We start from the raw sequence: 72,089 nt of genomic DNA on the forward strand, positions 1-72,089 counted from the left end.
ACATGTGTACCAATGGTTAGGGGTATCTGGTTGCACCATCGGCTAGCCATGTACTCTGCTCCAGGTGAACTCACTAGGAGAGGGGTCCTAAGGGTTTGGGTTGGTAGTTTAAACTTATCCACAATCCCCTTGATATGTATGAATGCGATGCACCAGTATCGAAAAGAACAAGAGCGGTAAATGACTTAACCAAAAACTTACCTATTACCGCGTCCGGCTGCTCTTCAACCTCCTCCATGTTAACGTGGTTCACTTGTCCTTTGTTGAATGGATTAAGCTTCTTCCCAATGCTCCCATTTTTGTTTCCATTCCTTCCTTCAGGGCAATCATTGGCATAGTGCCCTGTCTTCCCGCACTTAAAGCAAGTAACTTGACTTAGGTCTCTTTTGGCGGGTGTGGCTGGGTTGGAGCGGTTCTGATTGTTGTTAGGTCCGTTTCCATTTCCATTCTTAGCACCATTGCAATTATGCAATCCTCCTCCAGTGTGGTTGTGACCTCCATGGTTACGAACAAGTCCTCCCGAGTTCGGGGTTAGGCGAGGTTTCTGCTGAGCTCCTGAGTTATACTTCCCTTGTCCGTACCTCCTCTTACGGCTCTCAATCTGTTGCTGCTTCCCTTCAATCATAAGAGCCTTATCTACCAACTCCTGGTAGTTGTTGAAGGTTGCTACCATCAACTGCATGCTCATCTCATCATTCAGCCCTTCCATAAACTTCTCTTGCTTTGCGGCATCTATGGCCACATCATCAGGGGCATAGCGAGATAACTTGCTAAACTCATCCACGTACTGAGCCACAATACGGTTCCCCTGGCGTAAGTTGCGGAACTCCCGCTTCTTCATCTGCATAGCTCCAGTTGAGACATGGGCTGTGTGGAAAGCTTGCTGAAACTGGTCCCAAGTGACATTGGCTACAGAAAAAGTGGCCGTGTAATTCTCCCACCATGAGGCTGCTGGTCCATCCAACTGGTGTGCGGCAAAACGCACCTTCTCAGCATCGGTCCATCCCGCAGTGGTTAACTCCCTTCCAATCTTGCGGAGCCAATCATCTGCAACTATAGGCTCGGTGCTGCTGGAAAACACCGGCGGTTATAGCCTTAGAAAGCAGGCTAGGTTGTCCACTGGTGGCGGGTTGTTGTTGTTGTTGTTGTTGTTGTTATTGCCCTGGTTCTGAACTAGCAATTGCATCAAAGTATTCTGCTGCTGGATCAACTGGGTGAGCTCCGGTGGGAAAACAAACCGGGTCACGTCTCGGAGGCATCTGATGGGTTTAGATGGAAGAGATCAAAATAGAAAAGGGGGTCTAATGAGAAGGCACTACCCATATGCACATGAGACAAACACAATCATTTCTCTCAATCAATCAAGCAAGGGCATACAAGCGGTCTAGAACTATCGCAAAAGTGTTCAACTACTACTAAATACATGGGGGAATACTACTAATATATGGTGGTCATCTAGAAATTTTGATCGGTGGAAGACTCCATGATGTCAGTTCCAGCTTCGTCTTCAAAGTCATCCTTACTAGGATCGGAATCAGTGTCGTCGATGATGATGTAGTTATCCGGGCAAGTGGAATCGTCGTCTTCTACTCCCGGTGCCGGTCCTCCCATGAATACTCTGATCTTCTTAACTAGGTCGTCATTCTTCTCTAGTAGTGTCTTGATTTCCTCCTCATATCCATCGCGTGTAAACTTGAGTTCTTCCTCCAACTCGATGATCCTAGTCTTCGCCTTCTTCAAGTCCATCATGTCTGCGCACATCTGGTTCTCCTGACGTCGAATGTGCTGGTTTAACTCCTGGATGTAAGCTGCAACGGATCTATCCTTCTTGGTGCTGATTACTTCCCATTACTCGTCTCGGAGCCCACATATTTGGTAGATAGTGTCCTTGAGTTCCCTGTTGTAGACTTCTCCAATGCGTCCCATGGTAATGTGAGCTGCCATACTCTTTCCTAAACTCCAGGTTGGTGCATCGAAGGAAAACTCTATGGGTTTAGTGACTGGCGTGAAGGTCCTTCCTGGAACTTGTACTTGAATCATCCAGCGCTCCTCCTCTGGTAAGGTGGCATTGTACGTCCCGGTGAAGCTTGGTATTCCAATGTTCAAGTACCTAGTGACTTCCTTCAGGTGGCATCCAAATGGTGTGTCTTCATCCGGTTGTGCAAACTTGTTCCTTGCATCCGCCATCCTAAAGAGTAGAAAATGGAGAGGAGTCAGAAATGAGAAGAGAAGTGTGACCTATGGTTTAGCTTAGTGGTCGTGTCCTACACTCAGCGTGTGCTCTGGTACCATCTTGTAGCGACCTGACCACAAACAGTCAAGTCTCTGTGTTTCAGTGTCATCCCTGGATCGGTAATGCTGACACACATAGTACTCGAAGGATTTATAACAGAGTAGCAATCACACACTTATTACATCGAATGTCTCAAAAGAGAACTTATTACAATAATATGGCTTAAGGCCATCTAATGCGATAAAAGCGGAAGGCTTGGAAGATAAAGTGAGTCCATCAACTCCAACGACATAGCTGAGTTGCACGGCAACGACCTAACGAACCTTACTCCTCATCTGAAAAGTCTACAACATAATACATTGCAGCCCGAGAACGGGTCAGCACATGGAATATGCTGGCAATGTAACACAGTAGAGCAAGAACAAAATAAAGCTATCACTACATGCATATTTGGCTAGTGGAAAGCTCTATGGTTAAAGTTTTTGCGAAAAGCCATTTTTTCCCTACAACAAAGGAATATATTTTAATTTAACTATCATGGTAGTTGAACAAATATTGAGAAGGTAACCCAAACTCAATCCCAATTAAAGTAATTAACAACCCAACAATATTTAATTAAGAGTGATGAGATACATGTGATAACTCAAGTACTAGATACTCAAGATTGTCCATAACCGGGGACATGGCTAATCATGATTAGTTTGTACACTCCATAGAGGTTTGCGCACTTTCCCCACAAGACTCGATCGCCTCCGTTGGAGTTCTCGCACTACATGGTGTTTGAGAAATGGATGTCCGAGACACAGTCTTTCAGAAACATTAACTCTCTACTCTGGGTAGACCATACCAAACCTACAAAATCCACTACCTGCTGATCTACCTCTTCAAGAGCTTCACGTAACTTACTCAACTATGCTAGAGCCCATAATAGCTTGTGGCTGCACACGGAAGTTTCTAGCATGAATCATCTCAGTTCCCTTTGAGCCTGGGTGGCGGTCCATAGGAAGATCACACGGGTACCCCGGGATTTCCAAAAAAACAGACAACACTGGGTTCCCCAGGTGCCTCAATCCACCCAGATGTTAATTTAAGTTGCCACCTTAAGTTGAACCATTGATTAATAACCTCACATCTGTCATGGATTTCACTCAGACCCGAACCACGTCTACGAGCATAGCATAGCAATATAAGCAATGCGTAGAAGTAACTCCCAAGGGTTTGATAGTAACAGGGCAATAGGTTCTACCTCAACAACTACTTCCCAACCCACAAGTTAATGACATCATAATCAATGCAATGTTTTAGGATTGGAACTAATGCATAAAAACTGGGTATGAAAATAGTATGGTCAATGTGTTACTTGCCTTGCTGACGATCCGCAAAACCTAGGGATTCGTAGTAGCACGCTTCGCACTACGGGTGTTCTATCGCAAACAAACAATAACATACATAAGCAACAACCAAAGATGCACAAGACAAACTCAAAAACGAGGGGTTGACCAGAAAGTTCAACTTAAGAACTCCGGTTTGCAAAAAGAATCAAATCAAACGGAGCAACGAAACTCAAACGGCGAAAGAAACAAGATCCATTTACTAATATGAACTAAGGTCAAATTTTACTGTACCAAAATCTTGTTCAAGTTGATTAAACAGAAAGAGGGTCTCGAGATGAAGATCTAGGCGCTTGAATCGCCTGATTACGACTAACGAGCGAAAAGATAAACAGAAACTAAGATCGGATCAGAAATCGTGATCGAAAATAATCACGGATAAAATCCGATAAAAGAAAACTGACGAACGGACGAACAGACGAACGTTCGTTAACTATAACTAACGGGCGAAAATCATTCGCTAAGACGAACGTACGGACGAACGTTCGCTAAAAAGAAAAACCGAAAAAAAACCGGCGAACCGAAAAAACGAATCTAGGGGTTTCTAAAAAAACCGAACGTTTTTTTTAAAACGGCGGTCTCGGATCCGGCGCGGTACCTCCGGCGAGGGGCTCCGGCGAGGTGGCGGGGCAACAGGGCGACGGCTCGCGGGCGGCGGCTAGCGGCGGCGGCGGCAAGCGGCGACGGTGCTCGGCTGCGGCGGCGGCGAGGCGCAGCAGGCGGCGGCGGCTCGAGGCGCGGGCGGCGGGGCTGCGGTGGTGGTGGTTTGGGGCGGCGGGGCGGCGTCTTATAAAGTGGGGGGGCTGCTTGGGGGAGGGGGCAAGGTAGCGGCGGCAGAGAGGAGTCCGGCTCGGACTCCAAGTCCGGGTCGGCGGCGGCGCGCGCGCGCGGGGTCGGTGGCGGCTGGGCCGGCGGCCTGGCTGGGTTCGGCCCAATCGGGCGCGGGAGTTTTTTTTAAATAATTTCGCCGACAGAAATAAAATCCTAAAAAATAAAATAAAAAATCTAAAAATGCCAAAACAAATTTTCACCGTCTAAATAAAATATTTAGAACGAGATGAACATTTTCTTGGCCCTAAAATGCAATTTTGAAAACGTGCAATTTTTTCTAATGCAAATAAAATCCAAATAAAATCAAATAAAACATTTAATAAATGATTTTAATATTTTTCCTCCAATATTTCAATTATTTTGGAGAAGTCATATTACCTCCTCTCATATCTTTTAATATGAAATATTTTTCGGAGAGAAAAATAATTAAAATCAAAATCCTCGTTTCATTATTTGATAAAAAAATCAAATATGAAAACCGGGAAATCCCCAACTCTCTCCGAGGGTCCTTGAGTTGCTTAGGATTTCGAGTATTACAGAGCGGAAATGCAATAAAATATGATATGCATGGATGACCTATGTATAACATACCAAATTGAAAATTTGGGATGTTACACGAACGCACGGCAGCTCCGAGTTCAGCACACGTTCAGCTCGATTACGTCCCTCGAACTCCGATCTAGCAGAGCTTCATGAGAGATTTTCGTCAGCACGACGGCGTGATGACGGTGATGATGATGCTACCGACGCAGGGCTTCGCCTAAGCACCACTACGATATGCTCGAGGTGGATTATGGTGAAGGGGGCACCGCACACGGCTGAGAGAGATCAACAGATCAACTTGTGTGTCCTAGGGTGCCTCCTTGCCCCCGTAGGGCGCGCCAGGAGGAGGAGTCCTCCTCCTAGTAGGAGTAGGACTCCCCTTTCCTACTCCTACTAGGAGGAGGAAAGGAAGGAGGAGAGGGAGAAGGAAGGAGAGGGAGGAAAAGGAGGAAAGGGGGGCCGCCCCCTAGTCCAATTTGGTTTGGGCTAGGGGGGCGCGCGCCCTGCCTCCTCTCTTCCACCACTTGGCCCATGAGGCCCATTACTTCTTCCTCGTATTCCCATAACTCCCCGGTACCCCAAAAAATACCCGAATCACTCGGAACCTTTCTTATGTCCGAATATAGTCGTCCAATATATCGATCTTTACGTCTCAACCATTTCGAGACTCCTCGTCATGTCCCCAATCTCATCCGGGACTCCGAACTACCTTTGGTACATCAAATCACATAAACTCATAATACCGATTATCACCAAACGTTAAGCGTGCGGACCCTACGGGTTAGAGAACTATGTAGACATGACCGAGACACGTCTCTGGTTAATGACTAATAGTGGAACCTGGATGCTCATATTGGCCGCCACATATTGTACGAAGATCTTTATCGGTCAAACCGCATAACAACATAGGTTGTTCCCTTTGTCATTGGTATGTTACTTGCTCGAAATTCGACCGTTGGTATCTCAATACCTAGTTCAATCTCGTTACTGGCAAGTCTCTTTACTCATTCCGTAATGCAACATCCCGCAACTAACTCATTAGTCACATTGCTTGCAAGGCTTATAGTGATGTGCATTACCGAGAGGGCCCAGAGATACCTCTCCAACAATCGGAGTGACAAATCCTATTCTTGATCTATGCCAACTCCACGAACACCATCCGAGACACCTGTAGAGCACCTTTATAATCACACAATTACATTATGATGTTTGGTAGCACACAAATTGTTCCTCCGGTGATCGGGAGTTGCATAATCTCATAGTCATAGGAACATGTATAAGTCATGAAAAAAGTGTAGGATCGAAAGTATGTCTAGAGGGGGGTGATTAGACTGCTTGACCAAATAAAATCTTAACCTTTTCCCAATTTTAGTTCTTGGCAGATTTTAGCTAATTTAGGACAAGTCAAGCAATCATCACATGATTCAAGCAAGCATGCAAAGAGTATATAGGCAGCGGAAAGTAAAGCATGCAACTTGCAAGAATGTAAAGGGAAGGGTTTGGAGAATTCAAACGCAATTGGAGACACGGATGTTTTTCCCGTGGTTCGGATAGGTGGTGCTATCCTACATCCACGTTGATGGAGACTTCAACCCACGAAGGGTAACGGTTGTGCGAGTCCACACAGGGCTCCACCCAAGGGTAACGGTTGCGCGAGTCCACACAGGGCTCCACCCACGAAGGGTCCACGAAGAAGCAACCACCCACAAAGGGTCCACGAAGAAGCAACATTGTCTATCCCACCAAGGCCATCGCCCACACAGGACTTGCCTCACTCGCGGTAGATCTTCACGAAGTAGGCGATCTCCTTGCCCTTACAAACTCCTTGGTTCAACTCCACAATCTTGTCGGAGGCTCCCAAGTGACACCTAGCCAATCTAGGAGACACCACTCTCCAAGAAGTAACAAATGGTGTGTAGGTAATGAACTCCTTGCTCTTGTGCTTCAAATGATAGTCCCCTCAACACTCAACTCTCTCTCATAGGATTTGGATTTGGTGGAAAGAAGATTTGAGTGGAAAGCAACTTGGGAAGGCTAGAGATCAAGATTCATATGGTAGGAATGGAATGTCTTGGTCTCAACACATGAGTAGGTGGTTCTCTCTCAGAACATATGAGTTGGAATGGTGTATGTGTTCTGATTGCTCTCTCCACGAATGAAGAGGAGGTGGAGGGGTATATATAGCCTCCACACAAAATCCAACCGTTACACAGTTTTCCAATCTCGGTGGGACCGAATAAATAAACTTGGTCGGACCGAAAATGTAAACCTAGTGACCGTTAGAGATTTTCGGTGGGACTGACATGCAACTCGGTAGGACCGATATGGTTAGGGTTTAGGCATAACGTAATCTCGGTGAGACCGATTACACAAACTCGGTGAGACCGAATTTGGTAATTAGCTAACCAGAGAGTTGGTCAGGCAAACTCGGTGGGACCGATTTGCTCTTTCGGTGAGACCGAGTGGAACTCGGTGAGACCAAAAAGATACAAAGGGGAAACACTAAGTTTACATTGCAATCTCGGTGGGACCGATTCGCTCTTTCGGTGAGACCGAAAAGTTACGAAAGGGAAACAGAGAGTTTGCAATCCCATCTCGGTGAGACCGAGATCCCTATCGGTAGAACCGAAATGCTAGGGTTTGGCAGTGGCAAATGACAAGTGAAACTCGGTGGCGCCGGATAGGAAGAATCGGTAGGACCGAGTTTGGCTTAGGGTTTAGGTCATATGTGGATATGGGAAAGTAGTTGAGGGTTTTTGGAGCATATCATTAAGCACATGAAGCAAGAGGCTCATTAAGCAACACCTCATCCCTCCTTGATAGTGTTGGCTTTTCCTATGGACTCAATGTGATCTTGGATCACTAAAATATAAAATGAAGAGTCTTGAGCTTTTGAGCTTGAGCCAATCCTTTGTCCTTAGCATTTTGAGGGTTCCACTTTCACATCCATGCCATGCCAATCATTGAGCTTTCCTGAAATAATCATCTTGGAATAGCATTAGCTCAATGAGCTATATGTTGTTATGAATTACCAAAACCACCTAGGGATAGTTGCACTTTCAATCTCCCCCTTTTTGGTAATTGATGACAACATATAGATCAAAGCTTCGACAAATGATAATAAGCATGAAATATATCGTCGCTTTGAGAAGTATATGATAAGTAAGAGCTCCCCCTAAATTTGTGCATATTTAAAATTTGCTTTGGACTGCAAATGCAGCAGGATTTAGAGTCATGGGTTACTCTTCCATGTCACATACATCTTGGTGGAGCGCTTAAAATGATAAGAATGAAATACATGCACTCATCACCAAGAATAGTGAATGATCACATAAGATAGATAAGATAATAGCATTCATCAAGCATTAAGTGTAGCTTATGATCAAACACATGATCATCAATGTCTCACAAGCATAGTATCTCAAGCACTCAAAAGCAAACAAGTTTGAAAAACCACCAAATAAAGCAAGAGAGAAAAGCAACACTCTCTCTCTCTCGAAGCCTATGATCTATACATCTTCTCCCCCTTTGGCAACAAGTTACCAAAAAGTTCCTAGAAAATGCATAGCACTAGATCGACGCTCAGGCTTGATCTTCTGGTGGTGGTGGAGTCTGGATCACTCCAAGGACGAAGGCTTCGGTAGATGCTGAAGTAGACGCTGGAGTTGGAGCTGAAGTAGATGCTGGAGCTGGTGGAACTGAGGCTGTGGCTGGTGCTGAGGTGGTGGCTCTTGTGTCAGCAACTAGCACGGCAGATGACCTCGGGCCTCATGGCACTCTGGCAAAGGCATGAGTGGTAGTCCTGCCTCTCCTCTCCTGCAAGTCCTCCTGGAGCTGCTCCACTGCAGACTGAACTTCCGTTACTTTGACATCCAAGTCATAGAACTTCTGTTCCATGATTCTCTCTAGGCTTGCCTGGTTTTGAGTTAGGGTGGCTAGTCCTTTCTCAATCCGCAGGGTGGATGCAATGAGGTAACCAAGCTGCTCTTGTTTGGTCTTCAAGAAGTACTCAGATGCCTCCTCTTGAGCTGGCATCTTGGCAGCTTTCTCCTTCCTTGCCTTCTCCTTCTTGGCAAATGCTTGGGCAGATGACGGTTCATTTTTAGTCATGACAACTTCATTGTCCTCAAAATCTGGACGGATAGGCAGGTGTTCCTTGTCCAATAAATATATGCCCGTGCCCATCTTGGAGTTGATGAGCTCCTGAATCTGAGGGGCATATCCGCAACTTCTCTTCTGATCTGCTGCAGTCCTTTTGATAGTTTCCACTATGAGGCTCATCACCTTGAACTTCTGAGGCACATCAAACACATGTAGCAAGTTGATAGCATGGCCTCTGATCATCTTGTGATCTCCAGACTTGGGCAGTAAGGTGTGCCTTAGTATCCAATTGATCGTAGGCAGACCTGACACAAGATAATGCACTGAGCCAAACTTGAAAGTATCAAGTGCTTCATTTGGGATCTCCTTGTACATATTGGACATTGAGTTGTGGTCCATCTTCTTCTTGGCATATATGTCCATGTCATCATCATGCTCCTCTGGGGCATTAATTAACTTTGCCCATTCCTCAACAGTGGATTGGTACCTCGTACCCTCAGACATCCATGTGATCCTCCCATCTGGATAAAAATGTGCTGTGGAGTAGAATTGCATGATCAGCTCCTCGTTCCACTTTGTGAGCTTCTGCCCAACAAAGTCAGCAACTCCACAAGCACTAAAGTTGTCAAATACTCCAGGGTAGTGCTCTTCGTTGTCCTTGATATATTGCCAATCAACCCATCACATATCACAAACAATGGGCTTCTTATCTAGCAGCACTGTCTCATAAAAATCCTGCATCTCCTTGGTGTGAAATCTGTAGTCCACGGCAGTCCTTCTCCTTGAAGCATACGGATCTGCTTCTCTCCACTTCCTCAGCCCTGAATCTCTCCTGAGCTTCATATCCTCAGCCACAGGATGAGCATCGTTGTGGTCTGGGATCTTGGGCTTTAGCTTTCTCAGGACATTCTCTTCCTCTTCTTCAGCAACAGTCTCAGGCACTGGGGCCTTGTTCTTCTCAGCTGCAGGAATGCTCCTTGTATTCCTCTTGGGTGCAGACTTGGGCTTGGAGGCAGCTTTGGGCTTAGATGCAGTAGCCCCTGATCTTATGGCATCACCCATCAGCTTGGGTGCCTTGGGTGCTGGTGCAGCTACCTCTTCTTCCTCTTCCTCTTCCATGATGGAAGCCTTTCCTAGTACTCTGGCTACGGTCTTCTTGACCCTTTCCTTTCTTTTCTTTCCCTCAGCAGTAATTGGCTCTTTGGGAGTGGGCTTCTCAGTTGAGGCTCTTGCCTTTAACATGGGCTGCCTGCCTGCTGGCCTTTTGATTTTCAGCCCTGGCTTTGTGCCTTGCGCTGGCTCAACTCTCTTGGAAGTGGCCTCTTCCTCTGCCACATAGTCCTCATCTTCGGAATCTGAAGTCCTCTTCTTCCTCTGTCTCGTGGCAGCCTTTGGCAAGTTGCTAGGGGTGCTCCTGCTGCCCTCATCTGAAGAACTTGAGGGACTAGTGCCCTCACTCATGTGCACCTGCTGCTCTGACATGTTTTGGCTATCACTTTGATCAGACATGTTGCAAACTGACTGCTGACCCTGTGAACGGATTATAGATGAGGTAGAAAAGATGAGCATCACAAAATGCAGATATTTTTGCAAAAGAATGATTCAAAAACTTAGTTTTAGTTTCCCACTGAAATCATCTCGGATCTACCGATTTTCAAACTCGGTGATACCGAAGCAGTTTTGGAACCTAAACTAGTGAACTCGGTAGGACCGAGTCACAGTTCGGTGGCACCGAGACTGCTAGGGTTTCACTGAGTTCCAAAATCGGTCACACCGATAAGTAATTCTCGGTCAGACCGAGTCTCACTTGTGCAATGGCATAAGCCAAATCGGTGGGACCGAGTTTTTCAACTCGGTGGGTCCGAGATGGTTTCGGCGGAGACCTAAACCTAGAATTTTCGAATCAAACCTAATCTATGAGCGTTTTGACTGGATAGGAGTGTTTCAATCGTGGCAAGAAACATGAAGATCACAATGTGCTAGGAATCAGATTGGAGAATAGCACAAAGATCAAGTCCATACCCTAGTTCGGCGGGGACTTGCTACGGCGGCAACGGCGGGGCAGAATTCCCGTTGACGGCAACGGAGACCAGCTACTGGAGGCGGCTGGCGGCGAGAAGACGATCCGGAGACCACGAAGGCAGAGCAGGCTATCGCGCGGGCGAAGGGGTTCGGAGAAATTTCCAAAAATTTGCCCGTGACTATATATAGCCCGACCCTGTCGGTGTGACCAAGTGGAACAACTCGGTGGCACCGAGATTCATAACTGCAAGCAGTTACTGAAACTCGGTGTGACCGAAAGGTTCAAATCAGTTGCACCGAGATCGAAAACCTAGATCAACTTAATGATCTCGGTAGGGCCGAGAGTGGAGTATCGGTCAGACCGAGAATCATAAAGAGGTTTTGGAAGTTTAAGTCTATGACGAATCGGGGACTCCGAGCGCTCCTCACACAGAGTGGTTCGAATTTGACTTGATCAAATTTTGTGATGCAGCATGAATAGAGTTTGAGACGAGAAAAGCATAGATAGCTAGAGGAGGTTCTTAGGCATTCTTGTCCATCCACTTGGCAAAAAGAAATAAAGCCGAACAATCAAAACAACAAGTGGATGTCCTCGAATGAGTAAAATATGCAACCAGCATGCTCACACAATAAGATGGCAAATGAAATATGTGACAAGGCATGCACAACCAATTCTAGCATCTATCAAGCAATTTGTGATGACTAGGTCATCTATATATGAGTATATTGACTTAGGAGTCAAGTGAGAACACTTGATCATAGGTCATACTCATTGTTTAAGCTCAAGTGGGGTTACCACTTTTACATAAAGCATTGTTTTGTTCACATCTTTAGAGTTGCTTTAGCTCAAGTCTTAGAGTAAAGCTCCCCCTAGATGTGATATCCCCCCTAAGAGGGATGAACTAACCTTGGGTTTTGTCGATGATGACTTCATGTAGATATTGAAGATGTGGATGCTCAATGTTGATGTAGATCTCTTGGAGCTATCCATTTGAGTGAATTGCACTTTCAATACCTACATGGGTTAGTCCCACAAGGAACAAACAAGGATATCCATAGACATAGAGTGATGCACACACAAGATGATGTCCATGAAAACTTTTAGGTTACCTTGTCCCTTGTCTTACCAACAAGAGGGTTTGTGACTCCTTGAACTAGTGCAAGATGTGGAAGTTGATTGCACTTGTTCTTGCCAAAATGATAAGAGTGAAGTATGTTGGCGGAGTCACCCTCGAGAACTCTCTAGTTCTTCTTCTTTTGGATCCACACCATCTTGATGGGAATCCTTGGAGTTGTAGTCGTACTTGATGAAGTGGAACTTGAAGTAGTCTTGGGAATCCACTTGACTAAGGTCTTTGGAGCTTCTTCAAATGCATCAATTTCCTCTTGAAGCTTGTCCTTGCCTTTTTGCTTGTAGTCTTGTGGTGGAAGATCATCTTGAGCTTGTGTCCCCTTGAAAGAAGTATCATACTTCTCTTGTTGAGGAATAAACTTTGTCTTGGGGTATTGATCTTCTTCCCACTCAACTCCATTGGCATTGAACTTTCGTTCAAAACCAACACCTTGATTCTTCCGGTGCATTCCTTGCTTGCGCACAATTTCCTCGAATTGCTTACTCCCGGCAAGGCTTTTGTACACTCCTTTCTCTATAATTCCCTTCAATAAACTATTTTCTTGCTCAAGTGTAACTTGGCTAAGAGAATCATTAGTGGAATCAAGAGAACTACTAGAAGCAACAATATTGGATTTAACATGATCATTGTTACTACTAGAGGAAGAATCTTTCTTGTTACTAGATTTGACTTGAGGCATGTAAGTGGATAAGAGTAAACACTTGGCAATGTAAGAAGAACTTTTCTTGCGGAGATCATCATTGATTGCTTTTAAGAACTCATGCTCTTGCTCAAGATTGAGCTTCTCAAAGCGTAATTTCTCATGAGCTCTTAAAAGTTCTCGATGATCTTCGAAGATGTTTTCATGAGCTAACTTAAGAGTGTTTAGTTCTTTAGTTAGAGCCTCAATCTTCTCCTTATCATTGTCATTCGTTTTATCTTGATTAGCATGTTTAATTGACGTTTCATCATAGTATTCATCACTAGAGTTGTCAACAAGCAAATCATCTCCTAACAAGTCATCTTCATCAGTATTGAAATCAACATACTCGGGGTGTGTTACCTTAGGACCTTTGGCCATGAAGCATCTTCCAATTCCTTCATTTGGTGAGTCAAATATGTTGTAGGAGTTGGTTGACACAAGTGCTAGACCGGCAACACCTTCATCTTGAGTATCTTCGGAGTCGGAGTGATAACTTCTCTCGGAGTGGCTGTCGGAGTCGGAGCCGGATACCCATTCACCAACATGAGCTTGATGTCTTCGTCTTGTGTAGCTTCTTGATGATTTTTCCTTCCATTCCGAATCCTTGCTTCTCCATGAGTATCTTCGTTCATAACGATCATCTCTACTCCTTCTCTCTCTTGGTGATGATTCTTTGCTTCTTCTTTTTGGAGAATCTTCTCTTCTCTTGTAGGGAGCTGTACACTCACTGGAGAAGTGTTCGGGTCTTCCATAGTTGTAGCAGTTTCGCTCTCGACTAGAAGATCTTTTGTCATTGTAGGACCTTGACTTGAAGCTTCTATCTTTGCTTCTACTCTTGTAGAACTTGTTGAAGTTCTTCACCATTAAGCTCAATTCTTCATTGAAGTCTTGTTTCTCACTCGACGATGTAGGGGCTTCACATGAGGCTTTATAGGCACCACTTGATTTGTTGTGAAGTTCCTCTTTATCCTTAAGTGACATCTCATGAGCAACAATTCTTCCAATCACCTCCGTTGGCTTGAGATCTTTGTAATTGGGCATCATTTGGATCAATGTGCACACGGTATCATATTTTCCATCCAAGGCTCTTAGAATCTTCTTGATGATGAATATATCGGTCATCTCTTCACTTCCTAAGCCGGCAATCTCATTTGTGATGAGAGCAAGCCTAGAGTACATTTCAGCGACACCTTCACCATCCTTCATCTTGAACTTGTCAAGTTGGCTTTGGAGCACATCCAACTTGGATTCCTTGACGGAGTCGGTACCTTCGTGCATATCAATCAAAGTGTCCCAAATTTCCTTTGCATTCTCAAGACGACTGATTTTGTTGAATTCTTCGGGGCACAATCCGTTGAAGAGAATATCACAAGCTTGAGCATTGTATTGCAACATCTTCAACTCATCCGCGGTAGCTTCACGGTTTGGTTCTCTCCCATCAAAGAAGTCACCTTGCAAACCAACACACACAATAGCTCAAACGGCGGGGTTATGTCCAAGAATATGCATTTTCATTTTATGCTTCCAACTAGCAAAATTAGTACCATCAAAGTAAGGACCTCTATGGTGATAATTTCCCTCGCTAGACGCCATACTCTCCTAGGTTGTGAAACCAAGGCTATGACCACCAAAAGCTATGGAGATCAAAGCAAATGGAGACCAAAGCTCTGATACCACTTGTAGGATCGAAAGTATGTCTAGAGGGGGGTGATTAGACTACTTGACCAAATAAAAACTTAACCTTTTCCCAATTTTAGTTCTTGGCAGATTTTAGCTAATTTAGGACAAGTCAAGCAATCATCACATGATTCAAGCAAGCATGCAAAGAGTATATAGGCAGCGGAAAGTAAAGCATGCAACTTGCAAGAATGTAAAGGGAAGGGTTTGGAGAATTCAAATGCAATTGGAGACACGGATGTTTTTCCCGTGGTTCGGATAGGTGGTGCTATCCTACATCCACGTTGATGGAGACTTCAACCCACGAAGGGTAACGGTTGCGCGAGTCCACACAGGGCTCCACCCAAGGGTAATGGTTGCGCGAGTCCACACAGGGCTCCACCCACGAAGGGTCCACGAAGAAGCAACCACCCACAAAGGGTCCACGAAGAAGCAACCTTGTCTATCCCACCATGGCCATCGCCCACACAGGACTTGCCTCACTAGCGGTAGATCTTCACGAAGTAGGCGATCTCCTTACCCTTACAAACTCCTTGGTTCAACTCCACAATCTTGTCGGAGGCTCCCAAGTGACACCTAGCCAATCTAGGAGACACCACTCTCCAAGAAGTAACAAATGGTGTGTAGGTAATAAACTCCTTGCTCTTGTGCTTCAAATGATAGTCCCCCCAACACTCAACTCTCTCTCATAGGATTTGGATTTGGTGGAAAGAAGATTTGAGTGGAAAGCAACTTGGGAAGGCTAGAGATCAAGATTCATATGGTAGGAATGGAATGTCTTGGTCTCAACACATGAGTAGGTGGTTCTCTCTCAGAACATATGAGTTGGAATGGTGTATGTGTTCTGATTGCTCTCTCCATGAATGAAGAGGAGGTGGAGGTGTATATATAGCCTCCACACAAAATCCAACCATTACACAGTTTTCCAATCTCGGTGGGACCGAATCAATAAACTCGGTCGGACCGAAAATGTAAACCTAGTGACCGTTAGAGATTTTCGGTGGGACTGACATGCAACTCGGTAGGACCGATATGGTTAGGGTTTAGGCATAACGTAATCTCGGTGAGACCGATTACACAAACTCGGTGAGACCGAATTTGGTAATTAGCTAACCAGAGAGTTGGTCAGGCAAACTCGGTGGGACCGATTTGCTCTTTCGGTGAGACCGAGTGGAACTCGGTGAGACCGAAAAGTTACAAAGGGGAAACACTGAGTTTACATTGCAATCTCGGTGGGACCGATTCGCTCTTTCAGTGAGACCGAAAAGTTACGAAAGGGAAACAGAGAGTTTGCAATCCCATCTCGGTGATACAGAGATCCCTATCGGTAGAACCGAAATGCTAGGGTTTGGCAGTGGCAAATGACAAGTGAAACTCGATGGCGCCGGATAGGAAGAATCGGTAGGACCGAGTTTGGCTTAGGGTTTAGGTCATATGTGGATATGGGAAAGTAGTTGAGGGTTTTTGGAGCATATCATTAAGCACATGAAGCAAGAGGCTCATTAAGCAACACCTCATCCCTCCTTGATAGTATTGGCTTTTCCTATGGACTCAATGTGATCTTGGATCACTAAAATATAAAATGAAGAGTCTTGAGCTTTTGAGCTTGAGCCAATCCTTTGTCCTTAGCATTTTGAGGGTTCCACTTTCACATCCATGCCATGTCAATCATTGAGCTTTCCTGAAATAATCATCTTGGAATAGCATTAGCTCAATGAGCTATATGTTGTTATGAATTACCAAAACCACCTAGGGATAGTTGCACTTTCAGAAAGCAATAACAGTAAACTAAAACGATCAAGTGCTCAGCTAATGGAATGGGTCAAGTCAATCACATCATTCTCTAATGATGTGATCCCGTTAATCAAATGACAACTCATGTCTATGGCTAGGAAACTTAACCATCTTTGATTCAACGAGCTAGTCAAGTAGAGGCATACTAGTGACACTCTGTTTGTCTATGTATTCACACATGTACTAAGTTTCCGGTTAATACAATTCTAGCATGAATAATAAACATTTATCATGATATAAGGAAATATATAATAACTTTATTATTGCCTCTAGGTCATATTTCCTTCAGTCTCCCACTTGCACTAGAGTCAATAATCTAGTTCACATCTTTATGTGATTAGTTCACATCTCCATGTGACTAATACCCAAAGGGTTTACTAGAGTCAATAATCTAGTTCACATCTCTATGTGATTAACACCCAAAGAGTGGTCATGTTTTGCTTGTGAGAGAAGTTTAGTCTATGGGTCTGCAACATTCAGATCCGTATGTATTTCGCAAATTTTTATGTCTACAATGCTCTGCACGGAGCTACTCTAACTAATTGCTCCCACTTTCAATATGTATCCAGATCGAGACTTAGAGTCATCTAGATCGATGTAAAAGGCTTGCATCGACGTAACTCTTTACGATGAACTCTTTTATCACCTCCATAACCGAGAAATATTTCCTTAGTCCTCTAAGGATAATTTTGACCGATTTCCAGTGATCTACTCCTAGATCACTATTGTACTCCCTTGCCAGAAAGATGCTAAGGTATACAATAGGACTGGTAAACAGCATAGCATAGTTTATAGAACCTATGACTGAGGCATAGGGAATGACTTTTCATTCTCTTTCTATTTTCTGCTGTGGTTGGGTTTTGAGTCTTCACTCAACTTCACACCTTGCAACACAGGCAAGAACTCCTTCTTTGACTGTTCCATTTTGAACTACTTCAAAATCTTGTCAAGGTATGTACTCATTGAAAAAACTTATTAAGCATCTTGATCTATCTCTATAGATCTTGATGCTCAATGTCTAAACAGCTTCATCGAGGTCTTTCTTTGAAAAACTCTTTTCAAACACTCCTTTATGCTTTCCAGAAAATTCTACATTATTTCCGATCAACAATATGTCATTCACATATACTTATCAGAAATGCAGTAGTGCTCCCACTCACTTTCTTGTAAATACAGGCTTCACCGCAAGTCTGTATAAAACCATATGCTTTGATCACTTTATCCAAGCATATATTCCAACTCCGAGATGCTTGCACCAGTCCATAGAAGGACCGCTGGAGCATGATCACTTTGTTAGCACCTTTAGGGTCGACAAAACCTTCTGGTTGCATCATATACAACTCTTCTTTTAAGAAACCCATTAAGGAATACAGTTTTGACATCCATTTGCCAGATTTCATAAAATGCGGCAACTGCTAACATGATTCGGACAGATTTTTAAGCATCGATACGAGTGAGAAAATCTCATCGTAGTCAACACCTTGAACTTGTCGAAAACATTTTGCGGCAATTCGAGCTTTGTAGATAATAACACTACTATCAGCGTTCGTCTTCCTCTTGAAGATTCATTTAATGACTCACTGATCATCGGGCAAGTCAATCAAAGTCCATACTTTGTTCTCATACATGGAACCCATCTCAGATTTCATGGCCTCAAGCCATTTCGCAGAATCTGGGCTCATCATCGCTTCCTCATAGTTCATAGGTCGTCATGGTCAAGTAACATGACATCCAGAACAGGATTACCGTACCACTCTGGTTGACCTACGAGGTTCGGTAGTAACTTGATCTGAAGTTTCATGATCATCATCATTAGCTTCCTCACTAATTGGTGTAGGATTCACATGAACAGATTTCTGTGATGAACTACTTTCCAATAAGGGAGCAGGTACAATTACCTCATCAAGTTCTACTTTCCTCCCACTCACTTGTTTCGAGAGAAACTCCTTCTCTAGAAAGGATCCATTCTTAGAAACGAATGTCTTGCCTTCGGATCTGTGATAGAAAGGGTACCCAACTGTCTCCTTTGGGTATCCTATGAAGACACATTTCTCAGATTTGGATTTGAGCTTATGAAGATGAAACTTTTTCACATAAGCATCGCAACCCCAAACTTTAAGAAACGACAACTTCGGTTTCTTGCCAAACCATAGTTCATATGGCGTCATCTCAACGGATTTAGATGGTGCCCTATTTAACGTGAATACAGTTGTCTCTAATGCATAACCCGAAAACGATAGTGGTAAATTGATAAGAGACATCATAGATTGCACCATATCTAATAAAGTACGGTTACGATGTTTGGACACACCATTACACTTGTGGTGTTCCAGGTGGCGTGAGTTGCGAAACTATTCCACATTGTTTCAAATGAAGAACAAACTCATAACTCAAATATTCTCCTCCACGATCAGATCGTAGAAACTTTATTTTCTTGTTACGATGATTTTCCACTTCATCTGAAATTATTTGAACTTTTCAAATGTTTCAGATTTATGTTTCATCAAGAAGATATACCCATATCTTACTCAAATCATCTATGAAGGTCAGAAAACAATGATACCTGCCGCGAGCGTCAACACTCAACGGACTGCATACATCAGTATGTATTATTTCCAACAAGTCTGTTGCTCGCTCCATTGTTCTGGAGAACAGAGTCTTAGTCATCTTGCCCACGAGGCATGGTGCGCAAGCATCAATTGATTCATAATAAAGTGATTCCAAAAGCCCATCAACATGGATTTTCTTCATGTGCTTTACACCAATATGACCTAAACGACAGTGCCACAAATAAGTTGCACTATCATTATTAACTTTGCATCTTTTAGCTTCAATATTATGAGTATGTGTATCACTACGATCGAGATTCAATAAACCATGCACCTTAGGTGTATGACCATTGAAGGTTTTATTCATGTAAATAGAACAACAATTATTCTCTGACTTTAAATGAATAACCGTATTGCAATAAACATGATCAAATCATATTCAAGCTTAGCGCAAACACCAAATAACATTTATTTAGGCTCAACACTAATCCCGAAAGTATAGGGAGTGTGCGATGATGATCATATCAATCTTGGAACCACTTCCAACACACATCGTCACTTCACCCTTAACTAGTCTCTGTTCATTCCGCAACTTCCGTTTCGAGATACTAATCACAACAACTGAACTAGTATCAAATACTGAGGGGTTTCTATAAACACTAGTAAAGTACACATCAATAACATGTATATCAAATATACCTTTGTTCACTTTGCCATCCTTCTTATCCGCCAAATACTTGGGGCAGTTCTGCTTCCAGTGACCAATCCCTTTGCAGTAGAAGCACTTAGTGTCAGGCTTAGGTCTAGACTTGGGCTTCTTCACTTGAGCAGCAACTTGCTTGCCATTCTTCTTGAAGTTCCCCTTATTCCCTTGGCCCTTTTCTTGAAACTAGTGATCTTGTCAACCATCAACACTTGATGCTTTTCTTGATTTCTACCTTCGTTGATTTCAGCATCACGAAGAGCTTGGGAATCATTTCCGTTATCCCTTGCATATTATAGTTCATCACGAAGTTCCAGTAACTTGGTGACTAGAGAACTCTGTCAATCACTATTTTATCTGGAAGATTAACTCCCACTTGATTCAAGTAATTGTAGTACTCAGACATTCTGAGCACGTGCTCACTAGCTGAGCTATTCTCCTCCATCTTGTAGGCAAAGTTCTTGTCAAAGGTCTTATACCTTTCGACACGGGCATGAGTATGAAATACCAATTTCAACTCTTAGAACATCTTATATGTTACGTGGCGTTCAAAACGTCTTTGAAGCCCCGATTCTAAGCCGTAAAGCATGGTGCACTAAACTATCAAGTAGTCATCATATCGAGCTTGACAAACGTTCATAACGTCTGCATCTGCTCCTGCAATCGGTCTGTCACCTAGCGGTACATCAAGGACATAATTCTTCTGTGAAGCAATGAGGATAATCCTCAGATCACGGATCCAATCCGCATCATTGCTACTAACATCTTTCAACTTAGTTTTTCTCTAGGAACATATAAAAATACAACATGGAAGCTATACGCGAGCAATTGATCTACAACATAGATATGCAAATACTATCAGGACTAAGTTCATGACAAATTTAAAGTTCAATTAATCATATTACTTAAGAACTCCCACTTAGATAGACATCCCTCTAGTCATCTAAATGATTATGTGATCCAAATCAACTAAACCATGTCCGATCATCACGTGAGATGGAGTAGTTTTCAATGGTGAACATCACTATGTTGATCATATCTACTATATGATTCACGCTCGACCTTTCGGTCTCTAGTGTTTTGAGGCCATGTCTGCATATGCTAGGCTCGTCAAGTTTAACCCGAGTATTCTGTGCGTGTAAAACTGTCTTACACCCGTTGTAGATGGACGTTGAGCTTATCACACCCGATCATCACGTGGTGTCTTGGCACGACGAACTTTGGCAACGGCGCATACTCAGGGAGAACACTTTTACCTTGAAATTTAGTGAGAGATCATCTTATAATGCTACCGTCAAACAAAGCAGAATAAGATGCATAAAGGATAAACATCACATGCAATCGAAATATGTGACATGATATGGCCATGATCATCTTGCGCCTTTGATCTCCATCTCCAAAGTACTGTCATGATCTCCATTGTTACCGGCATGACACCATGATGTTCATCATCTTGATCTTTTATCAATGTGTCGTCACATGGTCGTCTCACCAGCTATTGATTTTGCAACTATTGCTATCGCATAGCGATAAAGTAAAGCAATTACATGGCACTTGCATCTTATGCAATAAAGAGACAACCATAAGGCTTCTGTCAGTTGCCGATAACTTCAACAAAACATGATCATCTCATACAACAACTTATATCTCATCACGTCTTGACCATATCACATCACAACATGCCCTACAAAAACAAGTTAGATGCCCTCCACTTTATTGTTGCAAGTTTTACGTGGCTGCTACGGGCTGAGCAAGAACCGTTCTTACCTACGCATCAAAACCACAATGACAGTTTGTCAAGTTAGTGTTGTTTTAACCTTCACAAGGACCGGGCGTAGCCACACTCGGTTCAACTAAAGTTGGAGAAACTGACACCCGCCAGCCACCTGTGTGCAAAGCACGTCGGTAGAACCAGTCTCGCGTAAGCGTACGCGTAATGTCGGTCCGGGCCGCTTCATCCAACAATACCGCCGAACCAAAGTATGACATGCTGGTAAGCAGTATGACTTGTATCGCCCACAACTCACTTGTGTTCTACTCGTGCATATAACATCTACGCATAAACCTGGCTCGGATGCCACTGTTGGGCAACGTAGTAATTTTAAAAAAAATCCTACGCACACACAGGATCATGGTGTTGCATAGCAACGAGAGGGGAGAGTGTGTCCACGTACCCTCATAGACCGAAAGTGGAAGCAGAAGCACAACGCGGTTGATGTAGTCGTACGTCTTCACAATCCGACCGATCCAAGTGCCGAACGCACGGCACCTCCGAGTTCAGCACACGTTCAGCTCGATGACGTCCCACGAACTCTGATCCAGCAGAGCTTCATGGGAGAGTTTCGTCAGCACGACGGCGTGATGACGGTGATGATGATGCTACCGACGCAGAGCTTCGCCTAAGCACCGCTACGATATGATCGAGGTGGATTATGGTGGAGGGGGGCACCGCACACGGCTGGGGGAGATCAATAGATCAACTTGTGTGTCCTAGGGTGCCCCCTTGCCCCCGTATATAAAGGAGCAAGGGGGAAGGCCAGCCGCCCCCTGTAGGGCGCGCCAGGAGGAGGAGTCCTCCTCGTAGGAGTAGGACTCCCCTTTCCTACTCCTACTAGGAGGAGGAAAGGAAGGAGGAGAGGGAGAAGGAAAGAGAGGGAGTAAAAGGAGGAAAGGGGGCCGACCCCCTAGTCCAATTCGGTTTGGGCTAGGGGGGCCGCGTGCCCTGCCTCCTCTTGTGACGCCCCGAGACCGATGCGCCAGGTGTCTCCCAGTTATTCGCCGTCGTTGCCATGTCATTTGCTTGCGTGTGCATCATGTGCATTGCATCATCATGTTTTTGAAACTTGCATCCGTCCGGGTTCCCCCATTCCCTCCGCTGTCCGTTCTGAGTGCAGAGCGCCCGTGGCACCTCCGAAATATTATTTTATAAGTGGCCGGAAAAATGTTCTCGGAGTGGGTTGAAAGTTGGCATGCGGTGTTGTTATGTTGCCAGTAGGCCGCCTGCCAAGTTCCATCGCATTCGGAGTCCATTTGATGCCCCAACGGATAAATATAGCGGCAATAGTAGCCGGTCTATCGTCGGACGTTTTCGGTCTCCGGAGACGGTTGCCGGGTTGCTTTCCTCCTCTCTCTCTTCTCAGTCCAACCGCACACTTGACCTTGTCCGTCTAACCCTCTCTGCATAGTGCATCGACCCCCCTCGCGCGTCCGAAAGCTGTCCCGAACCCGACCCAGACTATCGTCACCGTTGGATCCAGATCATCTCCAAACATCTACAAAACGTCTCCGTTTTCTTAATTGGGCTCCCTAACCTATTTATCCGGGACCGTACGATTAAAATAGAAGGGACCAAATACTTCTAACCAAAATCCTCGTGCTATATAAATAGATGGAACCCTAGCCTTGTCCCATACATCCACCGAATCCCCCAGCCGCCGCCCGACAACCTTCCTCTTTTTTCTCGCGCAGCCAGTCAACTCCCTGCTTTCTTCCTTGGGATCGCTCCCGATCCAAAAATCCACCAACCAGATCCACCTTCCTTTCCTCCTGTAGCACTCAACTCCTCCCGATCTGTGCCATGCCTCCTACCCGATCGATCTCCCTCGTCTCCTTCCCCTACTCGTGCACCAGAGAGGAGCGAGAGCCTCTCGCTCAATCCCGCATGCAGGAGCCGTGCGCCCGATCCCCACCATCGCCAGCGTGCCCTGTCGCCCGATCGCTGGGCCTCGCCTGGCCTTCCTCCACCACCACCACTGCTCTGCTTCCCCTCCTACAACCTTGTCCCCGACGCCAGCCGGAGCCCCGCCGCCACCTTGCACCCACCTTGGTCGCCGCCAAGCTCTGCACGTCGAGCCCTGCCCGACCTCCTCCTACGCCGTCACCTCGCCATGGAGCCGCTTCGCTCGGACCCTTCTGCGCGCCATGGCCATCGTGTGCTCTCTGCTCCGCCTACATCGCCGGTGACCACGACCGCACCTCCTCGCTGCTGCTCTGCTCCACGCGCCGCCGGAGCAGGCCAGCGCCCGCCGTCACCGGCGACCGAACCATCAGGAGCATGCCCCTGCACCGAGCCGTCCCCGACCTCCATCTCGTCACCCACGCGGTCGCCTTGCTCCTCCCACCGTCGGAATCGGTTCCCCTCGACCTCGCGCCGCCTCCGGTGGTAGTCCCGCCGTCTGCCGTCGCCGGAAGCACCAACACCGCCACCACTCATCTTCTTGGAAGCCGATCCCCTGCTTCGCCTGCTCGTCCGCAGCTGAACGCGCTCGACGGCCTGCCCAGTTCCTTCGCCTCCTGGGCCACAAGCAATCTGTGTGTGGGCCTCCTTGCCTCACCAAGGCCCAGCGCCCTGCCGGCCTCCCTTCTCCACCGACCGGCCCATGAGGCCTGGTGAGCAGCCCTGCCCCTGTGCACTTTTGGGCCGGCCAGATTCGGCCCGGGACATGTTTTTTTCGCAGAACATTTTTTCTATTAATCCCGAGTCTGCCAGTTTTACAGAAAAGTCCCTAGAGTTCATGCATATAATAACTCACAAATCGTGCATCGGTTTAAAACAAACTTTATATGAAAAATGGCTAGAATTTCATCTAGTTTCACAATATCCAACTTTCATGCATGTTTGAGATTTTAACTTGATGTTTGTATTAATTTCCTCATATGTCATGTTAAAATGATTTAATTCATAACTAATCAACCATAGCTCGGATTTAAATAATCTTTATATGTAAATGGGGTAGAAAAATGCCTAGTTTAACATGGTTCACTTTCTTTGCATGTTTAACAGCCCTAAAATTGTGTTTAGGGCAGAACAGTACCATTTCCATTAATATGCACATGAGGATTTTTCCGGACTTGTTGTTTGTTGTTCCGGCCTCATTTAAACTTGCCTAGATAGGTAGTTATCATTTGCTTCACCTCTTGCCATGTTAATCAACATTTAATATTGTTGGGTACATAAACGAGATTGAACTAAATAACTTGTTGTGGTGTTTCGTCAATATGTAAATGAGTTGCATATTGATCTCCACTTAATTTGTAGTGTTGTTTGTTGCACTTTGCCATGTCATGCTTCATTAAACCGGACATGCATCATACTTGATTGTGCATCATGCCATGATTATGTGATGGTTGTTTACTATGTTGTGTGCTTCTTTCCGGTGTTGCTTCTTCGGGTTGGTTCTGATAACGTCGCGTTTGTGAGGTTTCGTTCGACTTCGTTCGCTTGTCTTCTTCATGGACTCGTTCTTCTTCCTTGCGGGATCTCAGGCAAGATGACCATACCCTCGAAATCACTTCTATATTTGCTTGCTAGTTGCTCGCTCTATTGCTATGCCGTGATACCTACCACTTGCTATATCATGCCTCCCATATTGCCATGTCAAGCCTCTAACCCACCTTTCCTAGCAAACCGTTGTTTGGCTATGTTACCGCTTTGCTCAGCCCTCTTATAGCGTTGTTAGTTGTAGGTGAAGATGGAGTTTGTTCCATGTTGGAACATGGATATGTTGGGATATCACAATATCTCTTATTTTAATTAATGCGTCTATACACTTGGTAAAGGGTGGAAGGCTCGGCCTTATGCCTGGTGTTTTGTTCCACTCTTGCCGCCCTAGTTTCCGTCATACCGGTGTTATGTTCCTTAATTTTGCGTTCCTTACGCGGTTGGGTTATAATGGGAACCCCTTGACAGTTCGCCTTGAATAAAACTCCTCCAACAAGGCCCAACCTTGGTTTTACCATTTGCCACCTAAGCCTTTTTCCCTTGGGTTCTGCAGACTCAAGGGTCACCTTTATTTAAACCCCTGGGCCAGTGCTCCTCTGAGTGTTGGTCCAACCTGTCAGCACCAGGTGACCACCAGGGGCAACGCTGGGTTGGCCTACCGGAATCTTGGACAATCCGGTGTGCCCTGAGAATGAGATATGTGCAGCTCCTATCAGGATTTGTCGGCACATTCGGGCGGCTTTACTGGTCTTGTTTTACCATTGTCGAAATGTCTTGTAACCGGGATTCCGAGTCTGACCGGGTCTTCTTGGGAGAAGGAATATCCTTCGTTGACCGTGAGAGCTTGTGATGGGCTAAGTTGGGACAGCCCTACAGGGTTATAAACTTTCGAAAGCCGTGTCCGCGGTTATGGGCAGATGGGAATTTGTTAATATCCGGTTGTAGAGAACTTGACACTTAACTTAATTAAAATGCATCAACCACTTGTGTAGCCGTGATGGTCTCTTCTCGGCGGAGTCCGGGAAGTGAACACGGTCTCGTGTTATGTTTGAACATAAGTAGGATCACTTCTTGATCACTTCTAGTTCACGACCGTGCTTTGCCTATCTTCTCGCTCCCATTTGCGTATGTTAGCCACCATATATGCTAGTGCTTGCTGCAGCTCCACCTCATTACCATTTTCCTACCCATAAGCTTAAATAGTCTTGATCGCGAGGGTGTGAGATTGCTGAGTCCCCGTGACTCACATATTACTTCAAACAGTTGCAGGTGCCGATGATACCATGCAGGTGACGCAACCAAGCTCAAGGAGGAGCTCGATGAAGATCGTGTTCATTGTGTTGTTTCGTTTCCAGTTGATCAATAGTGGAGCCCAGTCGGGGCGATCGGGGACCTAGCAATAGGGGTGGTATTTCTTTATTTTGGTTCCGTAGTCGGACCTTGGTTGTATCTGGATGATGTAATGCTATATTTATGTATTGTGTGAAGTGGCGATTGTAAGCCAACTCTTTATCCCTTCTTATTCAGTACATGGGATGTGTAAAGATTACCCCTCTTGCGACATGCCTACTATGCGGTTATGCCTCTAAGTCGTGCTCCGACACGTGGGAGATATAGCCGCATCGTGGGTGTTACACCTCTCCTCCACCACTTGGCCCATGAGGCCCATTACTTCTTCCGCGTATTCCCGTAACTCTCCGGTACCCCGAAAAATATCCGAATCACTAGGAACCTTTCCGATGTACGAATATAGTCGTCCAATATATCAATCTTTACGTCTCAACCATTTTAAGACTCCTCGTCATGTCCCCGATCTTATCTGGTACTCCAAACTACCTTCGGTACATCAAATCGCATAAACTCATAATACCGATTGTCACCGAACGTTAAGCATGCGGACCCTACGGGTTCGAGAACTATGTAGACATGATCGAGACACGCCTCCGATCAATAACCAATAGTGGAACCTGGATGCTTATATTGGCTCCCACATATTCTACGAAGATCTTTATCGGTCAAACCGCATAACAACATACATTGTTCCCTTTGTCATCAGTATGTTACTTGCCCGAGATTCGATCGTTGGTATCTCAATACCTAGTTCAATCTTGTTACCGGCAAGTCTCTTTACTCGTTCTATAATGCAACATCCCCGCAATGAACTCATTAGTCACTTGCTTGCAAGGCTTATAGTGACGTGCATTACCGAGAGGGCCCAGAGATACCTCTCCGACAATCGGAGTGATAAATCCTATTCTTGATCTATGCCAACTCCACGAACACCATCGGAGACACCTGTAGAGCGCCTTTATAATCACCCAGTTATGTTGTTACATTTGGTAGCACACAAAGTGTTCCTCCGGTGATCGGGAGTTGCATAATCTCATAGTCATAGGAACATGTATAAGTCATGAAGAAAGCAGTAACAGTAAACTAAAACGATCAAGTGCTAAGTTAACAGAATGGGTCAAGTCAATCACATCATTCTCTAATGATGTGATCTCGTTAATAAAATGACAACTCATGTATATGGCTAGGAAACTTAACCATCTTTGATTCAACGAGCTAGTCAAGTAGAGGCATACTAGTGACACTCTGTTTGTCTATGTATTCACACATGTACTAAGTTTCCGGTTAATACAATTCTAGCATGAATAATAAACATTTATCATGATATAAGGAAATATATAATAACTTTATTATTGCCTCTAGGGCATATTTCCTTCACTAACACCATCTCCTAAATCACACAAAGCAGTTTTCACATAATTCTTTTTGATGGAGCAAGGTATAGTTGGTATTCCCGGATCTCCAAGTTTTTTAGGTACTCCATCTTTAAAAATATAATTAGCAAGCATAGTGGAGATTTCAGCTTCCAATATTTTTCTCTTATTGGTGATGATGTCTTTCATGTACTTTGCATAAGGAGGCATTTTCAAGATATCAGTCAAGCGAGTACGCAAAAAGACTGGCCTCGGCATTTTAGCAAAGCGTTCAAATTCTTCATCATCATTCTAGTTGACTTAGGTGGAAAGGGCATTGGTTTTTGAACCCACGGTTCTCTTTCTTTATCGTTTTTTCTAGCCACAAAGTCTCTTTTATCATACCTTTTATTCTTGGTTTGTGGGTTATCAAGATCAACAGGTGGTTCTATCTCAACATCATTGTCTGGTTCTTTATTATTTGGTTGAGAGTCTTCATGAACATCAGCATTATCTTTTTCATTATCACTAGGTGAATGTGTCATTACCAGACTGAGTTTCAGCATCAGAGATAGAAACTTCATTATCATTATCAGGAGGTTTCTCTACTTCAGGTTCACTAGGAGCATGCATAGTTCTATCATTTTTCTTCCTCTTTTTGGGTGTCCCTCAGGATAAAGTGGTTCCTGAGTCATTTTACCTCCTCTAGTTGCAACTCTAACAGCAAAGTCATGCATATTATTATTCATTTCATCAAGCAACTCTCTTTGAGATTTAGCAACTTGTTCTAACTGAGTTTGAACCATAGAGGCATGCTTTCCAACACCTCTAACATCATTTGAGATTCTAAATAACAAGTCACTCAAGCGAGCAATCATATCAGAATTGTATTTCAATTGTTTCATAACATTTGCATTGAAGTGATCTTGTTTCCTAATATAGTTTTTAAACTCATAAAGGCATTGGCTAGGGTGCATATTTTGAGGATTGTCACTATCATTGAACTTCATAAGAGAATTTACCTCTACCACCTTAGGCAATGGTGGTGTATTAAGCCCATGTATTTCTTCGATAGGAGGTAATTTTTTAACATCCTCATCTTTAATACCCTTTTCCTTCATAGATTTATTTGCCTCTTGCATATCTTCAGGACTGAGATATAATATACCCCTCTTCTTTGGAGTGGCTTTAGGCGGTGGTTCAGGTAGAGTCCAATCATCATAATTTTTCAATATATTCAATAATTCCTCAACTTGTCCAACAGTTCGTTCCCTGAAAACACAACCAGCACAACTATCTATGAAATCCCTAGAAGCATCGGTTAGTCCATTATGAAGATATCAAGTATTTCATTTTTCTTAAGAGGATGATCAGGCAAAGCATTAAGTAACCGGCAAAGCCTCCCCCAAGCTTGTGGGAGACTCTCTTCTTCAATTTGCACAAAGTTAAATATTTCCTACAAGGCAACTTGTTTCTTATGAGCAGTGAAATATTTTTCAAAGAAGTAATAAATCATATCCTGGGGACTACGCACACAACCAGGAGCAAGAGTATTGTACCAAGCTTTAGCATCACCCTTTAATGAGAACGAAAATAATTTGAGAATAAAGTAATAGCGAGTTTTCTCATCATGAGTAAAAAGGGTGGCTATGTCATTCAACTTAGCAAGATGTGCCACAACAGTTTCAGTTTCATAACCATGGAAAGGATCAGATTCAACCAAAATAATCAACTCTGGGTCGATAGAGAATTCATAATCCTTATCATCAATAAAGATCGGTGAAGTAGCAAACTTAGGATCACATTTCATTCTAGCATTCAGAGATTTTTTTATACTTGCATAATAATTTCTCTAGATCATCTCTATCCCTACAAGCAAGAATATCTTTAGTTGTCTCCTCATTCATAACATAACCTTCCAGTACCTTAGGAAATTAATATCTAGGAAGGCTAGTTCTAGCAAGTGTTTCAGGAGATTTAGTTTCAAGCTCATCATCAGATTCAACAACATCATGTTGTATTACTCTAGCAATTTGTTTATCAAGAAATTCACCAAATGGCACATCATCATTACCAAGCAAGGTACTAGCATCATCATAAGCATTATCCATAGCAGAAGTAGCATCATCAATAACTTGCGACATATCAGAATTAATAGCATGTGGTGGTATTGCAAGTTTACTTATAACAGAAGGTGAATCTAAAGCAGAACTGGATGGCAGTTCCTTACCTCTTCTCGTCTTTGAGGGAAAAATCTTAGTCTTATCATCCTTCAGATTCTTGATAGTGATAATATGATAATAACCCCAAGTGACTCAACAAATATAGCTATGCTCCCCGGCAACGGCGCCAGAAAAAGGTCTTGATAACCCACAAGTATAGGGGATCGCAACAGTTTTCGAGGGTAGAGTATTCAACCCAAATTTATAGATTCGACACAAGGGGAGACAAAGAATATTTTAAGGTATTAGCAGCTGAGTTGTCAATTCAACCACACCAGGAGATTAATTATCTGCAACAAAGTGATCAGTAGCAAAGTAGTATGATAGTTTTGATAATAGTAGCAGTAACAGTGATAACGGTAACAGTGATAGCAGTAGTTTTGTAACAAGTGCAACAGTAACGATAACAATAGTAACTTAGTAAGAACAGTATAGGATAAATTCATATGCATTGGATCGGTGACTTGCTAGATGATATTCATCATGAGACTGTTATAACCTAGGGCAATACGACACTAGCTTCAGTTCATCAATATAATGTAGGCATGTATTCCGTAAATGGTCATACGTGCTAATGGAAAGAACTTGCATGGCATCTTTTGTCCTACCCTCCCATGGCAGCGGGGTCCTATTGGAAACTAAGGGATATTAAGGCCTCCTTTTAATAGAGAACCAGAACAAAGCATTAACACACGGTGAATACATGAACTCCTCAAACTATTGTCATCACCGGGAGTGGTCCCGACTATTTGTCACTCCAGGGTTGCCGGATCATAACACATAGTAGGTGACTATAACTTGCAAGATCGGATCTAGAACATGGATATAATGGTGATAACATAAACGGTTCAGATCTGAAATCATGGCACCCGGGCCCAAAGTGACAAGCATTAAGCATGGCAAAGTCATAGCAACATTGATCTTAGAACATAGTGGATACTAGGGATAAAGCACTAACAAAACTAACTCGATTACATGATGAATCTCATCCAACTCCTCACCGACCAGCGAACATACGAAGGAATTACTCACTCCTGGTGGGGAGCATCATGGAATTGGTGATGGAGAAGGGTTGGTGATGACGAAGAATGAAGACCCCCCTCTTTGGAGCCTCAAACGGACTCCAGATCTGGCCTCTCAATAAAGAGCAGGAGGTGACGGCGGCTCCGTCTCGTGGATCGCGATAATTCTTTCTCCCTGATTTTTTCTAAAAAAATAGGATTTTATAGCATCGGTTTCAGGGTCTGCGAGGCCGCCAGGTGGGGACAACCCACCTGGGCGCGCCAGGAGAGGGGGGTGCGCCCTGGTGGGTTGTGCCCACCCAGGTGCCCCTCTCCGGTAGGTCTTGGCTCCAGAAATTCTTGTTTATTGTATAAAAATTCCTCGCAAAGTTTCGTTCCATTCCGAGAACTTTTATTTCTGCACAAAAACAACACCATGGTAGTTCTGCTGAAAACAAGTCAGTCTGGGATTAGTTCCATTCAAATCATGCAAATTAGAGTCCAACGCAAGAAGAAAAGCGTTAGGAAAAGTAGATACGTTGGAGACGTGTTAGGAGAGCATCTTCATACCTAAGCGGAAGCGTTTATCAACGCGGTTGATGTAGTCGTACACCTTCACGATCCGTTCCGATCAAGTACCAAACGTACGACACCTCCGCGTTCAGCACACATTCAGCTCGATGACATCCTCGCCTTCTTGATCCAGCAAGAGAGGCAAAGTAGTAGATGAGTTCTGGCATCACGACGGCGTGGTGACGGTGTTGGTGAAGAACAATCTCTGCAGGGCTTCGCCAAGCACAACGGAAACTATGACGGAGGATAAACTAGAGGGACGGGGTTGCCGGCACATGGCTTGGTGTATCTTGATGTGTTCCAGGTGCTAGCCCTGCCCCTCTATTTATATGTTGAGCCCTAGGGTCGTAACTTGGAGAAAGAGCCTCCTCAAAGTCGGTTTTTCCCGCAAGGAAGAGTCCTTCTCGGACGTCCAGAACCATACGCCACAGTCCTTGACGTCTGGCCCAGGGCTAGACGCTAGGGTCTCCAGCGTTTGCCCCCCAGGCTCTGCAAAACTCCTTTTGCACCGACTTAAAGCCCCGTGAGCCTTACCCCTTGGCCTAACCATATCATCCTATATATCAATCTTTACCTCCAGACCATTCCGAAGCTCCTCATCATGTCCGTGATCTCATTCGGGACTTGGAACAACATTCAGTCACCAACATACATAACTCATATAATACTATATCGTCAACGAACGTTAAAGCGTGCGGACCCTACGGGTTCTAGAACTATGTAGACATGACCGAGACACCTCTCCGGTCAATAACCAATAGCGGAATCTGGATGCCCATATGGGCTCCTACATATTCTACGAAGATCTTTATCGGTCGAACCTTATGACAACATACATAATTCCCTTTGTCCATCGGTATGTTACTTGCCCGAGAATCGATCGTCGGTATCTTCATACCTACTTAAATCTCGTTACTGGCAAGTCTCTTTATTCGTTCGTAATACATCATCTTTCAACTAACTCATTAGTCACTATGCCTGCAAGGCTTCTTATGATGTGTATTACTGAGAGGGCTCAGAGATACCTCTCCGATACTCGGAGTGACAAATCCTAATCTCGATCTATGCCAACTCAACAAACAACTTCGGAGATACCTGTAGAGCATCTTTATGATCACCCAGTTACGTTTGTGACGTTTGATAGCACACAAGGTATTCCTCCGGTATCCGGGAGTTGCATAATCTCATAGTCGAAGGAATATGTATTTGACATGAAAAAAGCAATAGCAATAAACTGAATGATCAATTTGCTAAGCTAACGATGAGTCTTATCCATCACATCATTCTTCTAATGATGTGATCCCGTTATCAAATGACAACACATGTCTATGGTTATGAAACCTTAACCATCTTTGATCAACGAGCTAGTCTAGTAAAGGCTTATCAGGGACACGGGTATTTGTTTATGTATTCACACATGCATTTAAGTTTCTGATCAATACAATTCTAACATAAATAATAAACCTTTATCATGATTTAAGAAATATAATAATAACCATTTAATTATTGTCTCTAGGGCATATTTCCATCAACATCAACTCCTTTTAGGTGAGTTGGTTGTTGCGGTGTGCTTGATGCTAGAGAGTTGTGGATTTGAATCCCATGATGGTAATTTTGTTTTTCTCGTGTAGTGCGTGTGACAGAAGTGACAGTTTTCTCTGGCGAGCGCACGTGAAGTGCAACGAAAAAAGCTATGTAAAAGAAAGAATGGGTGTTCTACAAAAGGTAAGACTAAGAAAGAACTCATCATACTCATTCTTTTTTTATCAAAAATGCCAAACGAAGGCCGAGCTTCGTGGAGATCTTAATTTGAAAACTTAGAACTTTTCTGTTTCAAAAGATTGTGAAAAATACACGTATATCTAGAGACACAATGTATATATGCATATTTTTTAGGTTAAAATACATTAAAATTAGAGCTAGAAAAGAAAAACAAATCCATGACTTTCTAACATATTTACCGTTCATCCTTAAAATTCAGGATTTTCTTTTCCAGCTCGCAATTCAAGATTTCATCCAAAAATGTTACACACATACACATTACATGCTTCTATACATGTGTATTTTCTTTTCTACAATTCTTTGAAACTAGATAGTATGATTTTTTTAAGTTAAGGCATCTACGAAGCTCGGTCTTCAGGATGCCTTACTCATCTTGTAATGTCTTCTCATGTGGCAAAACTAAAATAAGGTTGCCTTATTTTTTTTAAACATCAATACACACAAGCACTTATATATACACGCATACACTTATCCCTATGAACGCATATAAGCACACCATATCCTATGAGCACCTCCAAGAGACTGAGCCGACATATCATCTTGAGATTTTATAAAGTCACCATAGACGCCTCGTAGTCGACGGGAACTACTGAACATGTATCGCCGATTTTTTTTAATAAATTCAGGATAAATGCGAGTATCAAAACTTGAATCGTACCATTGTCTACCTAATCATCCAATCATAGGATGGTTCGCGAGGCTGCCTTATTAATTATTGTACACACATTCTTTAATTATTTTGCCACGTCAGTATTTTGCTTGCACGATATTCTTCTTGGCACTTGTAGACCGAAGCCGCTCTGGCCCGCCTCTCAGCCCTTGTACAATGGGAGGTGCTTAGAAAGATGCTTAGAGAAATAAATCGGGTGTTTCTTAAGCACCGGTGCTTATTTGTACAGAATAGACGCTTAATGCTTAGGCCTTGTACAATGGAAGGTGCTTAGGGAAGGTGCTTAGAAAAATAAATCAAGCTTTCTTTAAGCACCGGTGCTTATTTGTACAGGGTAGACGCTTAACTAAGCGTCTCTTCTATAAAAATAGGCACTAGTGCTTTAGAAAAACTCGGTTTATTTTTCTAAGCACCTCTCTAAGCATCTCCCATTATACAATGCCTTATTTGTATAGGAGAGACGCTTTAAGCACCGATGCTTCAGAAAAACCCGGTCTATGTCCCTAAGCATCTCCTCTAAGCATGTGAGGCCACGAGGAGCGACCATCTGGTTTTGAGACAGCTCACGAAACCTCGTCTTGTCCTCCTCTGAGCCGGCGGCGAAGCGAGCGGCGGCGCTCTTCTCGACGACTACGTGGAGGAGACGAACCCGGCCATAAGTCCGTGTGGATTCAAGGTAGGCTTTGCTGAATCCCAGTCGAACCTGTGCTTCATTTTTGGCCGGATTAGCAGGCTAGGGTTTCGTCCGCGTTTGTGCAATTGTGGGTGGCGATTCCGAGCCCGGAATCTTGGGAGAAATCCGTCCATGTCCCCTGTGCCGCAGCACATTTTTTCTTCCACTTCTGCGTTGGTTGGAAGAAGCGGGTCTAGGGGATCACCCCTGCTTCATTGCAAGCCTGCGGTATTACTACTATTTTGTGCTCAGAACTTGAGGCTTCCATTGCACGGCTTCGATGTTTATGTTACATTATGGCATGTAGGATATCAATTCATTTGCATTTTTATTCAAGAACATTAGTCTTATTTTATCTGTTTTTCTGTAGAAAATGGATGAGAAGCCATACGATGGTGAAGTATTAACTCGTCGAGTTGAAGAACTCCAGCGGGGTACTCACTCATATCTGTCATATACAAGATTATCATTCATTCGTTTATACTTTCAATGATAACCCTAACATACTGATTGTTTCCTGTGCCAATAGAAGTTGCTCTCATTATATATAACACTTCAGCCTGCAGATTAGTGATTAGTTTGGCTACATTGTTTTCTCTGTGCAAGTAGTTCAATTCAGGACCCTCACCCCTTTTTGGAATGGAGGCACTCCAATGGAAATTCAGGGGGAATCGTACTAGTTCCTGGCTTCCTTCAATAATGACCTCAAGATATAAAAGCGGATAATGCACTAGAGTTCCTTCACTAATATGTACCCTGTCATAACTCAGCTATTCTCGCATATTTGAGTAGATAATTTTTGCGAAGAATGCAATAGTTTTTTTAAAATTTCTTTCACTCTGTTAATGGTGGCTTGCTGTACAATTTGGGAAAGTACATGAAGTAGCTGCTGAAGTCCTTGGCTAATTATGTTACATTGTTTCTGATAGACATTTTATGAGTCTTTATAATAATTCCAACCTTCTACAGCTTTGTTCAGTCATAGGAGTATCTTAGTACGCAGCAGTGTTGCTTCCTTTGGATGTCATGTGTACATGGTTAACATGTTGGAAACTATTGGCAGATGTTACTAGTAATCAGAGATTTTCAATGGAAGATCAATGTACCTATTTTCTCATACTTCAGATTGATGACCTTTTGAATGGAGAGAACACCATGTTCTGTTTTCTCAAGCTGCTCATGTAGACTAGTTGTTTTGGGAGTAGTTCCAGTTTTCATTCTTGTATTTCTTTTATGTGGGGGTATAGGTGTACACTTATTGATTGAAATATTCTTTGTTTGTCAGAACGTGATGAACTGAGAAAAGATATCGAGCAATTATGTATGCAACAAGCTGGGCCTGGTTATGTTTCTGTTGCAACTCGAATGCTTTCTCAGAGGTGCTTCCATAGGTTCTGTCCATGTTCCATTGTTATCATTGTAGTGAAAGTAAACCAATGTTTTGTTTTAACTATCCAGGACAACAGCTCTGGAGCAGGATATTGAGATCCTTCAGAAGAAGTTAAGTGGATGCTTAAGAGAGAATCAAAATTTGCAAGAGGAGCTTGCTGAGGCTTATCGAGTTAAGGTGTGCTTCTCTTCCTCGCTGCACTATTGTTTGTATCTGCATTTCTTTTTCTTTCTTCTGATGATTGCTTTACTTAAATTTTCAGAGCCAGCTTGCTGATTTATATGGTGCTGAGCTATCAAAGGTTTCATACTTTGACTTGTACAATCGACTGTTGTTGTTTTATCAATAATGTTGTAACTTTCCGATCAAAAAATAAATAAATAATGTTGTAGCTTTTGCCGACTAATATTTAGTGGCAGATAATTTTATACTTCTCCATCATCCACGTACAAGCAGTATAGGGAGTGAAGTACCTTGAGCTTGAACATGGCATGCCATATCTATGCTCACTTATAGCTAGACCCACATATCATTCAGACAGTGCACAACTAAACAAAACACTAACAGTTGTGCTTATTTGAAATCTGCAGCCTGAAAGTAAAATATCATTTCAAGCATGATAGGCATATTCCGAGTCTTGGTTGGTCTTTTTAGAGAAGGTACCCTTTGGGACCTTTGCTTAATATTAATTTCACTTCAGTTAACTTGAAATAGACAATAAAGGCCTCATATGCTTACTTAAAATTTGATATTTTGTGGAATTTAGGTCACTAATTCTTTAACGTCCTAAAGTTCTGTTTACAAGAAATCTAGCTTATTGTGGAAATGACCTTCTATCCTGCAATGACAATGCAGACCAAGGAGCTAGAGCAGCAAGTGAGGTTTTTCCAGAGCAGCGTTGCTCAAGCATTTGCTGAACGAGATGGTTCATTGTTGGAGGTTCTTCTTGATTTACTTATTACGTCAATTCTGTATCTAAAGATGTAATGCTTTATACATGACATTTGAAATTGGTAGTGTGAGAAAGCAAAGGAGCGAGAAGAAGCAGGGTTAAAAATGTGCGCTACCTTTGAGGAAAGGTACTGTTACTCATTTCCTATTTCACATGTCTTGAACTGTTCTCTGGTATTTAAGATATAATGTTATCTAAGAAAGATGAAATGTTAATGTGTCGTTTCACCAAGTTCCCCAGAGGCGAGTATAATGGAAACTGACTGGTATCTACAGTATCAAAGATCTTGACAAATAAGTGGTCTTGCAGTGTTTTTCTTTTTGGATGTGAGTTTGTTGGTTGTAAAATGGCCAGCATCCGATATTAATGTTGGCTGGTGCATTGACAGACCTGCAACTGCACATATTATGAGACACATCCTAATAAGAAAAGGGCACTAGTTAAGTTTGTAACAATGTTCTCTTGTTTAGCGAGGAAAGTGGAATCTTAGACCATGTACAATGCTAGGAGCTTAGAGCAGTGCTTAGAAAAACAAACCATTGTTTTCTTAAGCACCAGTAAATCTAGGAATAGTTTTCGATTGACCGGGTGCGCTGGGTCGGTTTTTGCGTCCGGCCTCGTTTGTTTCAGGTGTTAATGGGCTAACTCTCCTAAAAGTTTGGTTTAGTTTAGTTTCTCACAGCAAATGGGTGGGTATGGTCGGCTATGGGCCCAAACAGATCCGGTTACAAACAGTTTCAATCCACAGTTTAGACCGGTTGGTGGTATAGGTTTCGTTCCAAGTTCTCCAGCCCGACAGACACACAGTCTTCTCCGCTCGTCGACCACGCCTGCGACCGCCGCAGCTCGCCGTTCGCGACGGCTGCCGTCACTGCTCGCGCACGGCTCGCCAGCCCCCTCTGCGAAGACTATTCGAGGAAGGGAAATGGTTCCAGGAAATGATTCCAACCCTTACGTGCAGATCAGCAAGGGCCAGATCGGAGTTATTCGGCAGGCCGGCGGCGACTCCAGCATGTGGAGGAGCGGCAGGCGCCATGGTCGAAAGGAGAGGTGCGTCTGCGAGCATTGTGGAACATGAGACATTAAAGATGCCCTCTCGCGACGGGTGAGCGCGCCTGGTGGCGCCGCCTGATCTCCTCATTCCGGCCACCCCTGCATCCAACTCTTCTCAACCCGGAGCTCTGCTCCCTCGTGCTCCCGGCCATCCTTGTGCGCCATGGCTCCTCAACCCTGCTCCCAGCCCGTGTCCGCGCCGCAGGCAGCGGCGACAACGGCTGACCATCTGCCTGTGCCGGGTGCCGTCCCTGTGTCCTGCTGCTCATCAGATGTGCCCCGGCGTCCTCCTGCTTGGAGATACAGGGGGGAGAACGCGGGCATCATTACCTCGTGCGCGGGCCTCGGGAAGCCGGCGACGATGGCCACTCCATGCACAGATGGTTTTCGAACCATTTCAGGAAATGGTTCCAACCCACAGATGGACACTCAGTTTTAGTTCAGTTTGGGTGAGTCAAATAGGTTTGGTTTTGGTTGGGTTGACGGGAATACAAATAGGTTTAGTTCGGTTTGGGTTGCCAAGTTTATCCATTCAGGTTTGGTTGAGGTATGGTGTAGTTTTCAAACTTTTCTCAGGATTAAGCACCAGTGCTTATTTGTGTACCAGAGGCGTCTAAAGCAAAACCGATTTATTTTTCTAAGCACTTGTACTCTACAAATAACCACTAGTGCTTAAAGCAAAATTGATTTATTTTTCTAAGCACATAGCATTGTACATGGCCTTATTTTGCCAGTGCTTAAATTTTCTTAACTTCCGGTGCGAGTTAAAATTTGTGCTGTGCATCTTGTTAGCATCTCTAACAAGACATGCGTACCATACTAAATGTACTGACACAAAGTTTAACTGTACATTCTTTACACAATTACTCCCTCCGTCCCATATTAATTGATGCTGAAACGGATGTATCCAGACGTATTTCACTGCTAGATACATCCATTTGAGCGTCAATTAATATGGGACGGAGGCAGTATATCGTTAGGGTGGTGACCACAGAACTTATTCTTTCTGTTTCTGCATTTGGGAGTTTCTTAAATCACAACTACACTTCACATAAGCTTTATTTAAGTATCCCACATTCAACGACGTTATGGAGAATGTCCTAGATTTGCTGCACTTTTCAGATAAGTGCAGAGTATCATGATTGTTAATTGGCAGGACGAGAGAATATCAAACTGCAATGGAAGATCAGAAACGTTTGAACGATGACCTGCAAATGGAGTTGACAGAACTAAAAGCGCATACAGAATCTTCCTTGAATGTAAGCATGCTTTTGATTTCTTATTGCCATTACTACCAGCATAAATCTGTGCAAGTTCACTTAAAAGTTTTTTTTCATACTGAAAAAGTACCAGATTTTAGTTGAGAGAACTAAAAGAGCATCCTAAATCCCTCTTGGATGTGCGCATGTTTTCTGTTGCTATGTCCACAATGATTATCTGGTAATTTTTTCTGTTCAATGAAGGATTTAAAGGGAAAATCTTACCACTATAAGTTTGTAAATTTTTCTTTTGACATTGTCCATTTCATTTTTGCCACAGGGCTGTGTCACTGAGTAGTTGGCCCAACGAGAGAATGAAAAACAAAATGCAAAATATGGCTTGCTGTCAAAATCCTGAATAATGTCAGGATTTAAATAGTCTTGCCCATTTTTCCCGTCCAACTTTCTAATGTAAATTGCACTAAGGAGGACGTATATTATTGAGTGGTTTTGATGGACGCCTGAGTGTAAAATAATTTCCTTGACCTACTGCATATTTTTTATTTCTAATGTATGTGGTTGTCTGTACCTCGCCATCTACACTCAGTATATTTTAGATAAAAAAAGAATCCAATTGGGATCTGCCCTCTTTCATGCTGATTTGACGTGTTCAGTTCGCATCATTTGCACCACCCAATATATATCAGAATTGATCCTTCTTGATTGGGAGTTTGATGATTGATTCTGTTTCAGGTTATTAAAAAATTATACGAAGTTCGTTCCAGAGAATGTGAATGCCCTTCAAACATTACTTTTGAAGAGAAATGTTCAATTCTTCTAGATGATTCTGCTGACAGTTGGAGTTTCAACCTGGATGGCGAAACCTCAACTTCGAAGTACATTGTAAACTTAAATCACTTTATCCATGAGAGATAATAATTCACTTGCAGATTGATATGTTTTATTTTTTCACTGTTTCAGTTTAAAATATACTCCTTCCGTCCCAAAATAAGTGTCGCTGATTTAGTATTTTGGGACGGAGGGAGTACCTAATACTTCTATTGAATTTTTATAATCCACTGTTGTAGGATATGTTTGTCTGGACAAGTTTATTTTGGGAACCTTAGAAATGCAAAAGATAGGGATGTGTTAAACTTTGATGTCAGTTATCACGTTTTTCTAAAATTCTAATAGGAAGCATCTCTACTTTGAACTTTAGCTTTCTCTAGTATAAATTACAGGACCTTACACGGAGACAGAAATTACAAAGTAACTGCATGTCTGATGGTTCTCAAGATTGTAAGTAAATAGTTATTCTATTTATAGGTTCGACTCTGCTAGAGATGATCATGCCCTCTCTGCCTGAATTAAGCAATGTAGTCTCAGTATAGAAAAGGACCTGGCTGTCAAAAATTCTCATTTGCAAAATCGATGCTCCACTGGTAATGTAGAAGTTTCCACATTCTGTATTATTATATATTTAAATGGCTGGAATAGTGGAATATATCGAAGTATGTTATAGACATAATCAGTTAAACTTAGTCAGACGTTCTGAATTTCTGATTGGGCAACATTAATAAATAGATAAATTAATAACATAAGCCTTGTATGCTTCTTTACAAGCGGCACACCAGCAAACTTATTTTTGTTACTTGACAGTTTCAATAATTTTATTGTTTCTAGTTGTATACACATTCACTGATCTTTTTTATGTAGGCATCTCTAGAACAGGAGAATGAGTCGCTTAAAGCTAAAATATCTAAGCTGCAAAGCAATCTAAGAATGGTAAGGTAAGTTTATCCATAGCAGAGACAAATAGTTTTTCGGCTTTCCTAAGAGATCTGTCACTTGGATGTCCAGAGTTTCGAAATTGAACATCACTTGCAAAGAAATGCACGAACACTGGAAAAGAAACAGGTACAAAAATTCAACTTATCATATCATTTTTTTTTCTGACGGCACCTTAATGCGCTTAATGATGTATACACTTTGGAATGCAGGCACTCAGTGATGATCTTATGAGAAATGGTCTGTCTGCTCTTCAAAAAGTCTATACATATCAAAGGGCTGAAATTATGAAAATATTGGAAGAAGAATTACTTCTGTTAAGCACGGCTGTTAATGAGATTCAAGACAAGTTAACTCAAATTTGCATCAATGCTGAGATCATGGGTAACCCTGTTGGGAAGATGCAATGCTGTGACAGTAGTTGTAAAGACGTGCATGTTACTATGGATATTGGCCCTGAAACCATCCCCAAGGTTTGTTCAGAACATAATGAACTTTCTCAAGTCTTGCTTTTATGCGGAACCACTTCCTCTAGGAACCTTTTCCTCGATCTAGATTTGTGCTCACGAGTTATGGTGTAACTTGTGAAGAAATTGATAAATATTACTTAATAGTGTCAAATCTCCAGAACACCTTGATGAATATATCCTGGGTTGGCATACTTCTTTTTTACATTTAAATCAGATTGACTATTTATCTTGTGTAAGCAAGATACCATGTCCTTACTTTTTTTAGATAGGTACTTTGTTGATGTGTTCCCCCTCTTTTTCCCGAAGAAAACATTTCTTGTAACACCCTGTTTTTCGGGGGTTCATTTTTTTAAAGGCAAAGGATGCTACACATTACTCAGATAATACTTTAGTACTGTATTTTAGTTGGACACATTGGAATTAATTTGTTATACCCTTTCTTATGCAAAATCAATTCCAAAAGCATTTGGGTTTGATTTTTGCAACTCCAAGTAAAAGCATTTGGGACAGAGGTAATACATGAGTATTGTTTGAATAATACACAACATCCTTTGCCTACTCTTCCGTTCCTTTTATAAGGTGTACTTTTTTTTCAAAAGTCAAACTTTTCTCTCCTTGACCAAGTTTATAGAAAAGACTACCAATATGTACAATACTAAATAAGTAAAATATGAAAATATATTTCATGATGTATCTAATAGCACTGATTCCTTTTCTTAGATGTTGCATCTTTTCTAGAAACTTAGTGAAGGATAGAGAAGTCTGACTTCTGAAAAAAATTAAGAGTTAATTACACTTTTGATACATAAACTTGCACTTGATGTACAGATTCATACATAAACTTGAAAAATGACACAAATCAGTCATACAACGTGTTTCAGGTACATTCAAGTACATTTCTGTCGTTTGCCGTTAACACTCCGTTAAGCTCTGCATGCCAGTTGGTCCACACTCAATACCTGCACATGGGGACCATCTGTCAGTGGCAAAGAAAGAAATAAAAATATAGCAAAACAATTGCGCGCAGTAGGAATCTATCTCGGCGCGTCACCTATCACGCTCCAGAAGCCAACCACTACATCACCTGCTACTATTTGTTAGTGTTACACATAGTTAACTTTTTGGATAGCAAGGAAACAATTGATCTGAAGCGAAATAGGCGCTGTACAAGGGGTTCGAACAATATTTTGAAAACTACTTTTCGGTTTTATTCCGGGAGGGACCGGAAAAAGTAGTTTCCGAAAACTCAGAAGTTTCGGTATTTTTTGTTCAAAATTTCAAAACAATTTTGAATTCAATTTTTTTGGTGTAAACATATATTCCTTTTAACCCCATATATGACAAATTGTGCCTCCTGTTCTAGCGGTCAGCTTCACTTGTTTATTCAGAGGGGTGCGGGTTCAAGGCATTGCTATGGTGCCTCGTCCATTTTTTCTTATGAAGAATGTTGAATATAACGCTAGAAAGGTCCAGTTTTTGCAAGATGTTTCGTGTGCCTTATCACTTGGAAGAATTTTTTATGTGAAAACATATGAATACGAGTTCTATTTGACATTATCTGACCTTGTAAATTGAAAATAAATAATTTTTTGAACGATATCAAAAACATTCGGGGCTCACCTAAATTTTCGGTAACCGGTCGACCGGGGAAAAACGGAGTTGAAAAACGCACGCACACAGTAAATCCTGTGCAATACACATTCTGGATTTGAATCAATTTACCTAATAAAATATATAATGGACTGTATGTTTGTACTAACAACAAATGCATCTGGTGCACTGGCTAACGCCTGAAGCTCGCTACGTCGCGAGTTCGAGTTCTGCTGGTTGCATTGCTTTTTGCTACATTTCTATTTCTTTCTGACACTGATAGGTGGAACCCACGCGCAAGTATGGAGTGTGGGCCAACTGGCATGTAGAGTTAACGGTAAACGATGGAAATGTACTTAAACGTTACCCGAAACACAAGTTGTAGGACCGATTTGTGCCATTTTTCAAGTTTATGTATGCATCTGTACATTGAGTGCAAGTACATGTATCAAAAGTGTAATTAACTCAAAAATTAATACTCCCTCCGTTCCTAAATATAAGTCTTTTTAGAGATTTCAAGGACTACATACGGATATATATAGACATATTGTAGAGTATAGATTTCACTCATTTTGCTCCGTCTGTAGTCCGCATTAGAATCTCTAAAAAGACATATATTTAGGAACGGAGGGAGTACATCTAGAAAGGATCAGAGGGAGTAGTTCCCTGAAGACTGGATGTCACAATTCTCTTTACAATTATATGACTTAACTTGTTATTGCATATATTGTAGGGTGATGTTCCTACACGTTATTCTACAACTTTTGATGATTCAAAAGCGCTTGCTCAAACTTTGCAGGAGAAGGTACAGCGTTACGCTGGTGCTTCTTTGTGCTTGAAATTCTCATATGGGCCTTTCTTTATATTAAATAATCTCACATTATGTTGAAATCTACTACAGATGGAGGCGCTTATGCTTTTCTCACAGGAACAAGAAAGATACCTGTTGGAAAAACAGAAGAACCAAGCTATTATAGAGGACCTTGAGAAGAACTTATCTCAAGTAGTACTTCCTACACTTTTGATGTCCATTATTTTCCTTTTACAATCTTTACAGTCTTATGAATCTTGAGTTATGCTGAGTGCTTTAAACTGTAAAGTATATGGAGAAATTTCACACGAATATTATGCCAGTCCACTTTTTTCTACTAGAAAATCAGTATTTTCTGGAAATGCAAAATTAGAGGTGTGGTTGTTATAGTAAAATCTGGTGAAGTCCTATTGTAGAACCGAACCGGAGCCGGAGCCGGAACCGGAACCAGAGCATCGGCAGCAGTCAATGCACAACTGTGAGGGCTAGGGCTACTGTACTTGTTTAGCCATGTCACCAAAGTCTGGACTAGTTGTCGACCTCCGATGGTGTTTTGAATTTAACTGTGAGTTCATTGGCGTACACAGACGCGTGGTTAGTTTACATAGATGCAAGGACTACACCATTAACACCGGTGAACGATTATTACTATGATGGTCTATGAAACAATTAGATCTGTTCAACACCTTCAGTGTATCACATGTTTGGAGCTAGTGCAAAAAACTTAAATTATTTTGCAATTAACGCTCCAGCAAATATCAAGGACTTCATAGAGGCACGGATGAGGCTGGATTTAGTATGCAAACAGGCCATTCTGTTTTCTGTTTTCCTCTTGGACTCTTCTCTTTCACAGCATCTTGGAAGTTTATCTTTACGGTACATACTAGAGCATGCAACATTGGATGCACATCTTGTAACTTGCTTGTACCTGTTCTATACAGGTTAAAGATGAAAAAGTGAAGGTCTTGATGGAGTTAGCAAAACTGAAAGAAGCTTATCTCCTGAAATGGTAAGCTTTATGTGCAGCAAATCATCATACTGGATCATGTTTGTAATATTTACTTAACATTTTGAGTATCGTTTCCTGGGTGTAATATACATTCTTCTTCTTATCACTATATATATATTTTCTTCTTATACAGCAGCTCTACTGCAAATGATGGTCATGGTATTGTTGATACTCCAAAAATCACTTCTGGGCATGACCAACAAGGGATGCTGAAGACTATTCTTAACAGAACATCTCTAAGACAATGGATAAAAAAGGAAAATAATACTGGGCATGAGAGCTCTGGTGGAAATGACCAGACAGTTTGTAGAGGGTGCTCAGTAGATCTATCAAGGTTTGTGATAATACACACAAATTACTTTTTTGGTTCATTCCCATCACACTTAGTCTTTCTATTAGCTAAATATGACCCCAATATGCTGCATCCTAGACTATATTTTTGCCATAATCTTATCTGCACTTACAATTTTGTTCTGCGATTTTTTTAAATTTCATGCTACTTCATGACAGGATGAAAGTTGAAAATGCTACCCTTTTGGAAAGTGTTGCTACTATGGAACGTCTCACTTCTTTGGTTCATAGGCTGCACAGAGTGCTTATGAAGGTAGGGCACTTTTCTTTAATCGAATTATTAGCTTTAGCAGTATTATGTGATACCCATTTTTTGTATCCTAACCATTTTTTGTCAGGTATATGATGATGTCAAATCCGGGTGTTCTTCGGAGAGTAGTTATGAAGCACTGAGCAGTCTTATAACAGAAGCAAACCTTATGAGAACGGCTCTGGGCGTCGTTCTCCCAGTAAGCTGGTCAGGGGATTCATCAGGTGGTATCACTTCAGACTCGCCTAAATCATCAAAATCCGAAAAGGTGGATCCCCTTGGTTCCGCTAGCATGGAGATGTTGGAGCTACTTATATTGGCCGCGGATATCCTCAGAGAGAGCTTCATGTTGAAGAAATGATTAAGGATTCAGAAGCATGTATACAATTTAATCTATAGAGAGAATTGTCCGCTTGAGTTGATTTCTTAATGTGCACTGCTACTGTGTAAATGTGCGGAAGTGGAAACTGCTGCAAAATGTTTGTATATGAAGCTGATGGTTTGCATGCCAAAGAGATGGTAAATCCTGCAAACTGATGATTTTGCATGTCAAAATTTACCAGCTAGTACTTGTTGACAAATTACATGCATGAGTGAGCGTCTGTGCCATTTTTAATCGCAAAAGATGACAAGAGTTTGTTCCGCAAATTCGCTAAGCGGTACGTGACCAGCCAAGTGAAGGCACAATTGTAACATGCGGTATCACTCAACTATCTAACTACAGATAAAAACACAAGCAATTAAGTAATGGAGTTGATGATTAAACCAGAGGTCTGTACGACCAACTGTTCAATTATTTATTTATTATATCCAAGTACAAGCCTCACTTTATTCTCGCTTGCAACAGTACATCAGGATCAAATCGACGGTGATGCAAGAAGTGTGGCTTGTTGCTAGCAAGAAAAGGGTAAAACGTGAAGCACATTAATGCCGGTTTGAATTTGAGCCAGCACTAATGTGTACATTAATGCCGGTTCCAACGACTAGCCGGGCCGCTCTCATTAGTATCGATTCGTGGCGAACCTTTAGCATCGGTTCGTGCCACGAATCGGTACTAAAGTGAGTGGTGGCATAATGTTGTCAGTCCGGGGCCCCTCCAGTACCTTTAGTACCGGGTCGTATCACGAACCGGTACTAAAGGTCGTCCTACATAGATCCTTCGTCCACCCGAGCTCGCTCTGTTCTTCCCCTTTTCCCTCTCCTCTCTGTTCTTTCCCCTCTTCCTCTCAAGCTCATCACACATTTTGCCCAAGATTTGAAGGCCCCCATCCATTCAAATGATCACAAAGGTTAGCAACTCTTTCCTTTCATCTCTCATTGCTAGATTAGCTCATGCAATGCTTTATATAGTGATTGATTTTTGAGTTTAGTAATTTGGGAGGAATTATATATATGTGCTAGTATTTGATTTATATGCAATTTGAGGTCAAAAATAACACTTAGTTTTGCATATGTAGGTGTGGTTTATTTAGTACCTTCTAAATCTCCGTCGTAACCACCGTCAATCGCTCGCAACGTCCCATCGCCGGCACCACCTTGTGGTGAGCCTCTTGTTCATGAAGTTTTATATAAAAAAAATGATGTTTGTGTGATTTGGATATATAGTTACTCGTATAATTATCTTACCCATACGTTGTTTGTTATGCATAGTGCCATGGTTTTGATATCCGTCCCCGTCGGCCCTCGTCCGGGTTATGATTCGGATGTGGTATATTCTCTTTTAAAACTATTCATTGCATTTCGTGTTTATGACAAATTATGCCCATCAAGTTGACATAGATATTTGTATGTAGGAGGTAGTTGAACCCGAAATTCCAATCGACCCTATTGTCGAGAGGTTAAATTTAGTTGAAAGAGAAAACGAGGATCTGAAGGAAAAATTGAAAAGAATTCCCTATTGTCGAGAGGTTAAATTTAGTTGAAAGAGAAAACGAGGATCTGAAGAAAAAATTGAAAAGAATTGAGGGGGAGAAGATGGAATTGGAGTTGCATGTTGCCGATGTCGTCGATGATCACAAAATTAAGATGGAGAAAATGCGCTTGAAGATTAGAAAGATTAGAAAATATGCCATTCATAGTGAGGCTTGGTATCATTATGCTGTTGGATCAATTGTTACCTTAGTTGCGATCTTGATCGCATTTGTTATTGCATTTAAATTCTTTAGCTAGAGAGTTATTTATTTATTGCATTGAAGTGTTGTTTGCTCTTTATGTATGCACTTTATGTATGAACTTTATGTATGAACTTTATGTATTGTATTAATTTGATGTTTTCGGTGATGTGTATTAAAGATGAGCCGGCAATGGATGTACGATGACCGATACTCTCCCGAGTTCATTAATGGCGTGCGTACTTTTCTGCTTGCGGCTGAGGCAAACAAGCGAGCGGATGGTTTTATGCATTGTCCATGTGCTGGCTGTAAGAATGGTCGCAATTACTCTACGTCAAGAACCATTCACGTCCACCTGTTTGAGTCCGGTTTCATGCCCCACTATAATGTTTGGACCAAGCATGGAGAAAGAGGGGTTATGATGGAAGAAAATGAAGAAGAAGAGGACGACGACAGCTATCCTGGCCATGTGTTCCCTGAATACGATGATACAACAATGAGGGAAGAAGCTGAGCCGGTAATGCGGGAAGAAGCTGAGCCGGCAATGCAAGAAGAAGCTGAAGAAGAGACATCAGATGAGCCCGTTGATGATCTAGGTCGGGCCATTGCCGATGCAAAGAGAAACTGCGCAAGTGATTTGGAGAAGAAGAAGTTGCAGTGCATGTTAGAGGATCACAAAAAATTGTTGTATCCGAATTGCGAAGGTGACAAGAAAAAGCTGGGCACCACACTGGAATTGCTGCAATGGAAGGCAGAGAATGGTGTATCTCACAAGGGATTTGGAAAGTTGCTGGTAATGATGAAGGATATGCTTCCAAAGGACAACGAATTGCCCGAGAGTACGTACCAAGCAAAGAAGGCTGTCTGCCCTCTAGGGTTAGAGGTGCAGAAGATACATGCATGCCCTAATGATTGCATCCTCTACCGCCGTGAGTACGAGGATTTGAACGCTTGCCCGGTATGCGGTGCATTGCGCTATAAGATCAACCGCGATGACCCTGGTGATGTCGAGGGCAAGCGCCCCAGGAAGAAGATTCCTGCCAAGGTGATGTGGTATGCTCCTATAATACCACGGTTGAAACGTTTGTTCCAAAACAAAGAGCATGCCAAGGCGATGCGATGGCACAGAGAAGACCGTAAGAAAGACGGAAAGTTGAGAGTACCCGCTGACGGGTCGCAGTGGAGAAAAATTGAAAGAAAGTACGAGAAGGAGTTTGCAGATGACACAAGGAACATATGGTTTGGTCTAAGCGCAGATGGCATTAATCCTTTTGGGGAGCAGAGCAGCAACCATAGCACCTGGCCTGTGACTCTATGTTTGTATAACCTTCCTCCTTGGTTGTGCATGAAGCGGAAGTTCATTATGATGCCAGTGCTCATCCAAGGCCCTAAGCAACCCGGCAACGACATTGATGTGTACCTAAGGCCATTAGTTGAAGAACTCTTACAACTGTGGAATGGAACATGTGTACATGCGTGGGATGAGCACATGGGGGAAGAATTTGACCTAAAGGCGTTGCTATTCGTGACCATCAATGATTGGCCTGCTCTCAGTAACCTTTCAGGACAGACAAACAAGGGATACCGCGCATGCACGCACTGTTTGGACGATACCGACAGTATATATTTGGCTAATTGTAAGAAGAATGTGTACCTGGGACATCGTCGATTTCTTCCGAGCAGGCATCCCGTAAGAAAGAAAGGCAAGCATTTCTCCGGTGAGGCGGATCACTGGACGAAGCCTCGCCACCGTACTGGTGCTGATGTACATGATATGGTCAAGGATTTGAAGGTGGTCTTTGGAAAGGGTCCTGGTGGACAACCTGTTCCGAATGATGCTGACGGACGCGCACCCATGTGGAAGAAGAAATCTATATTTTGGGACCTGCCCTATTGGAAAGACCTAGAGGTCCGCTCCGCAATCGACATGATGCACGTGACGAAGAATCTTTGTGTGACCCTGCTTGGCTTCTTGGGCGTGTATGGGAAGATAAAAGATACACCTGAGGCACGGGAGTACCAGCAACATATGCACGGAAAAGACGGCATATATCAGGGTCATGCAAGCTACGCTCTTACCAAAGAAGAGAAGGAAATCTTCTTTGAATGCCTGCTTAGTATTAAGGTACCGTCTGACTTCTCATCGAATATAAAGGGAATAATAAACATGGCAGAGAAAAAGTTCCAGAACCTAAAGTCTCATGACTGCCACGTGATTATGACGCAACTGCTTCCGGTTGCATTGAGGGGGCTTCTATCGGAAAACGTTCGATTAGCCATTGTGAAGCTATGTGCATTTCTCAATGCAATCTCTCAGAAGGTAATCGATCCAGAAATCATACCAAGGTTAGAGAATGATTTGGTGCAATGTCTTGTTAGTTTCGAGTTGGTGTTCCCACCATCCTTCTTCAACATCATGACGCACGTCCTAGTTCACCTATGCGAAGAGATTAACGTTTTGGGTCCTGTATTTCTACACAATATGTTCCCCTTTGAGAGGTTCATGGGAGTCTTAAAGAAATATGTTCATAACCGTGCTAGGCCAGAAGGAAGCATCTCCAAGGGCCATGAAAATGAGGAGGTCATTGAGTTTTGTATTGACTTTATTCCTGACCTTAAGCCGATTGGTGTTCCTGAATCGCGGCATAAGGGCAGACTGGATGGAAAAGGCACGCTAGGAGGGGAACAAATAATATGTATGGACGGACATTCTCTCACTGAAGCACACTACACAGTTCTACAGAATTCCGCCTTGGTGGCTCCGTATATGGATGAACACAAGAATTTGCTACGCTCCAAACACCCGGAGCGGTCTGATGACTGGATTACACGTGAACAAACCAGGAGTTTCGCCAGCTGGTTGCAGACACGTACCATGCATGACACCTCTATTGAAGATGACTGTACTTGCTGTCCCAGTTACCATCTTCGAATATAATGACTTTCAAAGGGTACGAGATAAATGGTAATACATTTTACACGATCGCCCAAGATAAGAAGAGCACCAACCAAAACAGTGGTGTCCGCTTTGATGCAGAAACCAAGACAGGAAAGGAAACATATTATGGTTATATACATGACATATGGGAACTTGACTATCGACGTGGTTTGAAGGTCCCTTTGTTTCGGTGCAAATGGGTCAATATGACACGAGGCGGGGTAACGGAAGACCCGCAGTACGGAATGACAACAGTGGATCTCAACAATCTTGCGTATGCAGACGAACCATTCGTCCTAGCCAATGATGTGGCACAGGTTTTCTATGTGAAGGACATGTCTACCAAGCCAAGAAAAAGAAAAGATAAGGAAGCGAATGCATCGTACGATGAGCCAAAGCGGCACATAGTTCTTTCTGGGAAGAGAAACATCGTGGGAGTGGATGACAAGACAGACATGTCAGAAGATTATGAAAAGTTTGATGAAATTGCTCCATTCACAGTGAATATTGACCCGAGCATCCCGTTAAATGATGAAGATTTTCCATGGTTACGGCGCAAAGGGACACACGCGAAGAAAAAGTTTCACACCCAAAGATCTGGGATGTGATCGGCTTCACTATCATCACTTTCTTCTGTGTTTCACACCCAGGAGGGAATCTCTGTAATAGTTAGGGTAGTTATGTGTTTTGGCATTTGAAACGCGAAGAAATTTTATGTGCAAACAAATTCTTTCATGCCTTTACTGATTTTTTAAGCTAAATGACCCTGAAATTGAAAAGCATTTCAAATGAACTCAGAAAAGGTTGAAAGTTGGCATGGTATCATAATTTCACCCACATAGCATGTGCAATAGAGAGGGTTACCGCAAAAAGTGGATGCACTTCGTGTACTAAATGGACAATCTCTTTCGAAGTATCAGGGTTTCGGACGAAAACTCATCCGTTACAAAAGGCATTTCATTTTTTAAATAACCTAAGCATTACCAAATTGAATATAATAATAAAACACACTAATATTAAACATAAGAAAAAAGAATCACTGAAAAATCTATTCTCAAAGTTAAGTTATTCACAAACTAGCGATTAACACAAATTTCAAATAAATCAAAATTTAAACTATTCAAATTTGTAAACTACCGATACTAACAGAAAGTTTGTAATTTTTTATACCTAAAGCAAAAATATTCACAAAGAAACTCTAAATACAGCAAAAAAACAACTCAAACAAAAATAAATAAAGCAAAAAAAAAGCCCACCTACTGCGCCACAGCGGCCTGCATACGACTAGAAACCCAACCTGTTGTTGGGCGAGGATGCAGGCCCGCAAAGGCCCAGTAGGCCCACAAGGCAGCACAGAACATTTAGGCCCAGTAGGCCTGCTTTGGAGAGGAGCTCGAGGGAGCTACCGCACTGGGGCTTATAAACCAGTACGGACGCCCCTCGGCTAGCGAGGTGGGACTAAACATTTCACACCGCACCTGCGCCAGCGCACCCCCTTTAGTGCCGGGTGGTAGCACCAACCGGTACTAAAGGGGGGGCCTTTAGTACCGGTTGGAGCCACCACCCGGCACTAAAGGGGTGCGGTTCCCGCCGCTTGGCCTGGCCAAAACAGGCCTTTAGTACCGGTTGGTGGCTCCAACCGGTACTAAAGGTCCATCCTATATAACTAAACACTTCAAAAATTTCAGTTTCTCCTCTGATTCTTCTCCTCTGTCCCGCCGCCCCCGTCTCCATAACCCTCGTCGCCGCCCCCGTCCCCGTCGTCACCGCCCCGTCGTCCCCGTCCCCGTCGTCCCCGTCGTCACCGCCGCGCCGTCCCGGCCCGTCCTGCGTCGTCCCCGTCCCCGTCATCGCCGCCCCGTCCCCGTCGTCGCCGCGCGCCCCGGCCTGTCCCCGTCGTCGCCGCCCCGTCCCTATCCCCGTTGTCACCATCCCCGTCGTCGCCGCGCCCGTCACCGTCCCCGTCGCCGCCCCCCGTCGCCTCTCGCCTCGCCGGTGAGCACACACACACACACATATAGCATTGTTAGAAAATTTTCTTTTTTTAGTTATAGAAATAGTTAGTTATATAGCATTGTTAGAAATGTTATAGAAATGTTAGAATTGTTAGAAATTTTTCTGTTTTTTAGTTATAGAAATAGTTATAAAAAAGTTAGAATTTTTTCTTTTTTAGTTATAGAAATATTAGAAATATTATACAAATGTTAGTTATATATATAGAAATGTTATAATTTTTTTGTTCTGTTTTTTAGTTATAGAAATATTAGATATGTTATAGAAATGTTAGTTATATAGCATTGTTAGAAATGTTATAGGAATGTTAGTTATATAGAAATGTTAGAAATTTTAGTTATCAAAATCCAATCATTAAAAAAATGTTACTTTTTACGGGCATATAGCTAGTATTTGTTCTCGACGATGCCCAGCCCGCAACCTCGCCGTCGACCCGTCCGCGACGACGTCCTGCTGACCCATGTCCGGGACTTGGCTCTGCCGGGCTGGCACTGGGAGGTGCTGCCTGGAGGGGCGCGCCGCTTGATGAGGAACGCGGCCCCGGGTCCTGTCGTCGACCCTGATCTCGTTTGGTGGCGTTCGCGTGGGCCAGTTTCGGTGCGGAGGGAGCCGGCCCCGCCGGAGGTGGTACGCCGCCGTGTCAGGAAGGAGGACGAGCACGTCCATCACTACATGGTTGCGTTAGAGGGCGGCAGGTTCTCCAATACCTGGCAGTTTCTTTAGTGATCTCACTTCAGCTATGATCCTGTGAGGGTTCCTTCTCTTTGGGTGTCCATCGCCCGCGCCGCAGGAACCGCGAGTGTCCTAGATTCTTCTGTAGTATTCGATCTTTATTAGCTACCTAGCTAGTGATGTACTCAATATATAATATTCGAGACGATGTATTCGAGATTATATATTATTCGAGACAATGTATTCGAGATTATATCTATTATTCGAGATGATGTATTCGAGATTATATCTATTATTCGAGACGATGTATTCGAGATTATATCTATTATTCGAGACGACGTATTCGAGATTATATTCGATGATGCTTATTATGTACTATGATTGATTCAGTTTTTCCTTATTAATTGATTGCATCCATGCATTGTAATTTGAATATATTTCTTTTGGATTAGTTAAACAAAACCTATGGCGGACAATACCGGCAGAGAGGGAGAAGAGGCCCTGTTCAATATCATACGCAATCCTTGCGGGCCAGATGATGATCAGAATGAAGAAGATTATGACGGCTCCGAATATCTAAACAACACCGGGGAGGGTGATATGATATTCGATCGGGATGATCGAATTGATGAAGTCGTGAACTATGAACATGATGAAGAAAATGTTGATCTTGAAACAACAAAGACCGACGAGGTATATATATTTATATAAACAGGCATCTGGTGATCATCACATGTTTTAAATGACTTCAAGATATATTAACAAATCGATCTTTCTTCTTTCAGCCATCCGGATCGAGCAAATCTTCAGGCAACAGGACAAAACGAGGCCCGAACAAAAAGTTGAAGGAGGGCGTAAAGTACAATATCGAGGCAATCAGACCTAATGGCGAACCATTCGTGCCTAAGAAGATTGCGGACAAGTTCGTTCGTCAATGCGGAGTTCTTGTGAAGGACCAACTCCTGATCTCCCTTCAAGAATGGAGAGAGCCATCAAAGCCACGTCCAGGAGTTACTTTTATCGACGACAGACAAAAACAATTGCTTTAGGAAATGCTCATGGAACATTTCACCCTACCAGATCATTTCACAAAAGCAGATGTGGAGAAAGTCAAGGACGCTGCTCTTAGGAAGATGGCGGTTGCATTCAAGAACCACAAGATTCATGAATGGGCCAAGTACGTCAACGGAGGAAGGAAGACTCCAGTATTTGAGGGAACACTAGAGAACCAAAGTGCTCATTGGGATGATTTCGTGAAATTCAAGGATTCGGAATTATCTAAGGAACGGTCGAGAATAAACAAGGCCAATGCCTCAAAAAAGGATAAGTTCCATAAGCTGGGGCCAGGTGGCTATGCGGTGGGAATGCCTAAGTGGGATAAGTCTAAGAAAGAGATGCTGGATGCAGGTGTCACTCCAGAAACATTGAGCTGACCCCCCAGGTGCAGGACTTGGTTCTATGCACATGGGGGGGAGTTGGACCCGAAGACAGGCAAAGTTTCCAAGAAGGCATGTCTGGACGGAGCCGAAGATAAGCTACTTGTTGCAATAGAAGAGGCTCGATCTGGGTTGTTCGAGCCCAACAGAGAGAACGACGAGCTTACGCGTGCCCTGAGAAATCCTGAACACCCGGGAAGAACACGAGGCATGGGCACTATTCCGTGGTATGAGGGGTTTTCGGACTAGAACGCCGACTATAGAACCCGTGCGAGAAAGAAGATTGCCGAGGATAAGAAGAGGAAGATGGAGGAGGAGCAGAGGAAGCTAGACTATGAACGCCTTCAAGGCCTAGAATCAGCGCACGCGGACTTGGCAATCAAATTCCAGCGGCAGCAGGAGCAGATCGACTCACTTAGCCAGCAAAGGGGGTCTCAGCAGTTAGCGGATGATCCACCAATGGATAGCACCATCCCATCCATGCCGAGAAGCAGTGTGGGTTCCGCCCCGGGCGACGCATTGCTGGATAGCTACCCAGTGGATGACATCATGTAGAACACTAACTACGAGCTACACTTCAAAATGAAGAACATATCCATGAAGGTGGCGGACGCCCTTGCTTTTACAAATCCCCACGAGGCAACCTTCCATTGCAACCCGATTCCAGCGGGCTATACTCGTGTCTTGGTTGATGAGGTGGTGGACCAATATTCGGGGCTAGAGCTTGACATTCCTGGAGGTGACGATGAGCACACACTAGGAGAGGCCAAGCATCGTATCATCCTATGGAGAAAGGATTGCATCATCTTTCGAAGGCCACCAACACTGCGTCATCCGACTCCTCGTCGCAGTCTGCCACCGAGTCAGTAGACTCCCGCTCCTCCAAGTCCACCAACGTGTCAGGCCACTCCTCCTCCAAGTCCGGCAAAGCGTCAGGCCACTCCTCCTCCAAGTCCGGCACAGCTTCAGGCCACTCCTCCTTCAAGTCTGGCACAGCTTCAGGCCACTCCTCCTCCAAGTCCGGCACAGCTTCAGGCCACTCCTCCTCCTCCAACTCAGCCACGTCAGCCGTCTTCGCCGCCTCAGCAATCACGGAAGAGAGCCGCCTCAGCTATGGTGCGTAGCAGTACAAGTCGAGGTAGTACTGCAGGTACAGGCGGAGGCAAGTGATTTCAATATGGTCCAAGCCTCGCGCCTCTTCCGCAGAGGCCTTCTGACAAGTCCGAGGAGGAAAACGTAGCCATATCGAAGGCCGAGGTGGAAGCCCATTTTGCACCGAAACCGCCACCGCCGCCAAGGGAGAAAGTGCCTGTGGAAAAGATTGACCACTTCATTCGTATGGCTAGACCACTAGCTCCCAAGCCTGTTGACACAGACTATGAGCGCCACCTCAGGAAGTTAAATCGAGCACGTCTACAGAAAGAGGCAAGCTCGAGCTCGAGCAAATCAGCTGGCAAAAAATGCGGTAAAACCGTTCCCCAGCTGGGAGAACAGGCGGCGCAATCATTCCCCCTGCTTGTTGAGCCAACAACACATGAGAGTAGGCGCGCCCAATATTATTGTGGGCAAACCGTTAACGTTCCCGGGCTGGGCGATGTGGTAATAACCGAGGAGCATATTGCGCAGGCTGAATCGATCGGGATCACTGTTGGACAACTCCTCGATATCGAGCCCATGTCTCCGACTAGAGAGGAGGAAATAAAACGAAAATATGCCTGGGGCCAACCTTTGGTCGAGCCAGAGGAGGCCAATAAGCTCCCAACGAGAATGTATGCATTGCATCAATGGTACATGGACATTACCAAGATTTCCAATCGAGAGTCCCTCATGGTGAATGTCAACGAGGAGCATTACTACCATAAGAAAGCTGTGATCGTTAAGTATTTAGAACTTTTTCAACTATACAATAAAGACGCACTCAACAAATCTATCGTCAGTTGCTATTGTCTGTAAGTGATTTCTTTCTGTAATTTAAGTCTCAAGCTAGCTGATCATTTTGATCAATCATTACCTGTAATTATCCTCACTATATTCTTTTATGTGGTATTATGCAGGATGAAGATTTATGAAATGAAAAAAGGTGGACGCTATGGCATTGGGTTCGTTGACCCAAATACCATTAATGAATACACATGGAAAATAGATCCATATCACGCAAAATGTGTAGAGGAAAGCATGCTACAGTTCTTCAAGGAACTCAAATACAATGAAGATATACTACTTCCTTACAACTTCCAGTGAGTCACACTGTCTTATACTATAAATTCTGTTTTTCCCTACTAGCTATAGCTATATGTTTTTGCTTACATATATATGCCTGCTTAATTAAGACATGCAAACGTGTGTGCATGCAGATTTCACTAGATCTTGTTAATCATTAAAGTTGATGAAGGAACAGTTGAAGTACTAGACTCGCTACTTAAGAAAGCAAGTGACTACAACATCGTGAAGGGGATAGTCAACAGGTAATTTTAATCATTATTAACTATATCTCGGCATATTTAATTAGTTCGTCATTTCCTGATAACAACTATTTAATAACCCATTTATTCATTTTCTTTGCCGGCGGGCAGGGCTTGGGCAAAGTTCATCAGGGTCACTCCAGGCCCATGGAAACAAAGTCTGAAATGGTATCGACCCAAGGTAAGTAATTAAGTAGTACTAGCTAGCTGCCATCTCTTTAATTATCATACTTGATTAATTATTATCTGATCAAAATTCTGTTCTCGTAAAGGCCCTGAAGCAGGCGTTGGGGAATGATCTATGTGCATACTACGTTTGCGAGAACATTCGCATGATGGCGTCCGAAAGGAGCAAATCTCAAAGACAGGAGTGGGTACGATATCGATTGTCAGAACACTATTCACAATTTTTACACCATTATCAATATCTAGTCACACAACTAATACACATGCATATTGATCTCCTTCTTAACAGTTCAAAGAGGTGCGGGACAAGCTCCTAGCACAGGACCGCATAGAAGCAATTCAAGAGGAAATAGCGGGATTTTTGCTCGACCAGGTCATAGATCCCAAAGGAGAATACTATTACCCGCTACCGCCCCCATGAACCACTTCCAATTGTTATCATGCTCCGAAGGCACCAATTAGCTAGACTAATGCCACTGGCTCCGAAGACACCAATTAGGAGAAATTGTATATATATATATATATACATGTGTGTATATATGTGTGAATTAATTAATGGTGGTTATGAGACATTCGATGATATATATATATATATATATATATATAATGATCGGTTGTACTAGAAATTTTATTTATATATATGCATATAACGTGCACAATATGTAGTATCGTAAAATACCAGCAAACGAAAAAGAATTAAATGGAAAATGCAAAATTAAATGAAAAAGAAATCATAAACCCAAAACCCCTCAACATTTTAATAACGGTTGGTGACACCAACCGGTACTAAAGGGCTCCCTGCCCCCGAAGCTGGCTCGTGCCACGTGGTTGCCCTTTAGCACCGGTTCGTGCTGAACCGGTACTAAAGGGGGGGGGGCCTTTAGTGCCTACATTTTAGCGCCGGTTACCAAACCGACACTAAAGGGCCTTACGAACCGGTGCTATTGCCCGGTTCTGCACTAGTGTGTGGAAGTATAGGAGCTCAGGCGTAGTACTTGATCAAGCTGCTGTAGTTGGTCTGCTTGTCGAAGTATCGGTCCCAGAGCATGATGCCGCCGTAGTTGTCCTTCTTCTGCGCCACCGGCGCGACGCTGTAGTAGACGTTCTTGGCGTGTACCCACTGGTTGGACTTGTCGTCCACCGTGAGCCCAACGTAAAACCGCGTGGCCGGGTACGCCGCCATCCACTTGTCCCACGAGCCCTCCCACCCGAGGTTCTGGTTGCACCACTTGTCGCTCTCGTAGGTCCTCACATGGACGCGCTCGAAGATCCCCGTCGCCAGCGCCCGCCCCACGTGCGCCGCCGGCGGGTACCCGCACCGGACCGTCGCCGTCAGGTGCAGCGGCTTCCCCGCCCCCCACGGATGTTGTGCTTGGCCAGCTCCAGCGCCAGCACGTCATAGCGGTCCGCCGACGTGCCGTGCTCCAGGAAGAGGTCGACGCCGTCGAGCCACGCGTCGCCGAAGGGGCGGGGGACGCCCGGCTTGGACCCGCCGAAGTAGGAGTTCCAGAGGTGGTCGAAGAGGTCGAGCGCGGAGCGGTTGGACGGCAGCGAGTAGCCGGTGCCGTAGCCGCCGATGGAGAGGGAGACGGGCACGCCCTTGAGCTGGCAATGCTTGATGTCGGCGCCGACGGAGGAGAGGTCGTGGCCGGAGAGGTCGAGGTGGTACTTGCCGTTGGTGCCGAAGACGTCGAGGAAGGACATGGTGACCATGGTGTACATGCCGGAGTCGCAGGCCTCACGCAGGGACCCCTCCGCCTTGTTCTGTCCCCAGAACACCGTCACCTGGCCGGTCTTCCCCCCCCCCCCCGCCGCCAAGGCCGGCGGGGTCAGGAATAAGGCCGTGACGACGGAGAGGAGGGCTAGGAGGTAGGCTGGTCTCCGGCTCCGGGCTGCGAGCGACGCCATTGTTGGTTTCTCCAAGTACTGGCTGCTAGCTTGTCTTTGCTTGTTTGGATGAAGGGTTATTTAGCTCGAAGGGGGTATATATAGTGGATTTTGGAGGTAGATACAGAGAGACATATCGAGGTGTGGAACTGAGCTCGCTAGGGCTAGGCACAGCTGACTGGAGCACCTCTTTAGGGCATCTCCAGCCGCGCCCCCAACAGGCCCCCCCAGGCCACTTTTTCGGCGCCGGCGCCGAAAAACGGCCCAGTCGCGCCCTCAGGATGCCGAAAATCGCCGGTTCGGACCTTTTTTCCACCCGGCGGTCACAGGCCGAACCCGGCGCGCTGGGGAGCAGTTGGGGGCTCCGGCGCTAGGGAAAAGCACGCCTGGCCCACACCGACAGGGGAAAGTTTAAGGTTTTCTTCCCCCGACTCGCCTCGCACCCCCCGCGCCCTCGGTCACCACTAGCTATATCCCGGCGACGGCCGCCGCCCTACTCTGCTAGATAGCCATTCCCCGCCGGAAAATAGCAGCGCTTCACCGCGGCAGCCCCTCCCACAGCAGCTGGGTGTTTCCGGCCACGGAGGCGCGGTTTAGCGGCGGGTACACGCCCACCGAGCGCAAGGTGTTTGGCGTTTTGCCTGACTCAGCGATGGACTCGGATGACGAGGAAGAGCTCGCCACGCTGCTGGAGGAGGAAGCCGCGGCCGACGTCCAGGAAGAAGAGCATCTCATGGTGCTCGCCGCCCTCGCCCAGCTGCTGGCGAGCAATGAAAAGCCGCGGTGAGGTGGCTCGGCGCCGGGGCGGATGAAAGCAAAGAACCGGCATCGTCTCAAAGGCTACTGCATGCTCTACTCCGACTACTTCGCCGATGCTCCACTTCATGGCGAGAAAACATTTCGGCGCCGTTATCGGATGAGCCGAAAGCTCTTCCTCAGGATTGTGAATTCCATCCGGGAGTTCGATAACTACTTCAAGTGCAAGATGTATTGCACTGGCGCTCTTGGATTCACCTCCATCCAGAAGTGCACGACAGCGATGAGGATGCTTGCATATGGAGCTCCCAGTGATTCACTCGACGACTATGGGCGCATGGCCGAGTCCATCAGCATAGGGTGTTTCTACAAATTCTGTCGGGTAGTGGTGGCAGTGTTTGGGCCACAATACTTGAGAACACCCAATGCGGAAGACACTGCTCGGATCCTAGCCCAGAATGCAGCAAGAGGATTTTCTGGGATGCTTGGAAGCATCGACTGCATGCATTGGAAATGGAAGAATTGCCCATTTGGTTGGCAGGGGATGTACAAAGGCGCCAAAGGCGGTTGCAGTGTGGTGCTTGAGGTGGTAGCCACACAGGACCTCTGGATTTGGCACTCCTTCTTTGGTATGCCAGGAACTCACAATGACATCAACGTGCTGCAGTGCTCTCCTGTTTTTGCCAAGCTCGTTGAGGGCCATTCTCCTCCGGTGAACTTCGAGATCAATGGGCACCAATACAACAAGGGGTACTACCTAGCAGATGGCATCTATCCGAGATGGTCGACATTTGTGAAGACGATCTCAAACCCTGCGGCAGGAGGCAAGAACGCCTGGTTTGCGAAAGTTCAGGAGGCTTGCAGGAAGGATGTCGAGCGGGCATTTGGTGTGCTCCAATCTCGATTCGCTGTTGTTCGGTACCCCGCTCAGACCTGGTCCAAAGATCAAATGTGGGAGATTATGACTTGCTGTGTCATCTTGCACAACATGATCATCGAGATTGAGCAAGAAGACCCAGTGTTTGACACTGAACCATACTACAGGCAGGGTCCTCTAGCCGAAGTTGATCACCATCTACCGGTAACTTGGACTGCCTATCTCAGTATGCGTCAGGAGATCCGAGACCCACAGGTGCATCATCAACTGCAGAAAAATCTGATTGAACACCTATGGAGGCTTAAGGGGGAAGCCGTGTGATGAAATACGAGTTTTTATTTGTTGAACTATATAATTTGTATTGAACTATTTGCTGTTGTACTATTTTGTTGAAGTATTTGATTTTTCTGTGATGAAATATGTGATAAGAAATAATTGTGTTGATAATTGAACGCCGAGACACGGCGAAACCACGCCGAATATGAGCCTATTCTCGCACATGTGGGCCCTTTATTCGTCGAAATTGGGCTGCAAAGTGGGCAAATTTCGACGCGTGGGGACGAGCTGGGGGCAACGACTGGGCGCAAAACCGCCCCCAGCGCCGATTATATCGCCGGCTCGCCCTCAGGGGACGATTTTTATGCGTCCTGGGGGGCCAACGGCTGAAGATACCCTTAGTTAGCTATGGTTGACTTGAGTTGGGCAAGCAAGAGTAACATCTCAGGTTGCTTTTTGCTGCTTGCTTCCGGTGTGCCGCTCGCAGGAGTGACTACTACTGACTAGTGAGCCGGTTTTCACCACGAGGAGGAATTAGTCTAGCAGAATCAAATGCCTGCCGACAGCGAGCGGGATACTGGTCATTCAACCGGAGAGGATTTTCTAGCGGAATGGATTTTTACGCGTGTCCTACATGCACACCATGTATGCACGTACACATACATGATGTGTAGTATTATCAATTGCTACACAATACTATGACGTGTGGTGCAACTAGCAATTACTACCAATTAGGCACCACAGCAAAGTGAATCGTGGGTATGTTTTGTAGTCAAAAAGTAGTATGCCATTTCTTGAACCAACCCACAACACAGTTACATCTCACCCACCCATGCTGCTTTTAGGTTTGATTATATAGTTTGTACCAATTATATCTTTTGAACCAAATATCCGATTGACAAACCGTTTGAATATTTGTATTCACAATTTAAATCTTCAAAACAAGATCAAATTTTGAACACTTTTGAAAAAATTCAAATTCAAATTATGAACCATATTAAATCTTATATGAAACTATTACATATGTGTTTCATCGTATTTTTACATGTTTCATTACTTTTTCTATTACATGGTTTCGTTAATTTTCATTCCGGATTTCAATACTATTTCATTCAGATTTCATTTCTATTTTTGGAGTTCTCAAATAAGTTTCATATCATTTTGTTAAATTATCTTTCATGGTTAGGCTGGCACTAAAAGTGTTCTCTTCACATATTTTCTATACGATATCATTTTCATACCATTGCAATTTATATGTTTTCTGTATTTATTCGTACAATCCCCTTTGCATGTTTCCGTTATTGTTTCATTCCACAATTCATCCATGTTTCATCTCAAGCTTGATATAAGTTTTTATTATGGTTTATTAAATTATCTATTGCATGTTTTCATTATTGGTTCACTCCGGTTTCATTGTCGTATCGTCTCACATTTCATATAAGTTTCATTATGGCATCAAGTTTGAATTTAAACTTACTCAGAACAGGTTCAAGTTTGATCTTGTTTAAAAGATTTGAATGACACGAACATGAATCTCCAAATGGATTCTAAATCAAATAATTAGTTCAAAAGTTAAAAGTGTTACAAATATTCAAATCAGACTAAAAGTATGGGAGAATGGACTGTGGGATGAAAGAATAAAATAATCTGAGTGAAATAAATGCTTGCTCCTATACACTGGGTAGTGCCATGAAAACAATACAAAACAATTGAATTCCGTAGAGTACTCATATGCAATAGAGTCCAATACGAGAGGAGAATTGTCAATGAAGTAGAAAAGTCTTTTTGTGTGTGAGGGTACAATTCAAGAGACTACTCTTGACATGGCTACCGAGAAAGATCAAACGAATGCAAAATACTGGAAGGTATCAAACAAATCATATTATCAAATTTCTCACAAATCGATGGGGCATACAAAATATGCGCAACCACTGGCAGGTTGTTTGAATCAAGTAAGGTACGCTCCTCCTAGCAGTGTCACTTGTCGTCGAAGGGAAGCAAGGTGCACACATCGGATTTGTACATGTTGGTTTAATTTTCTCTCTCGAATATGCACGAGTGTGCATATCATACTTTATAGAACGGGGAGGGGTAAAGAACCCCCAAAGCCTACAATTGGTATTACAACACCATGAGCCTTAGCTCCAACTCCCACCCACACGCTCCTAGTATAGACTACTTATGCCTCGCCCACCTTTGAAGCTCCACAGCGATGCCGCTCCAATCTCCTTTGAGTAGTCCCGCTTGATGCCAAGCATTCCCCTTTGCCATGATTCTCCGTATTACTCCGTCTAACGAGGGTGAGCCTCCGTCGAAAATAATAGCATTTCTATGTTTCCATAGTTCCTAGAGTACCAAGATCATCATGACCCGTACGATCCTCGGTTTTGTCTCGCACCAACTGTCCAGAGAGTCATTCACTTGTGGTGTCCATTGAGGCTTTCCGATTACCATGCATATCATCCCCCACACCATCCTAGCGAACACACATGTGAGATCGATATGATTCAGCGTTTCCTCCTCTTGATCACAGAATGGGCCTGTATCATTGTGCGGCAGACCCCGACGTGCTAGTCAATCCGCTGTCCAGCATAGATTCTTCAAGGCCAACCACACGAAGAACCGGCAGTGCAAAGGGGCCTTGGACTTCCACGTGAATTGTGCCGTCGGCTCCACTTCCTTGGCCGCAAATAGAGCGGCGTAAGCATACCTGACCAAAACTGTCCATTTGCCTCCCATGCCCAAGATAGGACATCTTCAGTGTCCTCCTGAAGTGTGATTGCCTGTAGTCTATGCCACAGGTCAAGGTACTACATGAGAGCTTCGAAGCTCAAGTTTGGCTTTACGTCCATGGCTCACGAGCCTGCATGAAGCGCATCCTTCAGTAACTTGCAGGCCCTCACACGCGGGCTGACAGTCTCATAGGTTAGAGGTGCAACCTCCACAAGCCGGGCTCCGTCCAACCACCTCCCAAAAAAGGATGCGGCTTCCATTTCCATTTTCTGCCTTAGTAGCAGCAGAGAAGATGGCCATTGATGCTTTAGGAGCCGGGATGTTGAAATCATGCCAAGGCCTTAGCCGATCCACTCTCTGTAACCATGCCCATCTGGCCTGTAAGGCCACGTTCAATCCTGCAAGATCTGGGACGCCCAAGCTGAAGGAAATATGCCCTAGAGGCAATAATAAAGTTGTTATTTATATTTCCTTATATCATGATAAATGTTTATTATTCATGCTAGAATTGTATTATCCGGAAACTTGATACATGTGTGGATACATAGACAAAACACAGTGTCCCTAGTAAGCCTCTACTAGACTAGCTCGTTAATCAAAGATGGTTAAGTTTCCTAACCATAGACATGTGTTGTCATTTGATGAACGGGATCACATCATTAGGAGAATGATGTGATGGACAATACCCATCCGTTAGCTTAGCATAATGATCGTTTAGTTTTATTGCTATTGCTTCCTTCATGACTTATACATATTCCTCTGACTATGAGATTATGCAACTCCTGAATTTCGGAGGAACACCTTGTGTGCTATCAAACATCACAATGTAACTAGGTGATTATAAAGATGCTCTACAGGTGTCTCCGGCGGTGTTTGTTGAGTTGGCATAGATCAATATTAGGATTTGTCACTCCGAATATCGGAGAGGTATCTCTGGGCCCTCTCGGTAATGCACATCACTATAAGCCTTGCAAGTAATGTAACTAATGAGTTAGTTGCGGGATGATGTATTACGGAACGAGTAAAGAGACTTTCTGATAACGGGATTGAACTAGGTATGATGATACCGATGATCAAATCTCGGGCAAGTAACATACCGATGACAAAGGGAATGACGTATATTGTTATGCGGTTTGACCAATAAAGATCTTCATAGAATATGTAGGAATCAATATGAGCATCCAGGTTCCGCTATTGGTTATTGACCGGAGATGTGTCTCAGTCATGTCTACATAGTTCTCAAACCCACAAGGTCCGCACGCTTAACGTTCGATGACAATTTGTATTATGAGTTATGTGTTTTGGTGACCGAAGTTTGTTCGGAGTCCCAGATGAGATCATGGACATGACGAGGAGTCTCGGAATGGTCGAGAGGTAAAGATTCATATATTGGAAGGTTATGTACGGACACCGCAATGGTTCCAAAGAGGTTCGGAGATTTATCGGAGTACCGGGAGGCTATCGGACCCCCCCCCCCCCGGGAAAAGTTAATGGGCCTAATGGGCCATAGTGGAGGAGAGGAGGCAGGCCACGGGAGGTGGCGCACGCCCCCCTTGCCCAATTCGAGTTGGACAAGGGGAGGGGGCGCGTGTAACACCCAGATGCGGCTATATCTCCCACGTGTCGGAGCACGACTTAGAGGCATAACCGCATAGTAGGCATGTAGGAAAAGGGGTAATCTTTACACATCCCATGTACTGAATAAGAAAGGGATAAAGAGTTGGCTTACAATTGCCACTTCACACAATACATAAATATAGCATTACATCATCCAGAATACAATCAAGGTCTGACTACGGAACCAAATAAAGAAAGACAACCCCAAATGCTAGATCCCCGATCGTCCCAACTAGGCTCCACTACTGATCAACCGGAAAAGACACAAAATAACGATCAAGATCTTCATCGAGCTCCCACTTGAGCTGGGCTGCGTCACCTGCACTGGTATCATCGGCACCTGCAACTGTTTGGAAGAATCTGTGAGTCACGAGGACTCAGCAATCTCACACCCTCGCGATCAAGACTATTTAAGCTTATGGATAGGAAAAGGTAGTGAGGTGGAGCTGCAACAAGAACTAGCGCATATGGTGGCTAACTTACGCAAGTGAGAGCGAGAAGAGAAGCAAATCACGGTTGAGAAGCTATAGAGATCAAGAAGCGATCCTGAAACTATTTACATTCAAACATAACTCCAACACCGTATTCATTTCCTGGACTCCGCCGGAAAGAGACCATCACGGCCACACACGCGGTTGATGCATTTTAATTAAGTTAAGTTTGAAGTTCTCTACAATCAGACATTAACAAATTTCCATCTGCCCATAACCGCGGGCACGACTCTCGAAAGTTTATACCCCGCAGGGGTGTTCCAACTTAGCCCATCACAAGCTCTCACGGTCAACGAAGGATATTCCTTCTCCCAGGAAGACCCGGTCAGACTCAGAATCCCGGTTACAAGACATTTCGACAATGGTAAAACAAGACCAGCAAAGCCTCCCGGATGTGCCGACAAATCCCGATAGGAGCTGCACATAACTTGTTCTCAGGGCACACCGGATGAACACTACGTACAACTAAAACCAACCCTCAAGTTTCCCCGAGGTGGCTCTGCAAGTGGCTCTATTTTGGACCAACACTCAGAGGAGCACTGACCTGGGGGTTTAAAATAAAGATGACCCTCGGGCTCCAGAAACCCGAGGGAAAAAGGCTTAGGTGGCAAATGGTAAAACCAAGGTTGGGCCTTGCTGGAGGAGTTTTATTCAAGGCGAACTGTCAAGGGGTTCCCATTATGACCCAACCGCATAAGGAATGCAAAATCAAGGAACGCAACACCGGTATGACGGAAACTAGGGCGGCAAGAGTGGAACAAAACACCAGGCATAAGGTCGAGCCTTCCACCCTTTACCAAGTATATAGATGCATTAATTAAATAATAGATATTGTGATATCCCAACATATCCATGTTCCAACATGGAACAAACTTCATCTTCACCTGCAACTAACAATGCTATAAGAGGGGCTGAGCAAAAGCGGTAACATAGCCAAACAACGATGTGCTAGGAAAGGTGGGTTAGAGGCTTGACATGGCAATATGGGAGGCATGATATAGCAAGTGGTAGGTATCGCGGCATAGCAATAGAGCGAGCAACTAGCAAGCAAACATAGAAGTGATTTCGAGGGTATGGTCATCTTGCCTGAGATCCCACAAAGAAGAAGAACGAGTCCATGAAGAAGACAAACGGACGTAGTCGAACGGATCCTCACAAACGCGACGTTATCGGAACTAACCCGAAGAAGCAACACCGGAAAGAAGCAAACAACATAGTAAACAACCATCACATAATCATGGAATGATGCGCAAACAAGTATGATGCATGTCCGGTTTAATGATTCATGGCATGGCAAAATGCAACAAACAAAACTACAAATTAAGTGGAGCTCAATATGCAACGAGTTACATATCGACGAAACACCACATTTGAATATTTAGTTCACTCCCATTTATGTACCCAACAATTTTAAATGTTGTTAAGCATGGCAAGAGGTGAAGCACAATTAAACTACACTATCTAAGCAATTTAAATGGGGCTAGAAATAACAAACAACAATTCCGGTAAAACCCCATATGCATTTAGCAATTCAAAGCAACAACAATTTTTAAACATTTTAAATGTTGTTATCATGATGCGAATGACATGTGCAAGTTATGCAATTTTAAGAAAATGTTGGCATGATAAGATATGAGGCATTTGTCATCGTGGCGGAAACGAAAGGGGTGCCATGGCAACGAATCCGAAAAAATGATGCCATGGCAACATATCGGTTCCGGTAGCTCATGGAGATACCGGTGCAAAGGAAGGTGGCGGGAGCGTGCAAAAGATGGTGGGGTGATCCCGGTAACCGGGTCCCCACGTGTTAGCGGCAGAAGAGGAGGACCGAGCAAGTGACAACTCGGACATGGTGCAAACATAGGGTGCAACTCATACATCACGCAACATTCGTCCACGGCGGTCGTCTCGACGTTATACCTTTGAAGCATGTGTTTTCGGGGCGGAACGAGTTTGACGGGATGTAGTTGTTCTCACGACGGTAGTCGTTCACGTTCATAGTGGAAGTAATCGTTCACGTTCGTAGTGGAAGTAGCGGTTCACGCGACGGTAGTTGAACTTGACGTTTGCATTACACGGGTCTTGGGCGACGGTCGTCGTACATGGTTCAGAGTGGTACTTGCATCTTCGGACTTGTCGGTCTTGATTCTTGCAACGGTAGCGGTATACGTTTCGTTTTTGATGAGGTACTTAACGAATCCAACATCCTCGGGGCGACGGTAGTTGTACACGGTCCACGAGACGTCAATCATTCAGGGTCCAACTTGCGGGTATTGCCGACATGAGGGGTACTTGGCGTTTTTGTGTAGACGAACTTGGCGCATCCGAAGGGTCATCGAGTACTGGTTTTTGGTGAAGTCCGGGTCTTCGGTGTCGTGGTACTTGGCATCCATGTAGTCGATCTTGCCGGTCTTGATGGTCCAAAACGAAGCAACACAAGGACCTCGGTGGGCAGCAGCAAGGAGGCGATGGCAAAGCAGCGGTTCTCGGTGGCCGGCGTCACTGGATCTCGCGGAAGGGAGGTTGATGCCTCAGGAGCTCGCAGGATTGAAGGTCATCGGCGCTGGAGTTGCTGCTGCTGTTCGAGGCGAAGCAGGGCGCAGACGCGGGCGAGGGCTTGAGGCGGGTGGCTCCGGGATGCAGGGCACGGATGGAGGGGTTGATCCGGCCGTTGGACGGCGTCTCCGGTGAGAACCGAGTCGAGGCAGGGGCATACCCAGGCAGCGGGGATGGACGACGCCGGTGGAGATGCCTGGCAACATGCTAGTGGCGGGGATGGACGGCGCCGGCGAGGTCCGGCGACCGGGCAACGGGGGCGCGCTGGCGGCAGTGAGGATCGGGCGCGGCGGCGCTGGTCGCCGACATTATGCCGCGTGGCCCGCAGGCAAGCAGCGAGGGCGAGGAGACGCAGGAGGCGGGGTTCTCGGACTTGAGCGACGGCGGAGGTTGGTGGTGCTCGCGAGGCAGCGGAGGTCGCGGGCTGGCTGCGAGGAAGAGAGCGAGAGGAGGGAGAGACCATGGGGATCGAGAGGAGCTGAGCGAGGGGGTCGGGACGAAGGGTGCATCGCGAGGAGGAGAGATGACGGTGCTCGGGAGGGAGATGGGGATCAAGCAGGAGGCTCTCCCCTCGCTCTAGGATTAGCGAGGGAGAGAGGCTGGGCTGGCCTTCGGTCGCCTGGAGGCCCAACTTGACCTTGGGCCACTTCGGTGGGAAGGGAAAAGCCAGGAGGCCTGCTTGGCTGGCCAAAAGAAAGAAAAGGTTTTCTTTTCCATATCTCAGAAAAAGAAAAGAGCCAAGGAATTGATTTGGAGGTTCAAATAAACCTGAAGTTAACTAAAATGGTATGTGACCACTTTGACATAATTTCAAAACTCCACAACTAGATTTGAAGCAAGGGGAGAAGGATGGATGATTTAAATAATTTAGAGACGAGAGGAGTTTCAAATGCAAGTGTGTTATGGTCAATTCCAAATTAATGGAATATTTTATAATATCTCCCTAAATACCGAGAGGGTATGTTTTAAAGAGAAGCCACCATGTGAGTTCCCTCAATTTAAATGGATTGAAGATCCATACAGTTTATTTAGTTGAGTTGGAGAGATTAAAGACATGATGACATGATGCAATGCACATGATGCTATGATGAATGCAACAAGCAAAAACAAATCACACAACGGATCTCGGAAACCTTGGAAGGCATCTGAAGCTCCGGTCTTGGGGCGTCACAACACTCCACCACTACAAGAGGATCTCGTCCCGAGATCTAAGGATGGCACCGGAGAGAAAGGGAAGAGGAAGAGAAGAGGTAAAACTAAGTTGCTTCTTTGACAATCGAGTGAAACCAAAGAACCTTGAGAGGTTAAACCATTTGAGAATAGAAAACAACGGAGATGAACAAAGTTGAAAACACTCTGTTAGAAAAGAGGAACAAGGAACATTACTAGAACCTTGTAGGTTGAAAGACATAAGAAAAAGGGTTGCAATGGACAAGAAGTACATGCAAGCACTCCGGTAGAAACGAGATGTACAAGGAACGATAAAGGTCAATTACGACAACACTCTGGTTAAAACAAGATAGAGAAGGAATAAGAATGATATAATTTGGACAGCACTCTGACTGTAAATGGAAGGCATTCAAGATGAACTTGACAAGATGAGAGGATACTTGATGAGATCAACAACACACTACCTCCGGAACTATTGAAAGAATGGAACAAGGGGTAAGAAAGATCTCAGACAGCACTCCGGTTGAGAAGGAAGGCAAAACTTGACAGAATGAGAGAACTTGAAAAGAGGGAACGTCACTCCGGTTGAACGGATAAGCAAAAGAAAGAACACGATCCTCACAATTCAAGATGATGAGAGAAGAGAGCAACATCACAAGACCTCTGGGAGAAAGAATAGAAGATAGATCATTGGAAAGAAAGAAAGATTGGAGAAGAAAATGCCAACTTCTGCCACAAAGAGCTTGAAAAGGCATCCTTAGGAGAAGGGTCGAACAGAGTTGTTGGAAAACCAACAACGAAAAAGAGTAAGCTTGTAGTGGGCTTATGGAGAACATCTCAAAACTATGAGGTGAAATTCTGCCACTAACGGAAACAATAGATTGGATTGATGTCAACAAGGAGACGAGAAACTTATGTCACCGGTAGGATAAATGAAGAACTTGGATCATTTATAAGCACCATAAATAGCAAAAATCCTTAGGAGAAGCTTTAGGTGAAATATAACCCAAGATAATTTCAAAGAAGAGATTGATCGGTTTAAATATCTCATACCTGACAACTTTTGAATCATGAAACATGAAGGGAAATTGTCAAGAAAGACATAACACCACCTGAAAAAGATAAGATAGAAAGAATTGCACTTCGGAATGCAAGATGAAGAATACTTGAGCTCCTCTGAAACGAATCTCGATGAACACTTCGAGAAGGAATTAAATCCTTGATGAACCATCATGTAGAGCCTCCATGAAGAACTCCGGTAACAAAATGATGATAAAAAGAAAGAGAAGTTGAAAAATACAAGGTGAAGCCTTGTGATACGTCTCCAACGTATCTATAATTTTTGATTGCTCCATGCTATATTATCTACTGTTTTAGGCAATATTGGGCTTTATTTTCCACTTTTATATTATTTTTGGGACTAACCTATTAACCAGAGGCCCAGCCCAGAGTTGCTGTTTTATGCCCATTTCAGTGTTTCGAAGAAAAGGAATATTAAACAGAGTCGAAACGGAACGAAATCAACTAGAGAAGTTATTTTTGGAACGAAAGCCACCAGATAGACTTGGACTCCACGTCAGGAGATACGGGAGGTGCTCACGAGGGTGGGGGGCGCCCCCCTAGGGCGCGCCCCTGCCTCGTGGGGCCCCCGTGGCTCCTCCGACGTACTTCATGCACCCATATATATCGTCGTACCCTAAAACTTCCAGAACGGACAATAGATCGGGTGTTCCGCCGCCATAAGGCTCCGTAGCCACCAAAAACCAATCTAGACCCATTCTGGCACCCTGCCGGAGGGGGAATCCTTCTCCGGTGGCCATCTTCATCATCTCGGTGCTCGCCATGACGAGGAGGGAGTAGTTCTCCCTCGGGGCTGAGGGTATGTACCAGTAGCTATGTGTTTGATCTCTCTCTCTCTCTCTCGTGTTCTTGAGATGGTACGATCTTGATGTATCGCAAGCTTTGCTATTATAGTTGGATCCTATGTTTCTCCTCCCCTCTTCTCTCTTGTAATGAATTGAGTTTCCCCTTTGAAGTTATCTTATCAACTTGCGGGTTCCACCCATGAACCTATGCATAGGGGTTGGCACACGTTTTCGTCGTGATTCTCCGGTAGAATTTTGGGACACTCTTTGAGGTCCTTTGTGTTGGTTGAATAGATGAATCTGAGATTGTGTGATGCATATCGTATAATCATACCCACGGATACTTGAGGTGACATTGGAGTATCTAGGTGACATTATGGTTTTGGTTGATTTGTATCTTAAGGTGTTATTCTAGTACGAACTCTAGGGCTGTTTGTGAAACTTATAGGAATAGCCCAACAGATTGATTGGAAAGAATAACTTTGAGGTGGTTTCGTACCCTACCATAATCTCTTTGTTCGTTCTCCGCTATTAGTGACTTTGGAGTGACTCTTTGTTGCATGTTGAGGGATAGTTTTATGATCCAATTATGTTAGTATTGTTGAGAGGACTTACACTAGTGAAAGTATGAACCCTAGGCCTTGTTTCCACACATTGCAATATCGTTTACGCCCACT

General features: G+C 44.1%; 1 protein-coding gene and 1 pseudogene across 2 annotated transcripts; one reads left to right on the top strand and one right to left on the bottom strand.

Moving 5' to 3' along the window:
• The first annotated feature begins 34,313 nt into the window (after window positions 1-34,313).
• Window positions 34,314-45,982, top strand: LOC123086251 (uncharacterized). 2 transcript variants are annotated; one of them, XM_044507967.1, is made up of 18 exons: window positions 34,314-34,506; window positions 34,874-34,937; window positions 35,789-35,882; window positions 35,962-36,070; window positions 36,156-36,194; window positions 36,749-36,832; window positions 36,911-36,972; window positions 39,055-39,157; window positions 39,851-40,000; window positions 40,814-40,882; window positions 40,958-41,014; window positions 41,098-41,358; window positions 43,679-43,750; window positions 43,847-43,948; window positions 44,698-44,765; window positions 44,899-45,099; window positions 45,276-45,369; window positions 45,455-45,982. In XM_044507967.1, exons 2-18 carry the CDS (start codon window positions 34,877-34,879, stop codon window positions 45,725-45,727), a joined length of 1,899 nt encoding a protein of 632 aa, XP_044363902.1. In that variant the 5' UTR covers window positions 34,314-34,506; window positions 34,874-34,876; the 3' UTR covers window positions 45,728-45,982. The 2 variants fall into 2 exon arrangements, with proteins under 2 accessions (XP_044363902.1, XP_044363903.1); XM_044507968.1 differs by having other exon boundaries at window positions 44,902-45,099.
• A 12,172-nt stretch (window positions 45,983-58,154) lies between these two features.
• LOC123082052 (xylanase inhibitor protein 1-like) lies at window positions 58,155-59,092 on the bottom strand (annotated as a pseudogene).
• Window positions 59,093-72,089: the final 12,997 nt, after the last annotated feature.

Source organism: Triticum aestivum, chromosome 4A (assembly GCF_018294505.1).
Source record: "Triticum aestivum cultivar Chinese Spring chromosome 4A, IWGSC CS RefSeq v2.1, whole genome shotgun sequence".
Taxonomy (NCBI): domain Eukaryota; kingdom Viridiplantae; phylum Streptophyta; class Magnoliopsida; order Poales; family Poaceae; genus Triticum; species Triticum aestivum.

What these genes read in the sequence shown, in the direction of transcription:
- LOC123086251 (XM_044507967.1), top strand. Translation starts at nt 34,877, where the DNA reads ATGGATGAGAAGCCATACGATGGTGAAGTATTAACTCGTCGAGTTGAA. An exon ending in TTGAGAAGAACTTATCTCAA is followed by an intron (nt 43,949 to 44,697) that starts GTAGTACTTCCT and finishes TGTTCTATACAG; the next exon opens with GTTAAAGATGAAAAAGTGAA. An exon ending in GAAGCTTATCTCCTGAAATG is followed by an intron (nt 44,766 to 44,898) that starts GTAAGCTTTATG and finishes CTTCTTATACAG; the next exon opens with CAGCTCTACTGCAAATGATG.